At 36.9% G+C, this 72,089-nt stretch overlaps 3 protein-coding genes across 5 annotated transcripts in view; 1 reads left to right on the top strand and 2 right to left on the bottom strand.

Annotated features, from left to right (window-relative positions):
* The window catches only part of LOC134663248 (uncharacterized), a 76,229-nt gene extending 48,793 nt beyond the window's left edge, over positions 1–27,436 (bottom strand). Inside the window, exons 1-10 of the mRNA XM_063519649.1 lie at positions 27,175–27,436; positions 26,818–27,027; positions 26,698–26,731; positions 25,923–26,166; positions 25,369–25,620; positions 24,886–25,059; positions 24,393–24,596; positions 23,101–23,271; positions 21,883–22,072; positions 21,171–21,341 (exon numbers count right to left, since the gene is read on the bottom strand). Of these exons, the coding sequence (XP_063375719.1) occupies positions 21,171–21,341; positions 21,883–22,072; positions 23,101–23,271; positions 24,393–24,596; positions 24,886–25,059; positions 25,369–25,620; positions 25,923–26,166; positions 26,698–26,731; positions 26,818–27,027; positions 27,175–27,303 (1,779 nt within the window). The 5' untranslated portion in view covers positions 27,304–27,436. The remainder of the gene's footprint in view (positions 1–21,170; positions 21,342–21,882; positions 22,073–23,100; positions 23,272–24,392; positions 24,597–24,885; positions 25,060–25,368; positions 25,621–25,922; positions 26,167–26,697; positions 26,732–26,817; positions 27,028–27,174) is intronic.
* An 8,813-nt stretch (positions 27,437–36,249) lies between these two features.
* On the top strand, positions 36,250–39,047 carry LOC134663243 (uncharacterized). Its single transcript, XM_063519642.1, has 2 exons — positions 36,250–37,692; positions 38,365–39,047. The coding sequence occupies exons 1-2, from the start codon at positions 36,601–36,603 to the stop codon at positions 38,638–38,640; spliced, it is 1,368 nt and encodes a 455-aa protein (XP_063375712.1). The 5' UTR covers positions 36,250–36,600; the 3' UTR covers positions 38,641–39,047.
* Positions 39,048–41,090: 2,043 nt separating this feature from the next.
* LOC134663255 (sphingomyelin phosphodiesterase) lies at positions 41,091–70,349 on the bottom strand. Of its 3 annotated transcripts, none has more exons than XM_063519665.1 (13): positions 70,064–70,349; positions 52,537–52,634; positions 49,899–50,377; positions 49,497–49,728; positions 48,561–48,721; positions 48,129–48,301; positions 47,417–47,611; positions 46,373–46,626; positions 46,076–46,185; positions 45,434–45,618; positions 44,718–44,909; positions 44,042–44,129; positions 41,091–41,590 (listed from the first exon to the last, which is right to left on the bottom strand). In XM_063519665.1, the coding sequence occupies exons 2-12, from the start codon at positions 52,607–52,609 to the stop codon at positions 44,081–44,083; spliced, it is 2,103 nt and encodes a 700-aa protein (XP_063375735.1). In that variant the 5' UTR covers positions 52,610–52,634; positions 70,064–70,349; the 3' UTR covers positions 41,091–41,590; positions 44,042–44,080. The 3 variants fall into 3 exon arrangements, with proteins under 3 accessions (XP_063375735.1, XP_063375736.1, XP_063375734.1); XM_063519666.1 differs by lacking the exon at positions 44,042–44,129 and adding an exon at positions 43,010–43,059; XM_063519664.1 differs by lacking the exon at positions 44,042–44,129.
* Between the last annotated feature and the right edge of the window lie 1,740 nt (positions 70,350–72,089).

Genomic DNA, 72,089 nt, shown 5'->3' with positions numbered 1-72,089 from the left:
ATAGTACAAGTACGTGAATAGAATACCTAGACGTGTCTTGCTTGGTGCAGTTGCGTAGGTATGCTAAAAGGAACGTTGGAAGACCGATGTGGCGCTTTAAAGACTGTGCTAAGCGTGATATGTGCCCAAAATATGGGAGGTCGTGCCGCTCACGCATCGGCCTCCACAGTCACCAAACCCGTTGTCTAAACAGCAATGCATAAATCGTCTGCAATAGACGGAAAGACCTGTGATGGTGACGTGAATTGCCGATGTAGTAACGGAACACTACTCATCGTAAGATCTACATATGAATCTGACAGTGTCTACTGTTTGCCAATAAATGATAAAAAATTAACACTTCAGGTAAGTTTGTTTTGAATACAAAGGTTAATTAAATAATTTATCACCACACCAACTGGTAAAGGCCCCCTTGATTGTTCAAATACTAATGAGAAAACTAAATTTACTTTTAAATGATGATTTTGAATTATAAATTCTTTATAATGTTCATGTGGATTTGATTTTTTTGGTATTTTATAGTTGGTATTTTCCCTGCTTTGGCATGGTGATAAATTCTGTGTTTCATTAGGTGGCAATGTTTGTTTAACCCTCGTGCCTTGAATTCTCACAACGCTCAAGATTCCACTTCTCGAACCACTCGCTACGCTCATAGTTCAAATCTTCTGCTTGCTCTGGAATCAACATTAGCATGAGCGGTTAAACAACTGCTTTGCCCCCTTGCCCACTAATAACTATTGTCAAGTTTTATTTTAACCCCCCATGCTAATATTGATACCCGAGTAAGCGAAAGATTCCAAAGTATTTAGAGTTAGAGCAAGAAAATTCTGCAGCGATTTTGATAGCCCACGCAGTGCATCTGTTATTGATACATCATAATTTCAAAGACGTTGGACATTTAAAATAACACATGTACTGCGCAGGCGATCAATATCGCTGCAGACTTTTCTTGGTCTAAATCTATACAATGGTTAGTGTTTGCCACTTAATGCAAGTGAAAGTAAGCAAATGTATGTAATCAATTTGCAAACAGACTCCAATGCGAAGGCAATGTGACTTTATTGTGATATTATTACATTTTATATATAAAAAATATGTTTCTGATTTCAGGACCCAGCCTCTAGCCACTAGAAGTTACAATGTACTCGTATGCAACAAGAGAGTGAAGATGAAATAGTCAATGCATCTCTGTACAGTTGCCATCAGATATATCGGAACGGCCAAGGTGTTCACAATATCTGAACGCGCACTCTAACGCCCTGACAATAGAGGCGTGTTCAGATATTTGTGAGCGCCTTGGCCGCTCCGATATATCTGATGGCGACTGTACCACAAGTAAAATATTTTGAATGGAAGATGGTTGAGATTGATTCCTGTTTCAACGGACAGACACATGCTATGAAGATTCTCTTAAAAATAATAAAATACAATTAATAAATTCAATGTTTAACATGATAGTGACTTTATTTTGTCTACCCACTAACAACCAATTTGTTCAATGCTGGCGGGCAATGGGGCGGTAAACTTAAATATTTGATGTGGTATGAAACTAAATGTTTTGAACATAATGGCAAGCCACTAAAAAGTTTTAATCCTAGATTAGCCATTAAACTGTGGCTACCAGTCTGATTTGTTAATTGTTATATAAGTACAGTCAGCGTCATATAGTAGGTAGCATCCAAAGTATTCAAATAGTTCGGTACACCATATTATTTGTATGGCGAACTGAACTATTTGAATACTTTGGATGCGACCTACTATACGACGCTGACTGTACTTAATTTAAACATATATAAATTGTATATTATTTCTACGGCCTCCTAGCTAGTCAGTAGTGACAGTGACCCTGTTCTGCCTATGAAGTAGGAGGTCCTGGGTTCAAATCCTCATAGGACATTTATTTGTTTTTTAATTGTGTGTGTATATATTAATGGTCTATATCTATTCCCATCTGTCCACACCTCTTGTATGGCGGCGGGGACAAATGGGCCACCACCATGGGACACCATATTAATACACTTTTAGGGGGATCCGAACCTAGGACTTCCAGCTTTTATATGATCACAAAATATAAGATATCTATGTATTTACATTTACACATTGTATTATTGCTCTCATACATATAGGGATATTTTTTTAAATGTCGGATGTCTCTTCTCTTTTGAGCATGAATAGAAGCAGGGGATAACTGACAGAACGGGATAGTCTTATGTATCTTTCAGTAGGAGTAGCAGCGAAAGCGCTATTATTGTTTGTCCTTGTCACAGTCTCACATCTTGTTTTATTCCCCACCGTAAATTGACCACCGTGATTGGTCGAATTCATTGGTTGCCCACCATAACAAATAAATTCGACCAATCATAGCGGCGCAATGCGACGCTATGATTGGTCGAATTTATATGTTTTGTCCCTCACGGAGGCACGCGTAGACCACTTCTATAGGATGCTACCTTCTATGCTTTTGAGCAAGTTTTTGTCACCTGCCCTGCTATTCAAACTGCTCAAGAATTTACAATGTTTTGTTACCAAGTAGGTCGCTTAGTGTAAGACTGTCCTAAAATATATGTATAGCTATATGAGGACAATTTTGCAATGCGTAAGGTTAAGTAAATTAATATACAAACAGCAACACTCCGTCCCGAAATCGAGACTGCAATGTTTTTAATTTTTAGAATGACCATAAACTACACACTTCGCGACCTATTTTTTAACCGGCAACGTCGACTTTGCCGTCCATTTTTGAGATAAATTATATTATTACTTAATAATGTTGATATGATCATAAAGTATGAGGATTTACTACAGTGACATCTATTGATAGTCTTTCTCAAACAATCGAGCTATTTAGTGTGTTACAACGGCAAGAAACTAACTGTCTAGTAATGCGATAGATGGCGCTTAGAATAGTTCATGCCATTATTTATTAATTTTTTTCTGCGTCGATTTACTATGTGTAAATGGATGTTTTAAAAGGTTTTTGTTGTAATATGCTAAATAAATTAGAACTATACATGTTAATTTAAAAATTGGCAAGATTTGAAATAACACAAATAATATATATTTAGGCCCAATGGTGCTCTGAGTGACATCTCTTGAATTTTTGTGGAACTAAGCGAGGCTTGTATGGGCCGACTACTCTATACTATACTTACTTTATGATCAAAGAGATTTATTTATACGGTGGTTACTTTGTATCGGCATAGTTCCCTTTTCTAGCAAAATTTAACTTATATCAAGATATCCAAAATTAATTGCGTAATGTTTTTTTTTTGCTTTCGCGCTTAGTTATACCTACCTGAAGGCGTATTCTGACTATTAGTCACTGGACATGAATCATCATAGTTTTTAATTGGTAATGAATATGATTTATCAGTGTCAAAAATGACTTTTCTTCAACCAGAAACGTCTCTTTTGACCTGACAGATCCTATCAATAGCCTGTAATTACAATCAGAATACGCCTCTAACATAAGAGCCGATTTTGGTTATATTAAATTTAGGTACAAGAAGCTAGGTATCGCGGTAACGATTACTCTAGAAGCCTAGACTCTAGCCTAATTAATGAAGCGTCAGCTTGAATATTATGTTATAAAATATTAATTTTCCTGCGGAAGTACTAACAGTTCATTATGGGAGGAATTCACTGAGAATTGTCGATGTACCTACTTATTCAAAAATTAATGTATGTAATTATAGGATCCGCTAGCTGTTTGCCTTCATACATTTTAGAAACATACCCAGTAGATATACATATCCAATTTGACAACATATAAATTCTCCATCGAAGCGCAAGATAAAAATTTAAGAGTTCGTAAGTTATACCTACTAATGAGGTTTACCTACAAAGATTTTCACGTCACCTATTCGGAAAAGGGCTTTTTCTTCTCCGCTAATCAAACTGGTACTTTTCTGTTCTATAACAGTATTTTTTTATTTTTCATACTATTTTTTTTAGCTTAAATAATATTTTGAAATATAATAATTTCCTCATACTAAAAATAAAACTTGAATTACAAATTTCTGCCCACGAATTAAGATAAAGATAAAGATAAAAGATAGTTTATTCAAGTAGGCATAATTACAATGCGCTTATGAACGTCAAATAAAGCTAGGTAAACCGGCTCCAACCCTACACCTCTGCCCCGAGAAGATTTAAATCCCCCCTCAATTAGAGGAGGGTATCCCAATATGGGACCGGCGACAAACTCGGCGGGACACATCTTTTTCATCTTTTTTGGCAGGGCATGTGTGTTAGGGTCGTATTTCGTACCTTAACTTAAATTATTAACTGCAGACCGTAGGCGTAGGTCCCCAGACCTAGATGAGGGTACTATTGTGTCGATAATGACCCATCATAAAGAATAATTCGAAGCCATTTCATGAACGGCCCGCCTGGAGTTCACTTATCGCTCTCACGCGTAATTTAATTCATTTGTATATTAATTTCCTTTCATCCTCCATTAAATTCCGGATATTTTCAGTCTAGGCCATTTATTACGAATAAACGATTAATTACGCCAATTAATATCGTTCCGCGTAGGTATGTTATATATTTTCATATTTTTTCAAGAATTCAACAATAAGGTATTCACGAATCAATGTGATACAATTCATTTTTATCATCTTCAATGAAATGATTCACTTAAGAAATAGCTTTAGAATTTTTTTACTCTATTTCATACAATAAGCATGAAAAACATTTTATTTCATTAGTGGCTTTCTAGTAACCCTAACTTAGATTGGTTCTTAGAGAAGCTTTTGATCCTGGATAGAAATAGAATCGATGGGCATCAAAACATATTTGTGACAAAATTTACATTTTTTTCGATGACTGTAAGACCGTACATTTTCAAAAGTTAGGGAATGACTTCTAATAATATAAGACCATTTTAGTGTAGTTCTACGGGATCTGGTAGCTGCCCTCAGTGCCCCCATTTAAAAATCCACCCTGTAAAACAATATCACTTGCTGGGATTCCGGCAAGGTTTATGTCACTGATAGATCCCATCATTTCATTAATTCATCAAGATGCTTTCTATATCTTTAAGAATGAGTTCTGCCAAACTATGAAACTTTTATTACCATTTTTAGGCTCCGCACAAAACTGTTCGCAGAGCTCTTATTTTATCTCAACATTAGGTACTGTAAACTTTATAAAATTTTAAATACTTAAAGTTAATACTTACTGTATTCGGTCAATACCGTTCTAGATAGATTACGATACAAGTATATAGGAGCCAAATATAATTGGCTTTCGTCTGAAAAGTCTAAAAGTTATCTGTTTCGTAAAGGCCCAGCCGGGGTCGCAAAGTAAATAAAATTATGGATCAAACGCGTATCATCCTGAGTAAGGGTTAAAAGGGTTCTTATTATTGAATGATCTTGCCACCCTATCTCTATTTCACAATACACTTATGATCGGAAATTGAGAATAAGTGGGCAATCCTTCCTCAACCAGCTCATAAATAAATTCGGAGTCGAAGTCGAGGGCCAAAGGTTTTTGTACCAACAAAATATTTTTAGTTTATTCATTAATTAATAGTAGAAGTAGTAGTAGTAAACACTTTATTGTACACAACATAGGTAACAGGTAAGTATATTACTCCAACAGATGGTGCAGACACAATAATTTATAAATTGGCTCCCATTCTTCCTCTTCGAATTAATGTAAGTAGGTATTCAATTGGCAGTAAGATATAATTTCAGTTTATTTGTTTATTTAATTTGTACATGTTCAAAACTTTGTCCAGATTCCATTCCGCATATTACGTTAAAGATGTCGGTTACGAGTTTAGGCATATAATATAGGTACATATAATTTCCTTAGAAACAAATGCTAAACTTTCACGGTTCCATCGTTAACAACGAAAGCAGGTAAAACGGGGTTGAATAGGGCTCGGCAAAACTATTGTAGGTACGTATTAAATACATGCAAACTTTTCATTTTCAAATGTGATTTAGGTAAATTGTTGTTTAACTTTAAGGTCACTTACGCTACATAGTGGCTAATGAGTCCGTACCTACACCCCAGGCCAAAAGTATGGAAACAAAGTTATTTTTCTTAATTTTTAATATTTCCATTATTATTCTCTTTATTCATCATCCATTATTATTATTGTGTACTGGTAACGCAAAAATTACTTTAGGCAGTTTTATAAGATTAAAACAGCATAAAATATAAATTTGAGAGAACATACAAATCAACCTTGTTAATTGTCTTTCTACGAAAGGTTGAATACAGTTACAGTTTTATTAAAGAAAAATTATAAGTAATTTACTTTTAAAACTTTTAAAATGTTCTATTATAATTTTACTCTTTTGTTTTTGAATTGTCAATAAATAGAATAAAATGAAAATTACAGTTTTTTATTGTCATATAAGTTTGTTTCCATACTTTTGGCCTGGGGTGTAACTAAAGTTATAGATACTATAATATATATATATATATATATATGTAATTCCGGAAAAAACGTGACTCGGAAATAGTTATTCTCGAATAGATGGCGCCACGCTTTTTGCACAATATACATTTTTTGATAATTTAATACATTTTCATTTTTAGTTTTAATCGTGTGTCGATAGATGGCAGTAAATTTACTGTGACTACAAAATTTAGTTTGACAATAATAATCCTCTATGTATACTATCTATTCTCTTTAGTTATAGGTAAATAATGATTATGGAATAACATATGGTAAAACCGCCAATATACCACCGGAATTATCTCCTTTGGGCAATGCTTGCCATTTTTTAATCTTATAAAAAAACAAGTAAGTTTCATACAATAACTTAATTTTGATAAGTTACATCGCGGCTACAAAGACTACGGCGAGATCGAATACATAAAACATACAATTCGACAGAAGAAGGAAAGAAGAATGAAAAGGGGGAAAAGCTTTTTTGCTTCAACGATTTAAGAGACTCGTTGAGCTCTGTTCATTACTTTCTTTTAAGGAAAAATCTTGTTCTTATTTATACGTGCTTCAAGATTGCGAACATTGTGAAAGGACATCAAAAGCTGATTTATGTTTATCTTTACATATTCCTAAAGTATGAAACTAAATATTATGTACGAAGATAACCTCAGTGTTTACACTTTTTTCACAAATATTTTTGTATTGCCTAAGTTTCGTCGCTTATTTAACCGACAAGAAGCTTCAAAGATATATAATTATAAAATAGATATTGGTCGGTGGATACTCTAAAAATATAAATTAAAAACTAGCAGCAAGCATAGGAACAAAAAAATTATCATTATTTATTACATAATTTTCGGTTGATGCACCAGATTTTTGATTAAAAAAACTTGGTGACGCGTTGTTTTTATACAGATCGTGTCTTCCACAAAGATAAAACCTGGCAGCATCTGGTAAGTATTTTATTTGTCTGTTCGGAACAGCATGTATGACAGAAGGTATATTGGACCAGCGATATTAATTTAATACGAACGGATAAAATTGCATTTGAGCGCTTTTGACCTCAAAGGGAATTTAATAAATGACTCTCGGGTAAAGATGATCGTTACCTCTGATAGCCATCTTAAGTATAATTGTATACTATGTTACCTTCATCTACTAGGTCATTATGGGACTCAATATCGACTTTTTTAGTGTGTGATAGAATAGAACCTGTGATGTCACAGGGACTACTTTTTTGAGAAACAATGACGACGAAGTCAAAGGCAATTTAAACATTTATACTATTAAATATCAAAGTCTTATTAGAAAACGATTGATTAGTACGCGATTTAAATATATCTACATATTTTTGCTAGTCCTGAATTGAATGAAAATTCAAGTTAGTGAAAAGTATAAGAACTCGTGCTTAGTGACTATTAATGTGTAAAGCCTCTCAGAGACACCTGATAAGTAAGTAACTTACCTTGACCGGCAGATTGAGCTCATGCGTCTCGTTGCCCCGCCAAAGCCGCGACTCCCGCGGCAGCACGGGCAGGTCACAATCTATGGCCCCGAGGCGCTCCTGCAGCCGGCCCGCGGAATGCACCCCCCCTACACTTGAACCAGTGTTTAACTTCGGCTTCCTTGCACTTTTTACTACGGCTTTTGTGCTCGCGTATACTTGAGTCGTTGAATAGCTAGTCGTGGTCCGCCCGGCACTATTCGCTTTTGTTGTTTTACGGTTGGCCTTTGTAGTTGGAGATGCAGTAGTACTCGCTTCAGCCGGCTCTAATGGCTTCAAAGTTGTTTTTGTCGGTTGAATATGTACAGTTGTCTGAGTGGACTGAGTGCTAGGTAACGTGCTAGGCGACGTGCTAGACGACGCGCTAGGTGACGCGGTATGCGACGTACTAGGCGACGTGCTAAGCAACGTAACGTTTTCTGTCGGTTTAACAGTTGATTTACATAAACACACTCCTGCTAAAGAGAATATAAAGAGCGCGGCCAATATACTAGGTGCCATATGTGTTTGGACACGGACATTGCGTCTACGACCGTCCATGATGCTATGAATTTTTATTTGGCTTTTGTAAATTTGGCACAAGGTAGATTATTCTCTAGTGGTTCTTCTCTCAAGGCTGTGTTAATCCTGTTGACAAAAAAAGCAATATCATGAAAATTTGAATGAATCGTCCTATTGTTCGAAAAAATCTTACGGTACGAAATTAATTTATAATTGGGTAAAAAACTGAGGGTAGGGTAAGTCCTTTGTTCTAATGAAGGACTTTTAAATAAAAGGCGTACCTACGCCTAAATAAATACCTATTTCAGGTGTCCCAGAATCCCAAGTGGCGGGATACACGAGTGGTCTCTGGGCGAAAACATCTATAATTGGACAGCTGTAGAGTCCTCGCCTAAAGAGCGCGACCCTCTTTAGACCACGAGTGCAGCTCCCGGATAAACTTTATTTATCTCACTTCAAAAATACCTTTCAGTATAAGAAAACTACTATATCTACCTTGTAACTTTGTCGCGTGAGCAAATTTATACTGAGGTTTTAAAAACAACTTTTACATAAAATATGCTTCACTTCCCAAATAATATTTTATAGTAATTTAGCAATATGACAAACGCTACTATCTAATAAGTAACTACTTATCCCTCATTAATATCTATATTATGTACTTAAGTATACATACTCGTATACTATACATGAAAATAATAAGATACTTACGTAAGAATTCATACAGAGCTTTCTTAGTCACGTTTTAGCAGTTCATATGAAGTTGAAAAACAATTCACATACTTAGTTGATAATCGTCAAACGAAAATTATGTTGTCATTTTATTATTTCACGAGTTGAGCTAAGAAACGTGACTTTATAAGAAACATTGGCTTGTTTGAAGTACGTAAAATTGTAATGGGGCAAGTTGGTGCCGTTAAAATGAGTAATTTGGATGGGATTAGGTAGTGTTTTGGCAAAAAGTTCGCGCGGCGCAGGGCGGGCAGCTCGATGCGCCGCAGCCTCCGCGACACTGAGGGCAGGCCGCCCCGCGCCGTGCCCCGCTCCACCCGCCACCCTCGCCTGCACCCTCGCGCCTGTATCTTTGCTTAATTTTACTACATGCCTGAAATACAAACGAATTCCTCCACGTGTCAAGATTTAACGTGGGTTTCTATTTTTAACTTACTTTAAGGATTTTATAAATATCAATTCTTGCAATTAAGTTTTATGAGTGTATAGGTTGAGGTCTCGGTGGAGTTGATGGTTCATTGTAGGATCAGCGTGATGCGACTGACAAACGGCCTCCGTCTCGGGGGGCTTCACGGCGGGACCGGCCTGTAAACATCGTCGGCGCTACCTGCCCGCTGCCCACCGAGTATTTATTGCGTTACATTCCCCGGATACCGCGCCTAACACAATCCAATATCATGTGGGCAGATTGAAAATATTTTTCCGCTAACGCTGCCACTCATAAAACCTCGCTGAAATGAGCATTGTTGGACGTACAGAGTATAAATATAAAGTGCACCGGTTTTCCGGCATGCTGTCCGTTTAATTAAAAAATCGTTGAAAACTTTTATTAGCATAAAAGTATAAAACTTTGCCCTTTAACGTAACGCTGACAACCGCGGTGGGCAAAGTTTTATACTTTTACGGTATATTACATACTTGTATACCTACTGTTTTGAAATAAGACTGCAGACTGCAGTCAACTGCGATAATATTCAAAATACCTATCTGGGAGACCGAGGTTTGCTCGGAAAACATAAAAATACTCAAAAATGTGCGTTTTCCCAGAGATAAGACCTACCTAGCTAGATCAACTTTTCGCCCCTGAAAACCCCCATATAGCAAATTTCATCGAAATCGTTAGAGCCGTTTCCAAGATTCTCAAAATCTATATATAAATAAATAAATATGCAACAATTGCTCGTTTAAAGTTATAATATAAATAGGTAGACTAGAAAATCTCTATATAGGTACCTACATCGAATTCTGAGCTGAAAGATTTAACGAGATACAGCTAAATCACTGTACCATCACTTAAGCCCCAATTATCGTTAAATAAAGCCTTATATTTTGTATGAACGCGATAGCATTATTACGTTGTGCAATAAGGGAGAAATGGTAAAATAGTAAATAAAGGGCTACGAATTTCAATAGCAAATACAAGAAATAGTGAATAGTTTTCTACACGAGAACGGTTTTTCAGCACTCTCAGTATATTACCTACCGATTTTAAGAAAAAAAAGTATCCTGGACTAAATTTATTTAATTATGTATATAATATATCATCCTAGAATTTATGTGCATTACGAAAGACGCTAAAAATGCAAAGATAGGTAATATCCGGGTGTGAATTTAGTGAATTATTTGCCTTCGCGCTATATATCATCACACGCCGCCAAGCCGCATTACACGCGCAAACGTTGTAGATTGTGCGAAAATACAATAAGTATATCGCCATATCATTTGCTCTGTTATAAATAATTATTTTGTTAGTCTTGATTACGAATTACAGTAACGATTTTAGGAGTGTGTGTTGTGCTTAGCTGATTAATCGACCGGTGTATACTTAGTGAAGTTTATAATGAAAGGGGTAACATGGTCCACAAAAGAGAGAGAAGAGGGTGGAAGTCGGACTTCAAAAGTTCGAAACTGGATAGCTTCGGACGTGTGGGTATATTAGGAATCGGTATATGTATTCCTTGATTTGAATAAATCAGTATTTGTCTCGAACTCGTGCTTGACTTACGTGCCATAACATGGCGCAGCCGATAGAATACGAACCTACGCTCCCGAAGGGAATGTGATTTAGACTCAGAAACTAGAATCAGTAATTGCAACTGGCTTAAACGCTAAGAAGAGGGAGCTCTATATCTATTTTGACAACAACGAACTATCTACCGCCTATCCGAACCGACAAAACATTAATAAGCATGTATAGGGATAGTAACGACAGGTTCATAAATTACTCAAGAGTAGTTTTTGTGATTGAACTTGAAAAACACTATCTTTTACCTTACATCCTACATGTCGTTTTTAATCGACGTAATTATCAAGGTAAGTAGAATACAAAGGAGTATATAGCAGAGTCACCAGTTTAAGTTCTAAACTGGTACCTATTATAGTTATATGGGTTCGCAATAAATAATAAAATAAATATTATAGGACATTCTTTCATCGAAATCGTTAGAGCCGTTTCCGAGATCCCCGAAATATATTTATAAATAAATATACAAGAATTGCTCGTTTAAAGGTATTAGATAGATTAGATTACAGGTTACGGGCAAAAAAAAATGTAAAATATGTGCAAATATAGTAAAAAGTAGGTAGGCGCGTTAATAATTTAATCATATCAAAGGGCAAAGCTATTTATATTATAGCGCCTCATAAGCATAAGTAAGTTGGTGCAATATATTTAGATCTGAAAACCATCACCTCGCAGTCCTCGCACGCAAGTAATATTTAACGAGCCATAGCTTTTTGTCGGGTAACTTACGAACATTACTTTTTACATGATGGAACCCTTATAGGATCACTTTGTTGTCCGTCCGTCCGTCTGTCTGCCAAGAACGTTTATCTCGGGAACGCATCGAGGTATCGAATTTAAACCATACACTCTGGTTTACGGTCCCTTGAAGCTGTGAAAAAATCAAACTTCTAAGTTAACGTAAAAAACGTATATTTCGATACTCTCAAGGTAACCAAAAATTATAGGGCACTTCCCGTTGACCTAGAACTATGAAATTTGGCAGGTAATATCGTATAACACTACAAGTACCGGAAAAAATCCCAAAACTAGGTATAATTTGTAAAAAATAAAATAAAATAAATTATTATTAAAATAAAATTTGTAAGGAACCCTAGGAGTCTGGCTGGCACTTGTCCGGTTTTTTTAATGCTAGAGTCGTCAATTTGAGTCAATCGGTCCTCGCTAGAAATACGGGCGGCCGTTTGTATTTTTTAGCTTTAACATTCATTAAAATAATTATTGTCTAATTAATGTACCTGTACATTATCCTATACCAAATGGATGCTTACCTACTAATCGCAAGGACTATACTGAACTAAGCCGCATACAGACATTTTACGGACGATTATTTTTAAGTAAATATATTCATAAATGACCTAAAACTGTCATTCCCTCAATAAAAAAATACCTTCATCAATAAATAAATATAATAATACCTTCTCGATTAGATCCAGCCAATGAAGAGTGGCATTCTTTCATTTGTGATTTTATGCAAGGACGCAAGCCAAAACTAGGTACTTACTGTGCTTTTTCTGACGCTAAGAAACCCCTTAGGAACCTGAGTAGGTACCTACTTAAATAATTACGCTTCAGCCAACTTCAGCCTTAGACTAAATACAAAGACAGAGAGACAAATTAATATCTACGTACAAAATCAATACGTTAGCAAATCAAACACGTAGAATTTAAACACGATCAAACTAAATACGCTCAGGTGTAGGTACATAAACTACCTACTCGTGCCGTATTTACTGTTGCTAATGACTTTAGTGTTAATCTCTGCCTCGCCTTCGGCCGCAGCCGGAGGTTGGTAAGATTGCAAGTTAATCCAATGCTTACGAGATTAAATATATGTCTTACGGAATGAAACTAAAGTAAAATAAGACGGTAACTATTTATTTTACAGCATGTCTTCTATTGGGATATATTTCTAATAGGATTAATGACTAATACTCAAAATAAAGTTTCCATTTGTACCAAATAATTAAAATTAAAACACCAAGCCATGAAGCTTTTACAAAAGTGTCACAAAGTTATCCAAAACGTGCGGTGTTATTATTTTTACTCCATGGATTATTACTAATACTATAGGGTAAATCTAGGGGTAGGGGGTCTATGGGTCTTAAATAATATACAGTGATGAAGGTTTTTTCTCAGGCTATGAGAACTAACCTTGTGCCTGCCAATGCGACATCGTATAGATAGACTGACACGTGACAATTTTCTCACAACTACTGTGTTTATTATTATGCATCCTACAATTTCAGGTTTGACAATTATGTATGTCAATGATAATTATGTGCAATCAAGTTCAAAATAATTGCGCAGCTGCCAATTGCCGTTCGATTGGTTAATTAATCAAATCTACCGATATCCTGACACCCTGTATGCCTGCCTCGCGAATATAGTGCGCTTAGCAGCGTTTAGAGTAAACGCCACTGCGATCTTATTTCATTAATAATCAGCAGCTCACCTCTGGGAGCTTAGCTTGAGCTTAGCTAACTAGGATTACGGCGCTTCTTATTACTCAGTAATAACAGTGTAGCTGTAGCGTGAGACGCAATTAATAATGCGAGGGATTGCTCCTGCTCATTAACATTCACAGGTGCCACATAAAGCTATAATGAAAGTAGAATAAAAAAGAATATTACATTTTCAAATTGAAAGCTATTTGAATTTTTAATGTCGCCTTATATTACTCCGAATAATTTGGATGAATTGTTGGCAAAAGTTAGCTCGTGTAAATATTTTACAATAGGTGCTGATTAACTTAGCCTACATTTGTGAATTATTTTACGTACCTATTATTTGGGTAGGTACAACCATAACGCCTTATTATATGAGCGTAATGGATTTCGTCCAACTATTTGCGTTTATTAGTATGATGATAACAATATTAATATACATAATACATATAATATATACATTATTTATTACGAAAAATGACTATTACCAATACTCATACATATGAGTGTACAGTACACGCACTTCATTAAATTATGTAAAATTTTACATGTAGCGAGGACTGAAAATGTCGGTGTCTTATACATATGTACCTATAAACCTACATACTTAGTTCCTGATTTCTGATTTTAAAATAACTCTAAAAATGTCAACGACATTAAAACAAGTTTTAGCTAGTGCTAAGAAAAATTATACTTACATGCATTTTTTGTGTACCATACCTAAATATTTACCTATTACCAGTTAGGTATACGATACCTACATAATACATCGGTCATGCTCATGTCCTAAGCTTGCGCGATCCCTCAGATATTAGAGGTACCTACCTACATGCTTACATGAAAAGGAAATAGATATGTATTAAGTAATTCGGTTAACTTTCTTGGCCGCCTGTCTGCCACTCACATTACGTATTTCCGTAAAGTGGACTCCATTGAATTATTCTAGTATGTATATAAATAATTCATACTAGTACGTAATTTACTTATATGACTGTTCAAGCTTACGAGGTCGTGTAGCGCCGCGCGGGCTGCGGGGCGGGGACAGCGGCGAGTGGAGCTGGGGGCCTAGCCAAGATGCCAATCGTTTGGGCTACGACAACGAAACGCTTTCTGTCTATCAATCTTACATATTAATGCGATAGAGAGACAGCGTTTCACTGTCGTAGCGCAAATGATTGGCATCATGGTTACGCACGCACCCTGGTTGTTAGTCACAACGCTAGAATGTTTACGTCAGACGAACCTTGTATAAGAGCAACTCGGTAACACTCAGACCCGTAACAGTTATGCTTAATCCTTAATTTGCAATGCACGTCAGGCTCAAATTAGGAAGGACATAATCTTATGTTTCTGTTTGCAAGTGTGTTCCAGTACAAAATAATTTCATGTAATAAACACTAAATAAGAAAACTACGAAAACAAAAATATCAGTACCTATTCGCGATTCGCGTATGATCAAGTTCCTTAAGCCGTACGTAACAATCACTTATGCTGGTTCGCCAGAAGCATATTTTTCGGTAAGCAACAGAAATATACGAACAAAAGCCTGGCAACGCGCCATCCGCTGACGCTGTCACTATCCCCGCTCGACAAAACAGCCTATGGACAGCACCATCAACGCACGTTTACCTCCTTTTAAACTGCGGTAAAAGCCTTATCGCCGCATGAATCCGCGCCGTCAATGCCTCGCTTCACTTTCCTCGTCACCGTTTAGGTACCGCTGCCAGCAGTGCATGCCACATTGTCTGTTTCTGCAATAAGACCCTGACTTCCGCGAGCGAGCGATGCGAGCTCCGGCAATTTCGTCAAATGGAAACTTATGTAGATTTCATTCGCCTCTCCCAATTTGTCGCGCGCTGTAAAAGCACTCATCTTCGTATTAATGAAACATTGAAAGTTTTATGATGTACTTAGATAAAATGTAGACATGGTTTATTAGCTCTCTTTCTAGTTTTATTCAAGATCTCTACAATGAGATATTTATTTGCAAAATATGGTAGGTAGGTATGGATTCGAAGCACTAAAAAGCTAATTAGACATACCTACTGCCGTATTCGAACTTAGATATTCACAAGAGACGACTCGTACTAGATCCATTCTAGATACGTTATAGTTTAGATTTCAACTAGTTCTCTTTTGCAGCTCAATTCGGGCAACCAATGTCACTTTTACGTACCTTTAGATACCTAGTGTTAGATACTCGTATCTATATTAGATGTGAATTGGATCTCTAAGTCATATCGTGTGGAAATCGTTCAAGAGTATCTCCAGAATTGCAGAAATGTCAAATTTGACAGGTTAGATCTTAAACATATCGTTATCGTATCTTGGTGACGTCTAAAAGATATCTAGTAGATGTCTATTTCAAAATCCGAATCAGGCCCCTATTCACTTTATTCAGATCCTACAAGCTACGGCGTAGCGCTACGAGATTCACACAGCAGTAAATGCTTAACAGGCGTATTCGGATTTTAGGTAAAAATTAGATCTGGATCAGTTATGGATCTGATCTGTCAGTGTCAAGTGATATTCATGGTTGAAGAAATGTTTTTGACACTGTTAGATCAGATCTATAAAGCTTTGGATTCCTCCGAAAACGGTGCCGTCATATTACGGCCGCTATATAGCGTTGACTGACGTCACTAGAACGTTGTCTATGTAAACAAGATGGCGCGGTTTCCTAGACGGCGTTACGTTACGTTGATTGCCAACGTAACGTAAGATGACGGCCGTCATGACGGTGTCGATAGTTTCGTGAACGTTTTATTAGATAGCGGTGACGCCATTTTGGAATAAATGACACGAGATTTGAATAAGTGATTCCGTACTACGATTATTTTCCTCTTCTGATGATATTTCATCCTCCAAGTAAATTATAGATGATCAAGCAAATCTTGTCAGTAGGAAAAGGCGCGAAATTCAAATTTTCTATGGGACGTTATCCCATCGCGCCTACATTTTTCAAATTTGCCGCTTTGATCTTGGTGGATGACGGTGTGTTATGACGCCGTGGTACTTTCCACATGTCGCCACCGTAAAGACGGCCGTCTTTTGCTGCCGCTATATGACGGCCGTCATATGACGGCACCGTTTTCGGAGGAATCCAAAGCTTAACTGATCTAGGGTTATAACCGCGAAAATCGAAATTCGGCAATTGCGGGCATTTTTCTCTGTCTGTCTTATTGCGTCTTGATGAGAGTAAAAGAGAAAGATCCCTGCAATTTGCAAATTGCCCTCAGCTCTAATAACCTATTGAAATCCGAATAGGTACGCCTGTAAGTCTACCACTCGACAGTTATCTACGTATCCAAGTTCGTATAAACTTTATTCATTAGCGCATTGCAGATTAAATTTGCAAATTCTGGAATCACCGCAGCGCCAGCAGTGCGTTATGCAATGAAACGCATTTATTTCTACTGTCAGCCGGATTAAATTATGGAAATGCCTAATGGTCGTTACGCCACAGTAAATTTATACAGGGTGATTTTTCATGAGATGAATAGGTACTGAAATATTATGTAGGTACGTCATACTTAATAGTCGGCTGTCTCATAGACAGCATCGACGTATGATTTGCCAAAATGTATATCCATCTAGTTGTTGACAGACTTATGTAAGTAGTATCCACGAAAAATATATAATTATGTATTAACTAAAAGCTTCAACTGGAACTAGGTTATTCTTTATAATCACGCCGTGGTTTCGCTATCGCGATCTACTTCCAGTCTGTGTGTATATTTTACCTTTTTATTGAAGACGCTCCCCGCCTATAATTCTTTGTTTCGTGACTATTCTACTTACCGAGACAGAATAAGATAAGCGTATCGCGCGACCTGAACCCTTGAGCACGAACCGAGGTCACCCCAACAATCACTTCTATCTAGTTCTACCGATCGATGCGCTACACTACATCACACTCGTGGGACTGGCTACAATAAAATATAAAAGTCTGTTAACATTTTATCAACATATTAGTTTTTCTTGTATAAGTACTCACCACAAAAGAGTTTGTGTTAGGAACTTGTTTTGAAGAAACTCTCTTAGAGATGATAATGATAGCAACTACAACTATTTTCAGGATAAAAAATTGACGGAGAAGTACTAACTAGAAGTGGCATACGAAGTTTACAAAATAATCTAGATCAAAATTATATCGTTATGATCTAATGCCGCTCCATATCTCTTTATATAAATAAATGGGCCGCGTCTTTGTAAATCCGTTATGCTTTGCATACCCACCTGTTTGCAAAGCACCTATTTGAGATCTCGAGATCGAAAGTTAATTTTACAATTAATATCTAAAACAATGTGATGCTCCCAGAGCAATCAGAAAAGACGGTTTTAAAAACGTTAAAATTTTCAAAGAAGCAGTCTTACATCAGCCCGGTGCAGCGAAGGCCCGGGCAAACAAACGGCGGTTTGCTTTCAAGCGCTCGCTTCATTTCAGCGCTGCATTTAGATCAATGAAAACATACGGCCACAATAGGCGACCCATTTTTCTCACTACAGCGAGACTCTATTGACGCGTATTGAAATGTATATGAGACAACCAATACTAAAAATAAATACTACTACCTACTCTTCTCCTAGTGCCTTCACAGTTGCATTCTAAACTTGGAATCTTATCCCAAAAATATTTGACCTCCCAGGAGGAACACTAGCCAATGTGGGGATAAACTACTACTATTAACGAAAACTACTCACTCTAATTGAGATAAATTATTTATTATCAGTGATACCAAGATGGTTATAATATTATCATGTAAAACCTTACGTAGAATCAGCTGGCGGAATACTAAACTTATTCTTTAAATAGCCTCTACTTCATTTTTCGCGTTAATCGCGGCGACGTCAGCTTTGATGTAACCCTGAAAATAAAAAACTTATCATATAATTTGCTTACTTACTTACATTTTAACAAGCTGCCGTGAAACTTTTCCGAGTACAATTAGTAACTTTATACAATCTACAAGTTTTCGACAAACAAACGAAAGTTAAGACAAGTATACACAAAGGGTGACTTTGAAACTATCTAATACAATGGGCGTAATTTATTCTAGGGCAAAACAAAGTACAAGCCGGCGTGTCTCACTCCGCGATTTCGTCGCTTTGCTACAGGTAGCTAAAAGTACATCCGTTCCACACCAATTTTGGTGGCTAGCCATAAGCCGCGCGTGGCGCTGTCGCCACCTAGCGGCCATATCTGTGCTTATCGTAACAGACGCGTTTTGTTAGAGAGTGAGTCTTCTGTACCTAGTACTATTATTTATTCTGTGGTACAAGTCAGATAGACATACGAGACTGGCTTGCGGGACAGGCGGGGCGGCGCGGACAGCGGCAGCTTTATCATTCTGCGCTGTGTGAATATTCAGAACGGAGTATACGCCACAAAGGAGTTTCATTATAATAAACGTTACGAGGCCTTTGCCCAACAGTAGGACACAATATAGGATTATATTATAGGCTATATAAAAAAATAAAATAGAAAAACGTTAAGTTACACGTTAGACATCTAACTTTAAAATTTGTTATCTACATTCCTAATTATATTTGTGTTTTAATTTAGCTAATTAGGAATATTCTTATTCACTGTATTCACATTATGAAGAGACGAACGTTACTCAAATCATGGTTGTATTAAACATATGGGGATTTAAATAAATACGAAATTGTTTCTAGCTGTAAATAAATGTAAGGTACACAAAATCTGCTGACTGATTAGATCGAATAAAAGCACTTTTTCAAGAATAAAATAAAATACGTTTCCCTTTGTGTTATGAATTCGGCCACACATGAATAGATAAATTTACTTAACTACATATTAGTTTTCACTATCTGATAGAAACGAAATGCAGTTAATAACTTGTTTGTAAGAGTCAGTTTAAAGCAAGAAGATACCACGTCAATTCCCACTCTTAGGAAGGTATAGTTCTCTCTTCTTAGGATTCCGTAGCTCAGGAGTAAAAAATGGAACCCTTAATAGAATCACTGGTGTGTCTATCTGTCTATCTGTGTGTTAGAGCCAATTTGCTCCGAAACTACAGGAAAGATTAAGTTGACATATGTAAGTCGGTGACCCAATGAAGGACATGTACCTACTTAACGTAAATTAATAAATGTTAAACATCGCGGCTTTGAAAGGTGGTACCACAGACTTAAATATACCTAGATGACGCAAATGCATCTACTTTGCGTGTCCGAACCCCGACCAAGCGTCGAGGTTGGCCGTCGCTACTGACATTCCACGCGCGCCAGTTGTTGCAGCCGGTAGTCCATAAAAAATTAAAAAATGCCTCGTTGCGTGATAATTAACTGCAACAGCCCAAAAATTGCAAGCACCCAAGGGCAAGGACATATTTTCTATCACAGGTAAGTAATTTTAAAATGATATTATGCGTAAATTCATTTTAAAACATTTTTTTAAGTATTCCAAGATGTGTTTCCAATAATATACCTAATTAACTATAGATTAACGTTACAAAACTATAATATTTACATTACATTGTGCGTTTGCTTTGAGCGTTTGATCTGACGTTGTGAGTTAAGAGACGATGAATATCGGAACTAGCGATACTGTCGCGCATCGCTTCGACTTCGTGGCACAGGCCGTTTATCATTCGTCCGTCAAATTTAGCGACTAGTGTTGTTCGTTCTACCGATCGCTTCTAATAATCGATTTTAATCGATATCGGACAGATTAATGTTATTAACTATTTAAAAAAAAACTATTAGTAGTTATTGATAAAAAAAATCATGTCCTAATTTTACACGACATCTTTAAAAAGAAGGGTAATTTAACCACATACGATTATATGTCTGCCTATACGTTTAGTAGGGTTATAAATTTCTATTGTGTTAAAAAAACTTTCATTATTTTTGTTTTCCACATGATCCAGTCATAGATTTTGAAAATACCAGTTTCATTGAAGGGAAAAGTTGGGAAGAAAATAATTTGTCTGTTTTTATCATTCGTCTGTCAGAAAATCGATATCATTCATGACAATCGATTTGTGATTTTTGGCGTGGTTCGCGGGGGAGCGGGGAGTGAGCGAGCGAGACCGCAGATATAAAATCTATGAGTATGAGCAAGACAGTTGAATCGTAGCGGGGCAGAGGGGCATCGGTGTCTTTGAATCGCTTAGAATTTCCCATCCCTAAATTGCGGCTGTGACGTCACAGTAGGTGGTAAAAAGTCGGCACGCTTGATTTCAATACAAATCGTGATATTTGCTTGGTCTATGGTATATTTAAGTCAGTCGGGTGGTACTGAAAATTCTAGATAAGTTACGAAAACTACATCATCTAACGTATCAAATGAAAGGCAAGCGGAAGTCGCTCTTATGGACAACATATAATTTTGTGAAAAACAAGGTGATTATGAAATTCTTTGGGGCGTGAGTAGGACTCGCACTTAGCCGATTTTTATCTAATTTTGACGTGCCAGTAGTACTGCTTGTTCATCTACACCACAATCTTGTCGGGTTGGAAGCGCGATCGTATAGGATACGTCCACCTCGACGGACAGAATACTAGACGTACGTGACGTACCTGCTGCAGGATGTTGACGTGCCGGTAGACGTACTGGTCGTTCATCTGGGCGGCCATCTTGTCGGGGTGGCATCGCAAGCGGTGCGATCGTAAAGTGGACGCGTACGCGAACCGTTCGTCGCACCATTTGCACGTCAGCGGCTTGTCGCCCGTGTGAGTATACATGTGGACCTAGCCAATTGGAAAACATACGTGTGATATCTGTTATTTGCAACGTACATGTTGGAAATAACATTTTCTCATAGGGAACTGCTCAAAACGGAAACATTTCAAATTTCTGTGATTTATTTCTGACATTTCCCAGAACTTATCCAATTTAAATATACACTTTGATGTTCTGGTATGTAGGTATGTACTACATATGTATTTCCCGTTGTTTCCCATAAAGTTTTAAGTCATAATGTATTGTTTGTCATATTATCATTACTATCATTAGTCATAAAACTGAAACCGTTAACATTTCAGGATTTTCGTTAGGTTATCCTATAGATAGGTTAGGTTAGGATAGGTTTGTTTTACGGCAATCCTGAAAAGTGACGCGTTTCTGAACCAAATAAATTATGACTAACGAAAATGCGGGCAAACAATACATTATGGCTTAAAACTATTTGGGAAACTATAGAGACCCACTAGAGGTATGTCAATAAAATTTCAAGTCACTACATTTCAACATAGACATTTATAACTATTTCAAGAATGACAAAGAACGTACCTTCAATGTCTGCCTCCTCTTGAAGGCCTTATTGCAATACGAGCACACGTGCCGGCACTTGTCCTCATGTACCAGCAGATGTTTCCTCAGCGTCCGGCGGCTGTTTAGCACGCGGTTGCACACGTAGCACGGGTACGAAGTTTCTTCATGAATGTCCATGTGAGTCTTGAGATTCGAGTAAGTTTTGAATCTGCAACAAAACAGGCAGTTTAAAGTGGCCGGATTTTACTAATATTATTAACATTACATACATGTTAGGTACTTATGTATATCTAGTGTCGTTAGTGCATGTAAAGGTGGGTGGGTCAGCATTTTTTCGGCACTCGTCATACCTACGGTATCATTCCTCGGATTACTATTTGAACACAAGTCTACTCCATCTTGGGCCATCTAGTATGTCAGTATTATCTGTGATGTTCCGGTGTTCTCCAGTATCCCATTGTTATGGCAGGTGACCGGACCTCTTTGGCCCAATCTTTAGACCAGCCAAACTTCAACACCATAACCGGCACTTTTCTCCACTATATCATAGAGAAAAAAATACATAGAGTGCTCACTCCATACATCAGTTCAGACTATTAATTTCAGTGTCTACATCTAGCATCGAGTAGCGGAACTGATAGTTCCACTACTCGATGCTAGATGCTAATAATCTTTTTGTTACTAAAACTGATGTATGGAGTGAGCACTCTATGTATTTTTTTCTCTATGACTATATTTACAATAGCCCCAACGCCTGTTGGGGCCGATTTACGGGTATCTATTTGTACCCGTGAATGTGTGCTAGCAGGTGTATTACATAACAGCAAACTTCTCCAAAGGGGCTCTACGTGATGGATCTGTATCCCCACGCACGCCTATCAAATGACCGGGACGTATATACCCGTGAGTTTATAAGAAATAGTAGTAGTAGTAGTAGTAGTAAACTCTTTATTGTACAAAAAGACATTAAAAATAACATACAATTAGTAAGAAGTACAAAGGCGAACTTATCCCTTTGAGGGATCTCTTCCAGTTAACCTTTGAGTAGATGAGAGGAGAAAGTGAAAAGAGGGTGACAAATGCAGCAAAATGTACAACAAGGTACCAGAAAGATAAAGGATATAAATACATACAAAATGTATAGGATAAATATACATATATTACACAAAAAGGAATGGGGAAATAGTTGATCCAACCTCGATTTAAGGGTAACATGCGCCCACGGGGATAACTTACGGCTTGGAGCACTTCCTGCACACGAAGGGCTTGTCGTCGGAGTGTATGGCGCGGTGCTGTCGCAGCTCGCCGTTAGTGCCGCACGCGTACCCGCACAGGTCGCACACGTAACTCTTGATTTTGTCGTGTACCACGCGCTTGTGCGACGCCGCTGACGACCGGGTTGTGAACCTACAGGTAACATCATAGATTATGAATGAATGAATGAATGTTTATTTGTGTCAAACAAGCGTATATATAGGTGTTACATTTTTGTGTTTGTACGATCCTTGTTTTGCCATGACTGGCGTACAAATATTGTTTTTATACTAACTAAATTGACTATGTACAAGAATAAACCGAAACTTATAGACTACGATTCTAATTTTAATTTCATGCAATTATATACAATAATGATTATCCAATTCGATTTTATAAAATTAATAAATAAACTATAGTACAATTGACAAAAATCTAACATTACAATTTACATTTGTTTATAAATTCATCGACAGAATAATAACAATGTTCAATTAAATAATTTCTTCTTAAAAATATTAAAAGCCATTTCTTTAAATGTGTCTGAGAGAATATTGAATATCTTAATAGCCATACCGTATGAATTTTGTCGTGATAACGCTAGATTAGTTTTCGGTAAGTTTAACTTAATCCTATGTGTCCCTCTTTTAGAGTTAGTGACTCTTACATCAAACAGTTCCATATTTTTCTTTACAATACTTTGCGAGAATTGCGAACTAGTCGGCACTTATAAGCTGCAGAAAAAAGCCTAATAAGAAAGTTAACGGCTAATGCAACGGGATGTTTTTAAGATTAATTAACAAGATGGAAAATACAGTGTAGAAAGCTTTTTTTTTTGTCATACATATCAATTAAAAATTTACGGCGTTATTTACGTCTGCTAAGTTAATCAGTTGATGATCGTCGTTTGTCTCTCTCTATGGCATAACGACAGATAGGGACAAACGACGATCATCCACTGATTAAGTTAGCAGCCTTTAATGAATAAAGCCATTAAAATGTATAAATGATTGAATATAATTACAAATTTATTTGTCTACTTTTTTTTCTATAGTATACGACCCGCCCCGGCTTCGCACGGGTTAACAAATTATACATAAACCTTCCTCTTGAATCACTCTATCAATTAAAAAAAACCGCATCAAAATCGTTGCCTAGTTTTAAAGATCTAAGCATATAGACAGACAGACAGCGGGAAGCGACTTGGTTTTATTTTATGTAGTGATGATAAATGTAGTTAACTAGGTAAGTACAAGCTTTATATGCAAACTTACTTCATGTTACAAATACCACAGTGGTAAATTTTCCTATCTTCTATTGGAATGTGTGACCGTTCATGAGATTTTAACGCATCCTTAGTATTAAATATTTTATCACAGGATTCGCACGTGAATTTCCGCTCCGATTTTGGGACGTGTCTCATTTTATGCTTGTTTAACGCTGCCAAGGTTTTCGTAATTCGTGGACATTTGTCACACCTGAAAAAAACGAACAATTGTTCAAGACATTTACAGTACAAACAAGTAGGTATAATTGAGTATCGTAAAAGATTTAAAAAATAATTCCTATAACAATATTAACTTGCATGTTGTGTTGTATCTGCGAGTTTAGGGTGCACACTGGTTTTTTTTATCTAAACTTTATTATATTTGCTGTACTACAGTTGAGAAATTATTAATAAAAATAAACTTACATAGCATCATATTTCTCAGTTTCCCCATAATATAAACACATTTTTAATCAACAAGACTAGTTGTATATACTTACGATAATACATTAGGATTTTTGTGATCATTTATATGTTTGTAGAGAACTGACTTTGACTTGAGAGCAATGCCACAAACACAATGCACTACTGGAAGAATCTTGTGAGCTCTTTCACAATGTGACTTCAAACTATACCAGCTGGAGCACACCTTATCACAGGCATTGCAATTGAAACTGTAGGTGAGAAAACGAATATGATTATTAACAAGTACAATAAAATACCGGCCAAGTGCGAGTCGGACTCGCGCACGGAGGGTTCCGCACCATCAACAAAAAATAAAGCAAAAAAATCGTGTTTGTTGTATGTATGTTCTCCTCACGTGTGAAAGTCAACACCGACATTGGCAAATTCACCCTGTGCAAAATTGCAGGGAGTAAGCCAGAAAAAAAAAAAAAAAAAAAAAAAAATTACGAAAATGAAAATATTTAATTGTCATCATACATTTATCACAAAAACATCACAGATGTCTTTAGCAAACTTACTTCACGAAGTTATTAATTTTCAGATCTGAATACTGAGATTTTTCTGGTCTTTCTACATGCAAATTCTCAGCACTTCTTATTTTTCTACTTTCCAACTTGTGCTGAGAAAAATGTTTATAGAGAACACTTTTGGATCTTATTGCGTATCCACACAGGCAGTATGCTACAACTTTGCTTCTATGATTATTGAAGTAATGCAGGCGCAAGTTGCTCCAAGTATTGGACTCTGCTCCACACAGGTGACATATCAACCTGCAAAACACAAAAACCTATCATTTAATGCACACTTAACCACTGGCAACTTTAACCTAGGTTGTAAGATCCACCATACAACGGTTTCCTCTTCTTAATTTGAGCCCTGTTCTATAAGTCAATTTGAACAAATTTCGTTTGTTTAAAAATAAAAGAAACAGAAGAAATGCTACTTTATTTGGTTCATGAAAGGTTCTAATTAGCTTGCAACGAATATGTACATTGTAATGCACATTTAGTCTCACAAAGTTAATGTTAAGTATTTATATTATCATTGATGACATAAATAAGATAAAACTTACTTAACAAAATCTTTCACTTTCAAGTTTGGCTGTTTTAAAAGTTCACTAAACTTTATAGAGTCCTCTTCTGAAATTACTTTCTTTTTGATCCGCTTTTGCTTTATTTCCTTCAGTGATGCTATTGCTACATCATCCAAGTCATCATCATCTTCATCCTCATCAACATCATCATTTATGTCAATATCATCATTGTAATCCACTGCTTCAAATTCAGACAATGAAGCATCATTTGAAGTGATTGCACCTGAACAATAAATAATGTCAAAAATAATGTAATAAGTAATAATATCTGGGTGACCGAGCTTCACTCGGAAAACATATAAAAACTCGATACGATACGCGTTTTCCCAGAGATCAGACCTAGCTAGATCGATTTTTCGTCCCCGAAAACCCCCATATAGCAAATTTCATCGAAATTGTTAGAGCCGTTTCCGAGATCCCCGAAATATATATATATATAAACAAGAATTGCTCGTTTAAAGGTATTAGATATGTCAGGAAAATAACTTTGATTTAAAGTATAACCAGTGATCTGCGTTTTAGATGCAACACTGTAGTAAATCATGTTGAAATAAAAATATTATAATATGCCTTTAACCCCACGACTCTATAAAACTGCTTGAAAAGAATGCTATTAAGTGTAGGTAATAATATATATTTATAAAATATATGACATTAAACAAAATATAATTGAGGTAATTCACCCCGAGTTGCAACCTAAATTCCAATCGCAGAATATAACAAATAATAACAAACAGTATTCAAATATACTTACACACTATGTCCTCAGCAGTTAACTCATCTTTTACCTAAAAATTAATGCTCATTAATCAATACAATTGGTATTTGACAAATAACCAAAAGAATACCTATGATTATAAATGATAATGAATACCTCAGATTTTATCAGAGATGCTCCATAGTCTGTAGTAGTTTCTTCAAGCTTGATTTGCAATTCAGTACAAATGTCTAACTGCTCCTTATCCAATTGTTTTCTAAAATCCTCCTGGACTTTATAACATTCCAAGACAAACAATTGAAAGGACACCATTTTCTCTTCACAGTTGAGACAGATTCGGGTTGGTAAATCATCACTTTCATTTATCTGTAAAATAAGTATTAAAATGCAGGAATATAATGAATTATGTGATTTGCTTGAAGCAACTTGTACATAAACAAGAAATGGTTTTTATATTCCCAAAAAGGTATTGAAAGAAGTCGACCATTACAACTGTAAACCTTTCATACTTACAGTTATTTGAATAAAATCTCTTATCATGCTCATAACGTTTTTGTTGCTTTCTTCGAGTAAATCCTTGCAAAACTCATCGCTTTTCGCACAAAGTCTACACAAGTACTTCAAGTGTTTAAAGCTAGTCATTTTGTTATAAACGTGTTCTTATATCGTAGAATATAGATGGTCAATCACATGTTGAAACAGATTAGTTTCAGTAAGGCAAAATAAAGTGTTAATAAAGAATACTAATATTAATAAATAAATAAAACAAGAAATGTTCACAGTGTTCACACTTTAATCTCGTAAGTTGCTTGACTTGACGTTTAGATTAGAGCCTGTCACTTGCAGTTTGCAGTGTTGTCAGCTACAAATATAAAGGGCTACACAGACCAGTGGCCTATTTTATAAAGCTACAAGTTACAATTTCCAAGCGGAAGTCTCTTTCTAACCCTATGTGTTAGAACGAGACATCCGCTTGTAAATTGTAACTTGTAGCTTTATAAAATAGGCCACTGGCATCAATTTCTTATACATACAGTCAGTTACATACAGTCAGCAGCAGAAGTTGGTAAGCGGGCGAGGTTTTCAAATTACCTTGATGCAGCTTTACAGTAAAGTCGCGTCAAGATCATTTGAACCCGCTTAGCAACTATTGCTGCTGGCTGTACATTGCCGACCAAAGAATTAAGGCCATAAAGCAGTGGCTCCTAACCTGGGGGTAATTACCCCCGTGGGGGTAATACTGGTATTTTACGGGGGTAATAAGCTAACCTAATATAACAATACAACAAACGTAGGTACACGTTTTATTTTTTATTACCATTGGGAGGAGGGGTAAAATCAGGTTTCCTAGTTAGTCATAGGAGTGACCGGCCGGACTGAAAAGGTTAGGAACCACTGCCATAAAGGGTACAATACAATTCATGGTTTGTTATTATGTTACTTTTGTTTCACATATTGAGGAAGGATATGCAACTCGATAATAACCTATGAACAAACAACAGCATGTTGTGGGACACAACATGGATAAAAATACAATCAAAATAAGTATATTTGTTATAAATGATATCTTGAAATTAAAAAGAACACATGTAACATTAATTTATAATGAAGGTAACCACCCACTAACATTTTAGTTGTAGGTAGACGGACCTAATAAGTTGACAGTTGATTATTCGTTTTTGAGGGTGGATTGGAGATTTGACGGGCATCGGATTGAAACGAGTTCAGTCGTATGACGGTTTGGAATCCTAACGGTTGATTGTAAAGAATACTTTATTGTCAATATAATGGTGAAGTGTTGAACATCGTTTTATTGTTTTAATTCCGTTGAATACATATCAACACAAGTGCGGTATCGTTTCAACTTCAGAAGACGGGATAAAAACGCAGGCCCACGAAAAGGTAAATTACCGTTAATTCGGTTAGATTTTTTTTTCTTTTTCGCTTGGATAACGAATGGTCATAATCAAAGGTATTTATTGGTTTCACGACAATAAATATGAAAATATTAGTCCATAAAGATGATTTGACAATAATTGATAGGTACCTTTGTTCGTTCAAATGAAATGAATTTCGTAATTTATAACTACTATACAAAAACAACTTCACTGGGAGGTTGGATTCGTTAAACTTAGAGTTGCTTGTAAGGAATTGTTGTAGAGACTTATAAAGTATGGTCTATCTGTTGTGTCTAGAATAGAACGTCATTACTGCACGATTACCGACAATTTTCAAATGTTGTAGTGTGATAACCATATATTATTAAAACAAAAGTGAATATAGTTAATTGCAATTATACTGTATGCGGGGTTAATTTATATTTCATATTTGTTTGTTGACTTAGTTTTAAATTTGACTTGGTCTACTCTTATTTGAATTTAAACCTGTCAAATCATTTTGTATGGCTATAAATGGATTGGTAATAGAACAATGTCAACTTAATGCACAGCCAAATCGTAAAAATACCGAATTATGCCATCGTAGTTTATCAGTAAGGGTACATGTCACTTCCTACCTTATTTTTGAAGACGTATACTTGCATTGCAACCGAAGTATACCAAATTATAAAAAAAAACACTCATATATTATTGTTGGAGTACCTACATAAGATTTGACACTTTATTTTGCCTAATTCTCATTGAAACGCAGTAGTATTATGCTACTTATTACAATAGTTTATAGTTTCTTAATAAAATGTTATATTCCATGGTGCCACCAGCGTTCTGTTCTTACTGTAACAAAGATGAAGGCATTGACATGGCATGATCTAAGAAATAATTTTAAATGGTTGATCTTTATCTATAGGTATACTGTGTTAAAACTAAACACAGTCATTACTTAGAATTTTCAGTTACATGTTTCTAGGTCACTGCTTCAATCTTACATCTATGGCATTTTAACCACGAAAAATGCATGGCTTCAAGCTTTAGTAAGTAAATGGTTCACAAGCGCTTTTAGCAAATATGCTACAATTGACCCTTCAGTTGACGAGACACGTACATGATTGCATTAAAATGATTGACAAAAAAAAAAAGTTGTTCGAGTTGTGCTGGTTATAATGTTGAATAATCCCAGGTTAAGCGAACATTTACATGTTTGACCGTCCAGTAATAGTAAAGATTATGCATTGTACTTTTATGAATCTATGAACATTGAGGCATTAAATTATTACTTATTTTTCTAAACTATTCTAGTTTTGTTAGTTTTAATAGGGCTATGATAACATATTATACAAGTGTGGTTATTGCAAGTTTCAGACAAAAGCAAATAATGGAGGATGATGATGACAATGGCCAGCCAGCTCCAAGCAGCCCTGTGCTACAAAGACCAAGGACTACTATTGCCGCACACCGTCCGCCGAACGAGACTGCTGGTCACCGTGAAGAGAGAATCTTATCCACTCCTAGGCAGAGTCGTCACCGTAGCCGTACTGGTAGTGTTCGAACGGCTAGGAGTCGCAGTCGTACTAGAAACCCTAGTGTTGGCTCAATCGTTAGAAGGCACAGTCGGAGTCGAAGTCGTTTGATTAACGACGAACAAAATTACGATCACAATGGGAGACATGATCGCACTCGAAGTCGTACTCGTAGTCGTAGTTCTCTGCGCAACGAGAGGCTACGGGAGGAGCTGGATCTCGAAAGACAGCGCTTACGTGTTTTAGAAAGTCAATTGAGGAACGAGCGTGATCGACAGGAACTTCAGGAACGCGCACGTCATAGAGATTCGGAGCTACGCAGTTCTAGACGGAGCCCTGAAGAAGGTGAGAGGACCAGGAGGTTCACAGAGCTTGCTATTCGGAGACGAACTCCGGGCAGGGACAGCGTGGAGACCGGGAGGTCCATGGAGCTCCGAAATCGGAGACGGAGCCCTGCAAGGGACAATGAGACTACCGGGAGGTACTTGGAGCTTCGTGATCGAAGACTGAGCCCTGGAAGGGACGACGAGGTCAGGTATGATTCAACATCTCGTTTCTTTGAAGAGTTTTTAAAGGTTATGAAGAAACAGAATAATGAGCAAAATAACAGTTTTCCGGTCTTAAACAATGTTATTCCGGACTTTGACCCATTGAGTAGGGAGCAACCAATTACTGTTTGGCTAAGCAAAGTGGATGAATGTGCCGAAATGTATAAATGGAACGACAGGCAAACTATCCACTATGCTTTGCCTAAGCTTACTGGTCATGCTAAGTTATGGTACCAGGGGTTACCATCCCTGAAACGAACTTGGCCCGAATGGAAAGTTCTTCTAGCGGAATCATTCCCCGCAACCGAGAATTATGCAGATTTATTAACAGAGATGCTAGCTAAGAGGGTTCGTTTCGGCGAATCCTTAGAATTGTACTATTTCTCGAAAATAAATTTATTAAATCGCTGCAAAATTTTCGGTAGGGAAGCTATAGATTGCATTATCCATGGTGTAGACGACAGAGGGGTTAGGGTAGGCGCTCAAGCGGCACATTTTGAGAAAACAGAACAAGTTTTGCAATTCTTTAAAACCATTAAAGTTCAGAATAAAGATAATAGCACAGACTTGAAGAAAGATAGAAAAGTTTCTAATAATAATAACACGTTTAGTAAACCAAGTTACAGAACTAGCAGTAGCGACACAACCCCTCTTAAACAACGACAAAGTTCAGATAGTGTGGTGTGTTTTAATTGCAAAGAGAAGGGACACCCGTGTTCTAAATGCCCAAAACCCATTGTTAAGTGCTCGTATTGCCATTTTATAGGTCATGCTATTAGTGACTGTCCCAAAAAGGCGAATAAACCGGAAGTAAAGGATAAAAGCGTTATGAGAGTTATCCATGTGAACAAAGATGACAAGAATCTGCATGACTCATCAAATGACAATACCAGTAGTAAATACAAGATGGTAATTGAAATTAATGGCAAACCGATAGCCAGTCTTGTAGATTTGGGTTCTGAGACTACTCTTATCCGTAAGTCAGATGCGGAAACGTTAGGACTAGAGTGGACAACAGTTAATGGTACTGTTTTGAAGGGGCTAGGGTTAATACCATACGTTCCTTTGGGGCATACCCAAGCCATCATTGATGTTCAGGGCGTCACTGAAAAGGAAGTAGAGATTTATATAGTTGACGACCATCTTATTAACTGTTCATTGCTTTTAGGACACTCCTATACAGAAAGACCAAATGTTTGCATTATAAAAACATCATCGGAATTGAGATTTGTGAGAGTAGATGAAGACAATGACACGAAACTGTTACTTAAAGCGGAAAAAGACGTAACAATCGCCGAAGGCTCAATGAGTGCAGTTCGTGTCATTGCGGATAAACAATTCAGCGGAATTGTCTACGTTAGTGGCTCGGTTAGAGGGGGTGTTGGTAGTGAATACTACCTTTTGCCGGGTGAGTATGAAATCAATTTAGGGACTTGTTTGCTACTCGTACAGAATTTAGGTGCAAAGCCTTTAACCATTCTTAAGGGTTCACTCGTTACTCGCGCCAGATATTTGAATGCGGTAAAGCATGTACAGAATGTGTCAGTTACAGCTGAACAGAAGGACATTTCAGATGAATCGATTAGATGTGGGGACAATTTGCCTTCCGATGTAAAGCATAAACTGAATGGATTACTAGATAAATATGAAACCTGTTTCTCAAGTGGTTTACGTGATTTAGGGTTCACAACCGAAGCTGAAATGGTTATCCAGCTTAAAGACTCAGACCCTGTTGTTTACAGACCATATAGGATGTCACATTCAGAGCGGCGACTTGTACAGGGTATGGTAGATGACATGGTTGAGTGCGGGATAGTTCGGGAGTCTAAATCACCCTATGCCAGTCCAATTGTTTTGGTACACAAGAAATCTGGTGAAAAGAGACTCTGCGTCGACTATCGCGCACTCAACAATAAAACTAAACGCGACCACTACCCCCTGCCTCGGATTGAAGATTTGCTGGACCAGTTGTCCGGACAGACGGTGTTCACAACGCTCGATCTCGCGTCAGGGTACCACCAAATACCCATTGCAGAAGAATCCATAGAGAAGACTGCGTTTGTCACGCCGGATGGGCAGTACGAGTATACCCAGATGCCATTCGGCCTGGCAAACGCACCAGCAGTATTTCAGAGGGTAATGCATAAGGTCCTGGCCAAGATCAAATACGTCGTTATCTACATGGACGATATTTTGATCCCAGCGGCCTCATTTGAGGAGGGGTTGACTCGGCTGGAAGAAGTACTTAGTGTACTGCAACAAAGTGGTCTTACTCTTAAGAAGCAAAAATGTAACTTCTTCCAACAGAGTATTGAATTTTTGGGATTTGAAATAAGTAAAGAGGGTGTCAAGCCTGGGTTGCAAAAGGTGCAAGCTGTTTCAAAATTCTCTGTCCCGACAAACCAGCATGACGTTCGAAGGTTTCTGGGTTTGGCAAGCTTCTTTAGAAGATTCGTCAAGGATTTTGCATTAATAGCTAGGCCGTTGACGAGTCTTTTGAAGAAGGACACCCCTTGGAGATGGACTTCAGATGAGGCTAATGCATTTGAGAGCCTACAAAAACGTCTCATCGAAAGGCCTGTACTTGCTTTGTATGATCATACTGCTGAAACGCAGCTCCATACAGACGCAAGCAAAATGGGCTTAGCTGGCATCTTGCTGCAGCGTTCAGGTTCCGACCCTTGGCGCCCCGTAGCATACTATAGTCGACAAACGACTATCGACGAACAAAAGCTACATTCCTTTGAGCTTGAAACATTAGCTGTCGTAAGCTCACTTATGAAATTTAGGGTATACCTGCTCGGGGTCAAGTTCACAATCGTCACCGACTGTAATGCCCTACGGTCAACATTCACAAAGAGGGACCTTGTTCCTCGTATCTCAAGATGGTGGATACAGTTTTTAGAGTACGATTGTGAAGTTGAATATCGAGCAGGAGAGAAAATGGCGCACGTTGATGCGCTTAGCCGTAGTCCCATCAACGAAAATGAGGAACCACCACACGTACTCGATGTCCTTTCAGTGAACCTTGAAGACTGGATCACGACTGTCCAATCTAGTGATTCGGAAATAAAACATATCAAAGATATTTTACAAGACCCTTTAACTACAAAAATTGTAAATATACATAAAGAATATAAATTGAAAAATGGTCGAGTATATCGTATCATTGACGAGAACACGATGCGTTGGGTGGTTCCTAGAGGCGTCCGTTGGCAAATATTGAAAGCCAACCACGATGACGTGGGTCATTTTGGCTTCGAAAAAACCTTGCAGCGGCTAAAATCACACTATTGGTTCCCCAAAATGCGTCGGTTTACCAAAAAGTATGTGTCGGCTTGTTTAGAATGCGCCCACCACAAAATTCCGGCTGGGGCCAAGGAAGGAGAACTTCACCCGATTCCAAAAGTCGAGGTGCCATTTCACACGGTGCATGCCGATCATTTAGGACCGTTCGTACGAAGTAAGCGCAAAAATTCGTACCTACTTGTGATTGTGGACGCGTTTACCAAATACGTCAATCTAACTGCTGTCCGTAGCACTAAGTCGAAGGAAAGTATAAAGGTCTTCAAAAATTACTTTAGCTATTTCAAACCCCCTACGCGATTAGTGACTGACCGGGGTACAAGTTTTACGAGTAAAAAGTTCAAAACGTTTACCCAAAAGTTAGGAATCAAGCATATATTAAACGCAGTAGCTACGCCACGTGCAAATGGCCAGGTGGAGCGCTATAATCGCACCATCTTGTCTGCCCTTAGCACAATGTCTCACGGCCAAAGCCCTGATAAATGGGATGAATATGTCCAAGACGTTCAAATTGGAATTAATTCTACGGTGCATGAGGTAACGAAAAAGGCACCGAATGAGTTACTTTTTGGCATGAAAGCGACCAACGCTTCTCAGGGAATTTTAAACGATGTGATAGAGGAAATAGATAGAGATGTAGTAGAACCAAACTTAGAAGAAATTAGGGAACAGGCAAGAGATTCAATAGAGAAAAACCAAGAAAAGAATAAGGAAAGATTTGATAGGAGTAGGAAGAAGGGTACACAGTATAAAGAAGGAGATCTAGTTAGGGTAGTTAGAGCTATAGTTGGAGGAACAGGTCAGTCGAAGAAACTTGAGTCCAAGTGTCAAGGCCCCTATAGAATAAAAAAAGTCTTGCCCCATGACCGCTTTGTAATTGAAGACACACCCCTTACGAAGAAAGGTAGACGTTATGAAGGTATAGTCTCGCTTGATAAGATATTCCCGTGGATGAGTTATGATAATGATCCTACTAGCAAATCTTCTACTGATGATAGTTCTTCGGAAGAGTAGATTCCATACGTTAAACAGATTTAAGGTTTATTACCTTTAGGATGAGATGTTGAATCAATACCCGTAATCGTTTGGAGCATGATTAAGGTTATCATGACTGAACATGGCTCATAATGAGTTATGTCTGAATGTTAAAGACGGATCTTTGACATCTTAGCTTTAAGGCTGATTTATATTATGAATGTTAAATGTTTCCTTTTGATATTTAACTTAGATTAAAATCATGTACCTAGATTTAATGTAATATCGTAAATAAAAAAATAATATGATCTGTATTTGCTCAAATATTATCTCATGAAAAAATATATACAGTTGTATGTGAAGTTTCTAAATTATGTATAATTGAGTGATTTCTGTTTCAATGAGTTGTCTCTAAAACGAAGGGACTCGTTTTAAAATCGGATGGCCGACTGTAACATTAATTTATAATGAAGGTAACCACCCACTAACATTTTAGTTGTAGGTAGACGGACCTAATAAGTTGACAGTTGATTATTCGTTTTTGAGGGTGGATTGGAGATTTGACGGGCATCGGATTGAAACGAGTTCAGTCGTATGACGGTTTGGAATCCTAACGGTTGATTGTAAAGAATACTTTATTGTCAATATAATGGTGAAGTGTTGAACATCGTTTTATTGTTTTAATTCCGTTGAATACATATCAACACAAGTGCGGTATCGTTTCACACAGATATAATGATTGTGCGGAAAGAGAAGAGTCATCGAATGTATTGGGCCCCATATATTCCACGACTCATCTCTTTCCGAACAGACTTTATGAATAAATGCAGGATTTTTTGTTCCCGGGTCCCGGGGGACACGAAAAGACACGGTTTTTAGGGTTCCGTACCCAAAGGGTAAAAACGGGACCCTATTACTAAGACTCCGCTGTCCGTCCGTCCGTCCGTCCGTCCGTCCGTCCGTCCGTCTGTCACCAGGCTGTATCTCACGAACCGTGATAGCTAGACAGTTGAAATTTTCACAGATGATGTATTTCTGTTGCCGCTATAACAACAAATACTAAAAACAGAATAAAATAAAGATTTAAGTGGGGCTCCCATACAACAAACGTGATTTTTGACCGAAGTTAAGCAACGTCGGGCGGGGTCAGTACTTGGATGGGTGACCGTTTTTTGCTTGTTTTGCTCAATTTTTTGTTGATGGTGCGGAACCCTCCGTGCGCGAGTCCGACTCGCACTTGGCCGGTTTTTGAAGTGTTGAAGTGTATGCAGAGCTTTACTACATTTTTTACATTGGTAATGTCATCTCTAAAAAAATGACAGACGAAGATTAAAAAAAAGAAAGTCAGTGGAACAAAGCTAAAATCGCGCTTCTAAACAATTTTTGGAAATCAGCTCATCTCGATGCGTATGTAACAATTGAAAAGAAAATTCAATTAATTATCGTGAGTTAGTGATTGAAACAGCGACGAAATAAAGTGTCTTAAGGATTCGAATAACGAACAAGTTGTGATAGCATCGGCGTCGTGTCAAGTCAACCGTCAACTACGGTCGTTATATATTTTACATGCACTTATACATTTTGTGGCGGCATGTTATGTTGGAGGTAAAACACAGTCATGACGCCGTTGGAAGCAATGTTTACTTCGATCACGTGAAGTTGGCGCGGAAATGCAGCTAAACAATTTTTCGTTTTATGTTTGCATTCAACATGGATACGCTTTCTGATATGATGGAGCCCGCCACCCCAGTGCTATCTTGCGATGGTGTCAACTATTGTAGAACTGAAGACAGTGGATACCATACTTTTACTCCTGGCTCCATCGACTGTTCAGAATTGTCGTCTGAGAATATAGATCCTGTTATTGTTCAAGCGTCTATATGTGACGGTAAGGGGAATCATCACAGATTTTATAACAATACTCCTGAACCATGCTACGATCTGACCAATTTCTCAGATAATGGTGAAAATTACCCAGAAAGGTTCAAGAGAAGAGGTGTGAAACGCCCATATCCAAGTGATGTAGAACCCAATGACAGCTTTGGATCGGTTCCAACTCCAACAAGTATAATAGCTGGTCAAATACAGAAGTTAAAAGTAAACGAATCTGGAAACTACAGTGGCAACTATACAATCTCACCAATCAGCTCTGATTACACTGATGCTAGTAGTATCTATAACTTCAATGCATATTCATGGTCATTCCCATCTACACCCATAAAGAAAATATGCAAAAGCAGCTGCAAGTTAAACAGGATAAGATCTAACCACAAATCCAGTCCATTGAGGCCATTAAATAGTAATAAACAGGCTCCTAAAAAGTTTGCTAGACAACTTGATTTTGAAACACACTCATTGGCCTGTGAGCCGCAGAGTCTGATAGTAGTCACTATCCCACCACCAAGTCCCGCTGTTCCAGTACTCTATAAACCCAATCAGAAGATTGATATCGTCAAGCTCTTAAGTGAGCGAATCTGTTCAATACCAGTTATTGATACCATTTTGAGTTTTATGTCACCAGTAGACATTTTCAACTTTTCTTTGGTCAGCCCTACATGGTCTCAGGTTTGCGCGGGTTCATTAGCAGGCAGAGATAAGTTGAAGACTTATTTGAGATTGTCTAAAGAGAACCAAGAGAACAAAAGGAGTAGCCCTAAGATCAACATTATTGATATCAGAAGAAAACTTAGGGACATACACAATATTGAACATGTTCAAAGTACACCAAGCTCTCCGAGAAGCCCTCCAACTTCTCCTCGGTCCATCAGATTCAAAACATTTGCTCGGGTAAGATATCAAACTTTCTTCTTGCACCCCCCATCGTGATCCCCCAACAGAAAATGTTTAAATTTTAAATTTGTCTAAGGTTTCAAATTTATTTTGAATGACTAAAATTCCATGAAATATGAAACTTATCTCTTAAGAACAAAAGAAAATAAAAGGATCAATTGATACCTTGTGGGGAGTTAATATCAATCTACCTCTGGTCTTAATAAAATTGACCTGTGTTAGAAAGTTGCACAACTTCTCTTTTGTTCCAATGAGATAAGATCTTGGGTACTGATAACCTTTTACTTTACCTAGCAATCGTTTTTGTTTATGCATTTTTAGGGTATTGTATGAATAACCTACAGGCTGGGTGTTTTATATGGACAATGACTTTTACAGATTTTGTAGAAAATGTACAGCCAGGGACAAAATCATAAATTTTGACCATTTTTTTATACTCTTTTTTTTGGTTTCATACTATATGTATGAAAAACATTTTCTTCTGTATGTTTTTAAATCTGTAAATGTCAATAGTCATTCATTAATAAGTTAGGTAAGGTCTCCTAAGACCATTTAGGAGAAGATAAGATAAGATAAGATATTATTTATTGTTATTTGTTGTTTATTATTTATTGTAGAAGCGTCTGGAGATGCCCAAAAATTACCAAACCATTATATTTTTGTTTGCAGTCAGCGTCCCTGGATGTGTGCATTCAACTGGCCTGTGTGCGGTGTCAACAGCCAGCTAAAGTGACAAAAGATCCTTCTGGTGAGATTTGGGCAGCATGCACAAGAGCTACTTGCGCATACCAGTTCTGCAAGCTTTGCTCCTGCGACCGCCATCCAGGTAAGAGCTGTATTCGTTTTGACCTTGAAGGACCCAGCCCGTCTAAAAGGAAAAAGAAAACTTGTGCTGCTGGATCTAGACAAAGTAAGACTAACCTGCGCAGGCTTCTCATCAAATGAGACTTGGTGGTTAAACTTATTTGATAATGTGTGCTACTTATAGTTGATAGCGTCTACGAAAATGTAAGCTGGATGCGTAGGGGGCCAATTCGTTTTAGTATGTATTGAGATTATTTTTTCTAAAAATTCCCAGTGTTAGGTGTTGTGCCATTTTTATACAACTTTTTATTCGAATTATTCTCGTTTTTAATTTTTGGCTATGGCTAATATTATATATGAAAAAGAAAATTAGCTGTAACTTTGTGTGTGTAACATAGAGTACCTATAAACTTTTGAACATTCTTTTTATGAGCCCTACATTCCAAAATGACATTATAATGTTAAATTTCAAGTATAAGGTAAAACTCTGGAAGTTAAACGATAGACTGAAATATTAATGCCATGTTAAAGTAATTTACAATTTATAAGTTGGTTTTAATTTAGAAATAGTATTTTGACTCTTAATGTTGCCTTTAGTTAAAAGGAGATAGTGCCTATGGTGTGTCTATTAACGATAAGCCGAATTATGTACCTTCATGTAAATGGCAATTTCCATTTACTCATAATGCCATAAATTATGTGCTGATGGCAAACTTTGGTACTAAAATTAACATAAAATTGGGAACAGTGGATGATTTTATTGAATATTGAACATTGCACTTAGTGATTTTATTTTATGATCTTGACATTATTTCGAATTTGTTTACTATTTTTAGTAAAATCAAACATTTTGAGCATACAATTCACTTTTATACCGAATCCGTGAACTTGAATAAATGGATTTGTTGTCAAACATTAATGTTTGAGGAAATTTAATTAATAACTACACCACATCATTCAGAAGTTATTCTGCAAAATTTTAATGGTTGTTCCTCAATTATTTAGGTATGTTCTAATATCAGCATCCAGTCTGTTTAATAGTGATAGTGCCATATCTTTGTGGTGTAATGCTCGAGTAGGTACCTAACTTTTACTTATTTAGTAAATAATTTTGGTGATATCCGTGTAATAGTTAATTCACCAGTGATCTATATATTAACCACCATTTATATTAACTTTTTGAGTATCAGGTACACAACGTAAAAAAAAAAGAATGTACTTACCTAAGGAGGATGTATTTACTCATAAAAACAAGACTGTTCATATTACATCACTACTTTACTTTCACTTGAATTACATGGACAAAATGGCATTTTTAGGTAATAGGTTACATTTTAATTATTTTTAATTAGGTTTTATTGCCTTTTATCACATTGATTATTTGAATAATATTAATAGGATTGTCACACAAGATCCTAATTACAATCAAATAAGTATCTAGTCCTTTAACATTATTAAAATAGTGGTTTCTAATTTGTTCGTAATATTTAAATAAATAGTATTACATACTTACATCAAAGTCAACTTGTGTGCTGGTAATACTTGATTTTAGTAATAACTGTGTTCTGAGGTCATGCTTTTAATTACCTAAAGTTAGTTATCAGATTTAAATTTAAATATTTAGATAAGTACTTACTTTCATCATTAAATTTGAAAAGATCAAAAAATCTGGGGGGCTATTTTTGAATTGCGAGCGCACGATTTATCACTCGAAAATCTGTGGAAAACGGCGAATAGATATTTTTGAAATAGTACGAGCAATAGAAATTGGGAATCTAGTGGTATTGACTAGAATTTAAATGCCCAGTAGTGGAGCCACACGAAATCGAGCGCTCCAAATTCTAAAATCGGCCCCGGGTCTTTCATTTTAGGTACTTAAAATATTTACCAATTTTAAAACCAACCAATTTTTTGAGTTACTTGATTTATCTAGTGAGTGCGTAACTAAAAGTTTTATTTTCCATTTTAACTATGATTTTATTATTAAATTCAAGTAATATTGCATAACCTTTTTCCATAATTAATATTACGTAATGGTATTGACTGGTACATACCTCATTTTTAATTATAATTGTATTTTATTTAGGATAGCATTCAGTAATTAGTTATCGCTACTAAGTTACGTATTTAATGCTCTTAATTTTATTGTCACAAAACATCGAATTACTCAATGTCATAGTGTAGAATTGTCAATTTTTGTTATGCAGACATAATTATGGGCACAATTGTGTTTTGACACATTTTAAATAATTTTAAAGACTCATTTGATTTTAATGTAAATACATAATTATTATAATTCGGGACGCTTCGAAAGCTCTCTATTTCTGTGAATTGAAGTTTTAAAGATAAATAAAAACTTGATAAAATATTGTATTTATTTTATTTTGGCCGAGGTCACCCTACTTCCGAATAAATATAACAAATAAAAAAAAATGCCGTGACAAATATCGTTAAAATGTTCAACTGAAATTTCCTAATACTTATCAAATAATACTTATCAACTACCTACCAGAGATGGTATGGGTTTATATGCTTGTTATTTTTAAAGAATAGTACTTATAATAATGATAACACTTAATGAAGCACATATATATTTAAAAAATCATTTAATTAAAAATTTACAGATTTGTAGGTATGTACAATATAAAATTACTTAACTTATTATTAACATCAAATTATCATTAACTCTATACAAGTTTCAGTATTTAGTACAGTTTGAGACCACCGTAGTGTGAATCAGAGTAAGTTTTAAAATAGATTCCAAGTAAATGTAGGAATAGGAACCTTATTTTTAAAAGAATTTTTAGAATGGTTGAAGCTATAAGTCTTCAATGTAACGTAGTATAAAACGAATAACGGAAACAGTGGGACTAATTTACTTGTCTTGCGTAAATACACAGATCAATTAGATTGTTCGATATTCATCAGTTCCCTGTAATAATTGAAGTCACTACAGCAGCTTTACTTAACTACCGAGCTTCCGGCGCTGATCAAACCTCCGCAGTTTTCATCCGGCACTTCTCAGCCGAGACCCATCACGAACTTTGGTATTGAATATGCCACTTGAGGTATTTGCATTATCATTGACATCCTGAAATGATTTGTTAATACAATATTAAATCACTGTGATACTCGCTAGAACTAGACTAAAGCCGGATTAACGTAAGAATTGATTTTTGACAGTTATCATTTTAGTCCTAACATATATGAAGGTAAAACGTCCCATTTAACTGATAGCCTTTTGCTCCATATACATAAAGTTCAATTCATAACTGTCAAAAAACAATTCTAATTGGTTATTCCATAGTGCTACGTGCTGGATGGACACAGGCTCGTACAAGAGGTCTTAAGCTGGAAACAAATTATCGGACGCGGCTGACGGACGCGGCTGACGCGCACGACATAAAAGTGTGCACAGTCAGGAACATCCAGCGCGCCAGATTTCTGTCGGATGTCCGAAGGCTCAAGGTTACGTCCACGGCTTACCTCCGATAGTTTGCACAGTTCAGTGTATATTCATTATCTAGATAAGTCGCGGCTGTGAGCCGCGTCCGTCAGCCGCGTCCGATAATTTGTTTCCAGCTTTATAGTAACTACACAAGCCCAGTGCGTATTGAGGACACACCACACCACCCATTGGATTTTCATCACGATGTTTTCCTTCACCGGAAAGCAACAGGTATATAAAAATATAATTGGTGTATAATTCCCGTGAAACGATACGAAGCGAACCGGAGTTTAGGAACCGCAGGCTTTATTAACTGAGCTACAAAATTAATTTTTAAATTCTTTAATATTCAACCCTACCCTTGATTCTGCGATTCGATTCTTGCAACCAGGATAAATTATCCTGCATATTTGTATCGCAAGAAATTCCTTAACCTTTGAACGCCATGAACCCTTAACATTTTCGACGCTGTGTCAAACACAAAAGCTGTCACGCTGACGCCACGTCACCGAAGTGTCAAAACTGAAATTGAACTTTATGCATATGCACGTAGGTCTATGTTGCTCTGTGGTCTGTGACCGATTAATCGGTCTTTGGCGTTGAACCTACGATGCGGATATATCGGTCATTGGCGTCCAAAAGGTTAAAGGCGTCGTGAGAAGTCGAGCCCGTGGCGCCAAGAACGCTTATAAGTGCTGTGGCGTACGGCGTACGTTGTCAAAGTAACTTAACGTTTCCAGTATGGTTTATATTTGCTAGCATATGCCAGGGATTGGCGTACTGCACAGGGATCGGATACCGGTATTTTTTGTATGGGAACGAAAACGGTATTTTTTCGTTCTTTGCTAATTATTTCATTTCTAATTGGGCAATCTAATAATACGAAGTCGTTATCTAAACACACAACTGAGTCCTACATTTCGAGTACAAAATAATTCGAAAAATATGGTTATTTCGAAGTTTTTGCAAAAAACCGGTTCCGATCCCTGGTACTGCATGACGTTCTTGGGTTTGATATATGTTCAAAAGGTTGAAAACATTTTAATGTTAAATTGTACCCACCTTCTTTGCGTTTGTTATATCCACCACCTTAAACTTGCTGTACACTAGGTCTGTACAAAAAGAAATATACAATAATAAGGTATGTACAGTGAAGAGTAGTTAATAGGTAAGTATCAAAAGCTGTTTAGAGTTTGACCTAGATAACTCTGCAGCGATTATTATAGCACAGACTGTGCAAGTGTTATTTAAACGTCATAAATTCATAGAAGTTTGACGTTATAATAATAATAACACTTGTGCAGTCTGTGTGCTATCAAAATCGCTGCAGAGTTATATTGGTGTAACTCTAGGTAGTTACTACTATGTACTTAATACAGTACCGGCCAAAACACTCAAGTGTTTTTTTTTATTTACTCAATGTACTTATAGGTCTCTTTAAAGCTAGCAAGAGTGAATAGGCTATTACTGAATCGGTGACTTTGGTGAGCTTTAGGGTCTGTCTTCACTTTCCATCAAGTGTGACTAGGGCCAATCGCCGATCAGTTTATATTTTAAAAAAAGTTCCTTGTCAATCATGCCGCAAATATTTGGCTTTTATCTTTACTTTAAATTTAATTGGCCGATACTGTTTATTCGGAAATCCGAGAACCATCACCATTACAAGCTGTAGGAACAAAAACCGAGTTAGTACGTGTCTGACCACGCACAATTAAGGGTTTCGTACATAGATAGTATTTGATCGTATAGGGTAGGTGCGTTAGTTTTCGTCTATATAAATCTACATTGCTGCACAAATTTGTACGAATTGCAATATAAAAAATATATTTCGCAAGTAGAAAATTAAAAGTCAAATGTATGATTTGGTAATCTGTCAAGTGGACGAAAACTAGAGCATGGACGGAAACTAGCGCAATGACCCTATATATGTATATACGATACGAGAAAATGGAAACGGCGAATATTGGAATACGCCATCGCCACTGATCCACTTTTTACAACTTTTAGTAATTAGACTCATTAGACTTAGGTGCAGTGCTTGTTTTTTTATCGCTAGTGCAGCTGAAAGTGTAGATACGTAGTACATTTTGTTACCTTGACATATCATTCCATTATTTAGTCGAAAAGCACAATTTATAAAGCATCCAAAACTACTTTGATTAAGTTTTCTATAGCTTTGAAACTGAAAATAGGACATAATATATGAATACATAAATTACATAATATTTTTTTAAGGATGGGAAGATAATAGTTACGGGGAGGTAAATATTTACATAAATAGAATATAGGTATATGACTCTTTATATACAGACAGAACTCTTATAGTACAAAACAGTGTCGCTGGACTATATTGAAATCAATTCACGTGTTGCATTCAACATGCTACATAACTCTAAGTGCGTTTTATTACATTGTTAAATTGGAATTCCATCTACAGTTGAATAGGTAATCGATTAGTTATATGCTGCAGATTGTGAGACCGCGTAATTCATAATAATTCAATCAAGTTTATAGTATAAACTTGTCTTAAATCATAAAGTAAGTAGTCTGTGCTTAAATCCAGACCCGACTTTGATATATAGAGTCTGTGCGGAAAGAGAAGAGTCATAGAAAGTATTGGATCCCATACATTTCACGACTCTTCTCTTTCCGAACAGATACTACCTATCGGGTGTTAGGTATATATTAAAAAAAATATTGAGTGAAATATGTACACTGCAGTATGCTCTGCTTTTTCTAAACTAGCCAAAGCCTGTTGAGCTATACTTACGAGACTGAGAGTCCGTTGTAGAACCACGCGCGCCACGTTTGCGGCGCCGGCGCAGAGCCGTCGATGCGCGCCTCGATGTGCCCGCACAGCGCGCGGCGGTCGTGCGAGCGGCCCGAGCGCGCATCGCACACCAACCGCTTGCGGCATTCGCCGTCGCAAGTGCCTCGGCGGGGACTGTTCTTCCAGTAATGTCTGGAAGATTATTATGCGATTAACTATCGATGAATATCAGGAGTAGGTAATCGTAGAAGGTCTACCTAATGGTCAAGCATACTGCATACCTACCGCGAAATATGTAAGAGATGGGCACTAGCGACCATAGTACACACGAACCGGGGGAAAACAAGCACAGTTTTCAACTGACAGTTGAAGGGTGATTGACGTAGACCTCGCCGTAGAACACATTATGGCGGTGCTTTATTGAGAGAGAGAAGGAACTGAGAATTTTTGAGATCAACTAAACGGAAGCCAGCTACAAGGGAGATAAGAGATCGTGCCCAAGTGAAGAAGAGAACAAGGTAAATTGTTATTGTTTCGGAGGTGTCTCTTTTGGAGGATCTCCACCGATTGATGGGTATAAACAACCATATAGGCAGTCCCCACAACCAAGGTTCGATTAGTATTAGGAGATATCAAGTGTCACTAAATAAGAACAAAGTCCTCCGGTTTCGTTAAATTAGTTTAAAATAAGGAAAATAGATCGGAACTCAAATTACTTGAAATATAAATTGAAAACGTCTTCCTTAGCTGTCATATCGTCAATTAACTTGTCCCAGTCCTGCGGCCGCAGGGCATTCATTGTGTACGCCGACCTCGCAGAGTACAGCTTGTACCATATCGGGTATCCAAACAAATTGGCCTCCTTCAAGTTCATTATCCAAGTCTCGTGATCCACCACTAACTGAAAAATACAATAAAACTTAGAAATTGATTTATGAACGCCAATGATTCGTTGAAATCACTAACCACACCGTCTTATGACGGCTAGAATCACGGATCAACAAACTTCACTCTACAAACTATACGTTTTTCTTAATGCCATGCATTTTCGCGATTCTTGCTATGTAACCGACCGTTATTGCACGTTGACCGTTGACCGAACGTTAGCAAGGGTCTCCGTTTCAGCTAGGGCAAAAAAGTTTTCGTATGAGGTGATGTTCTCCTTTGCAGGTCACATTTCTCAACCGATTCCTTATTTTTTCTGTATTTTCGTTTTTTTGGCACGAAATTGGCATAAAGGACTTAAGTACCAGTAAGGTCTGTGGCACCTAAGACCGCTGTGAGTTCGCCGTGATAATTACGTAGGTCTACATCTCACATAGCCACTAGTAGTTTAGACAGTTTACATCTAAACGTACCCGAGTTGTTGCTTCGTGATCTCCGTCGACATAATATATTCGATAGCCAAGATTTAAATCATAGTAAGGCGATACAGACGGTCCCACATAGGCTATACTAGTTGCTCTGCCTGTAAACAAATAGAGTAGGTAAATGTTAAGTCATGTTTTCCTCTATGTCTAAGCGGATAAAAAAAGCAGCTATTTTCACTATTAAAACATAATGGACTGGATATAACGTCTTACAGTAATCCACAATTAACATGAGAAGATAAACGTACGGTAGACTACAATTTCTAGCATATTTTAAGTATTTACCTAGGTCGTTTGGATCGTAAAACACCTCGAATTCGTCAAAATGCGTGTGTCCGAAAAATTGTGCAGTAATCGTGGACTCATAACGGTTGATGATGGCGTAGTAGTTTCTGCTCCACACTTTTAAACAGTCAGAGTGGCCGGGCGGTATGTGGCCGATTATGTGGACTTTCTCCCCGCTGAACTCTGCTGACTGCAGCTCGTAGATGAGCCACTGGAGCTCGGTCGCCGGGTCGGTGCTGTTGAGTAACAGCCACCTGAAAACAATTTACAGCTGATTATTTTTCAAAATTAAGGCAAGATTCATTAACAAGCTTTTATTAGGTCGACCTGTATGGGCTGTATGTAACTAACTATGTAATGGAATCCGCACTAAATTAAATTTTTAGACAGCTTTTGATTGGTCAATTTCATTATAGTTGACTAAACTGTATCGAAATGAATATTATAGTTGACTAAACTGTATCAAAATGAATATTATAGTTGAATAAACTGTATCGAAATGAATATTATAGTTGAGTTGGGGTCCCATAGTGAAAAAAGTATGCGATTTCACTTTGGTATACGAAGTCTTAATTCAAGCATTGCAGTCGACGAGTAGAAAAAATTATTATTGTACAATCTGTGGGAGTGTAGTTCATTGTGTTACCTGTATTCTGTGATTACGTATAATATAAGACAATTAATTAGGCGTGGATTCCGAGGGAAGAGGAAGTTTTGCAACTGTTGCAAGCGGCGGAGTTAATTGACGTCTCTAATTTAACACCAATGAGCATCCATTAACGATCATGTCATCGTTGCATGGGAATACCCGGGGTTGCACAATCAGCAGCAGAAGTTGCTATGTGGTGTTCATAAAGATCTGAGCACACCTTTATTGTCAAGAGAGTGAGACCCGATTGATCACTACATCTGCTGTTTACTAAACGTACGTTTCGAGTCTAAAGGTTATTTAAGCACAAGATATCGCTAAGTCAATACTTGGCATAATTCATACATATATCACGGACATGTAGATAACGTATTCTTATTATGAAGAATACGGACCAGTTTTTGTTGTTGCAATAGTTCATGTTGAGCGATATGATGCGGAAGCCGGGGCGTACGAGGACAGAGTAGAAGGCCCCGCGGCGCACCGTATGGGACACTCCGGCGGGTAGCCACCGTCGCCACTGGGCGTCCAATTCGTCGTACAACCAGGCTATGTTGGACTCCGGTGACGATATGTATGGCGGTGGGAAACTGGAAACAATAGGAATATGATTTGAAAACAGAACACGGCACGGTTACCTACTACACTTATTTTAGTCTTTGGTTACCTACATACAGCCATGGCGACCTTACTGATAATCGCAGCGTGTACGAGTAGGTCGCATGATGTAAATAAAAGGATTCAACATAAACATTGCCCCTAGAGCTTTTAATGGATTATGTTACTATTCCCGTTAGGTAGGTATATTGCATATCTTTTTAAAATGACCATAGGGTAAATTAGTAATAGCTTAAATTTATCTCATTTTGTTCTACTTGACCTATGAATTCAAACATTTTGAATGGCAATATGTAGAACAGCGATCGAAACTGTAACAGTACGTTCAACCTATTTTTATACAAAAGCCAATTTAAAAATATCAACCTTAATCAATCACATACGAGTGCTCGTGTTGATCGTACTGATTGATACGACCTCGAACATTACAACAACACAACGCAACGAATGATGAACCTGTACCCATAATTTTATTCATTTTATCCGTACCTATTAACTGGAGAGGACTCGTGGTTACCGAGAGCGGGGAAGATGGGAACCCCCGGAAACATATCAGACATCTGGGCTACAGTCTCCTGCAGAACTTTGAGGTTTTCTTCCTTTGTCTGGTTCCAAACGTCGTGCGGAGGCAAGTCACCAGTCCATAAAATATAGTCGATATCCTGGAAAACGCCAGAAGCAAATCGTTGAGATGGTTGAGATCGATAAAGGGTGATCTTATCACTTTAGAAGCCATGAACACTTTGTGAAGTTTAGGATAATAAGGCTAAAGCTAGTTGATGAGAGCAAGGAACCCTTTATAGCAAGCTGCCCGGAGACTAGTTGTCAATTATTAAAATTTAATGAATAGTGGAAAAAAGAGGCATCAATTGACGAGTTCAATTATCTCAGATACCCGGGCATTTAGATAAAAATAACTACCGTATGCGTATCAGCGATGTGCTTTAACATATGGTCGATGGTCCTCTTGGGCGTGTCGCACTTGCGGTAGTCGCCCCAGCGGCCGGCGCCGCCGCCGGGCGTCACCGCAGGCCCGTTGGACGCGCGGCAGCACAGCGGCTCGTTGCATTCTGCGTTTGCACCTGCGCAAATATGATACAGTCTGAGTAACCATTAGTCAAAGGCGACTAACATTGGGAAAAAAACATCATCCCGGGCTGAAAGTACTCGCGTAAGGTTTATTTTTTTAATCTGAAGCTGAAGTCTCGTGGAAAGCATATTCTTGTCTCTCTAATGAGTTTTAACCCTTTTCCAGGCCAATCAACCAATCTACGAGGTTTTCCCAAAAAATCCAAATAAACCATGTTTGATGATTAATCTGAACCCAAGTCACATTTAAATCTAATTCGAACCTTAAATCGGATTGCTAATAAATCGTATTATGTCTGGAAAAGGAGTACTTATACAAAACGATAATTACGAAGACCTTAAATATTACACGCGTGTTCGCGTTCTCCTTTCTTAAACCATATACGGTTTCAGTCCTAATTCGATTGAATTTTTATGCGTAAGTCGTCCTACCGACGCCTTTAGCGTTTTATTCTAATTCTATAGTTCTGTCATTCGCCCACTACATAGGCTACTAAATATTCAATGGATTCTGCAAGAACGCTTGCTCTTAGGTCAACGACTTATAATGGAATTTTTAGGTAGGACATAATTACGTGTTTGCGTAACAATTTGTACCGTTGTGCGTAAGTTATAAAAAAACGTGCCTATTATAAAATCACAGTATGATTCGTAACCCGCATTCAATCTTAATCGCGTGACATTCTTCTACAGTAGGTATCTGTTTAAAAGAATGCCAAGCGATTTTGACCTAAAACGATGAGCATTTCTGTTTATATAAATAATTACCTTCAGCGTAATACGGATCGAAATGAGTATCAGAAATCTGAAGAACTTTGAACGACGGAGCCTTGTCTACCGGGATATCGAGGACTTTCGCGGCTGGCTTCGGCACCGGAGGAAAAGCAACTTCCCACTCATGGTAAGGGTTATACACGTCCCCACAAGCGTCGCCTATGACGAAGCTGCATATCTCGTCGGGTCCTATTGTTACACGCTTCAGTACGTATACAACTTCACTCTGAAAGTGAAAATAAGTGTGAAAAGAAATGTGTAATCGCCAAAGAAATGTGCTGTCTAATCGTATAGTCAGTTAACCGCACACCACAAGCATTCAAATACCTACTACGTTACGTAAGTGCTTGTTTGCGTTTAGATTTTATAGTTTGAATAAATAGAAACGTGTCTTACCCCGAAGAGTCTTGTTATGCCCTCACACACTCTGGCAGACTGTATTTTCAAGGAGACGCAGAATTGGTATATTATTTTATTGATTTCCTCATTGCTTTTGCCAGCGCGTATGTAGTGTTGGAGGAGACCTGCGCCCGCTTTACACGCGGTGCACGACACTTTAGACATCACAGAGTGTTCTACTTCATAGTAAACTTGCTTCAAATTGAGCAACTTCAAGGCTTTTTCTACAAAAAGTGGCAAGTTTGAGCTTTTATCGCTGTCCCATAAAAGGCGTGAGTAATTTCTTTTCAGGGCAGCCATGTGCGCAATTAGTTCCGTCTCGTTCGCTGACGGCGGCAGCTTGTGCTCATGGTTGGAAGGCATGAAGAACAGTTCCTGGTTGCGAGGTTCTGTCGTCCAGTTCCAGTTGTCCATTGGGGGCGACCATTTTATTACGGGATTTTTGTTCCATTTTTGATCGAGAAATATTGGGTTACCTGAAAGAGAATATGTATTTTGTTATCACCTGTGCCTTACTCGTACTTTTTTTCAAATGAATAGGTACCTACTCAAAGTATGTGTGTATTTTTGTGTTAGTTGGAGACCGATAATAATATGATAAATACCACTACTAATTTTGACGAGTAATTTTATTTAAACTACCTTCGCCTGCGATCAACACGGGCTTCCGACAGGTCGGAAGGGATAGGCCCAAGCGATATCTTGACATTCAAATCATTCTGCCATTTTTCGCGAGGGGGAACGTGCACACAGTTGCATACAAAATCCAATCTGTAATGACGACACAAATACATAGAAAATGACACCCTACACAGACAAATCTTGCACACCTCGATCTGTTTTTGTGTATGGACGAGTCACAAGTGTCACAACACGCACAGTAACACATTTTCGTCAAGAGATGAGAAGTCGGATTTGTTGCTCGACCGATCCGCAATTTGTACTGGGCGAGAAAAATCGATAAATCCAGCAATTACATGAGACTAAAATATAATAATTGTGTTTAAATATAATAAAACGTATGACATGTAAAAAAAATATTACGTGTGAAATGTAACATCTTCTTTTTGTGAATTTGATGTCCCCGACCTCTTTTTACAACAAAAAACCGAGCAATTAGGCATTTCTTCTGCTGCTGTGTTCACTCGCGCGTCTGGACTCGGTCTAGTTAAAAATCCGAGCGCAACTAGTTTTATTACCCGCGCTAGATCAGTTGATCTTGTACCTAGGCAGAGGGGAAATAGTGCGAATGCCGCATCCCTTCCGTGTTGATCGAAGACCTTCGCTGTCTAATATTTACCATATGACAAATGCCTATGAGATGCTTTTAGTATGAAACAGATGACCAAATTTAACAGCCCTCATATTGAATAGAAGAGTGCACACAAAACTCAAGATATTAAATTCAATTTCCATTTAAACCGTATTCATTAAGACATTCCCGACTATAAGTACATAATACATACGATATAAGTGTTATAACACCTTATAACACTTATAACTATAAAGTGGTTTCAAATCCGCAAATTTCTTACTATTTGGCCTTATATTCTTGTATAGTACAGTCAGCATCAATAGCAAAGTATGAAACAACGCGTCAAAAGTATCTGCCCCCCTTGAATATTTTTCCATATAGACGATTACCTATCTCAACAGTTCGCGTTCAAAAGTATCTAAAATAGTTAACTTTTCTTTAAATATTTATAGAGACATACCCATATCTTCTTGTTAAGCTATCACTGAAAGTAGATAATTTTGTACCGCTTCGGGGCGGTCTATCGTCCTACACTACCAAAACGTAATATCTAGAATATCAGTGACATTAAATTTGAACCTTAATACTATGACGATACCGGTTGTTTTTCAATATGAATGTTGTACTGGCACGTGCTAAGTCTGGAGCTAGCGGCGCTGCGATAATAGAGCCAATGGCCTTTGTCTGAAAGATTAAGGTTTGAAGCGAAAAGTTCACCTCAGAAGGGCCTCAGAAGGGGCTATACTTGGTTTCTCAAATTTAAATGTTAAAATAATGGCAATAGAATTTAAAAGTGACAAATCCCTATTTTTCTTTACGACAACAAGCATGTAGATTATATTGTGGCATTGTAACATCGGGCAAGTACCTAAAGCGTATTTATAGAATATACATAGGTACATGAATGATTGATGACTAAGCTAAGCTGACATTAATTTAAAGTCAATGACTTGTATTCTTTAGTTAGCTGGTGTAATGGTACGTACAACTTAACTCTATGTCATATTTTCCACAGTAACCAGACGACTACAAACAATATTATATAACATAACCAGATGCTTAAGTGCCATTACAAATCCACGATTGGAAATGCCAGATGTTAATATTATGTATATATGTGCGTAGTGATTTCAGCTATTCTCAGTTTATCAGCCCCTATGCTGCATATTATCACAAAAGTGGTATTTGTTGCACTTTTATATTTTTACCCCAATACACCAATCACCATTAAATAAAACGACGTTAAAGATAATTACTTTTCCAAATTTTTTGCCTTAAATATAGGCTAATTTGGTTGCTCCAGACAACTTTGTAAAAGTGTAAACATATCTTTAACGTCCACTGTACACAAATAAATAATTAAATTGAATTGTGATATACCTAATACAAAAGTGATGTAAGCAGAACTAAGTAGTATCAGCTGCAGCGAAAGCCATGGTATTCTGATAATCATTACTGAAGGTGAAGAAAGAAGTTATCTGAAACAATAAATATCATTATGCAGGTAACAATATTATTTCACATTAATACATAGCTACCTAATTATAAAAGTGTCATGATGATGGAGATTTGTTACTAAATCACGCAAAAATGGTTGAACGTATTTACCTAAATGCAATTAGTCACACACAATAGAGTTGAATAGAGGTATAAAATAAAACTTGGGATGATAAATAGGTATCCATTTATTATCCCGAAATTTGGTTAGAAACCAACAACATGTAAGTAAGTAAGGCAACTGCTTTATATCTTTGTCATAACTATAGGTAAGTAGTAATAAATTCTAGTATTGTACTTGTGAATATGTCTACCCGGACATGGCAAACCACCAAGCTTATAGTGAATTAGATATGTGTATAGGCGGAATCACATTAGGTACATTCTGGGTGAGTATAGGTCATAGTACTCATAGTGTTTTACAATCTAGTATAGGTACAGGTAGGTACCAAATTACACAGCTGAAAAATAGGACGCCTCTTTGGTATTTTACATATTAGTATTTTGATCCATGGGTATTGAGAAAAAAGATGTCGACCTTCGTCTAGTAAGACAAATAAAGGCTATCGGCAGTTTTATAATACTAATTATGTATCCAAAGACATCAAGATGACGACGTAACGAAACCGACACTAAGTTCGCTCTCAAAATACTTAAGTCTAGATAACACAAATCACGCAAATTTAAAAAAGTAGGTAGACAAACAGGTTTAAGATTTCAAAAGTTTCATACAACTTTCGTATTTCATTCGACTGTACAGAAAACTTTCTTCCCGCCTGCCGTGAAACTCGTAAATAATCTCAACTTTATTTGGGTGAGTTCGTAATTGTCGTAAAATATTTTTTGTAATAGACTGACATTTATGAATAAATCCATAAATTCATGGAACGAAATAACATTATACTACATTACTAATAAATAGTTATAAAATAATTCGGTAGGTAGTAAAAGTCTTTCTACTTTGGGAAAATGTAGTGAAAGTGGGACAACGGACGATCCATGACCTATTAAACGAGGCTTTACATAATTCAAAGCAATCATTGTTGTATGCAATAAAAGTTGAAGATTAACTCGGGACCCATATTTCCGGTACCTACCTAAAGCTTTCATACGACTATGGGCACGCGCGTCGTAAACATGGCTTATGTAATTTGAGTCACAACTCATCTCGTATTACATTACTATATATACCCACTTTCCTCCTTTAAAATGTGTGCTATATAGACTCAAATATTGTCACCTTCTGCAGAATACAATCCGATTCTGGAAAATTAATAATATATAATTTAAAAACTGGCCGTTATTCTGCTTTTTATATGATCCGCTTAGTTTTAAGAAGTCACGACTGTACTACTTAATGCACTACTTATATAATAAAAGTTCAATTAGGTAATAGGAAGACCTGGTAGCCAAAGTGAATGGGCGCATATCGCTTTACGGTTTCAGCGATGGACCAGTGTTGGTTCTGCGGATGCGGGCCGCCTTCTCATGAACGCAGTCGGTACACATTTGTCATTTGAGAAAAAATGGAAAACAATGTGTGATTTACTGTACGTGTGTGAGTCAGCGGATTTTACAGACTGTACGCGGACGTGGAGGTCGGCACTTTCTCCGCGCTTCATTGACTCGCTTCAAAGAAAGTGACGGTTGTATCGCACATTCGCACGCGGTGAGTCTGCTTATTGACACATTGTTACCGTGGTAAAATAATCCGATGCAAGCAGTCAGTCGTAAACTCTTCATCCTTATCCAACATGTAATGGAAACGGTAACGCGCGCCCACCGAGTAGAGGGCGATGAAGCGGCGTATCGGTATATCGGTAATATGTATTTGCTACGCCTTGGTTACCATGCCATAAAAAATCAGTTTCATGGGTAGGTAGATAAGGTTTGAGTTAATCGTGAAAACGCGACCCGCGCGCGATATCCTCTAGCCCAGAGACCTATAAAAAGGTCTCCTGTTCCATTCTAATTTGAACTTTGTGTTGACAAAATAAAATTTCATTTTGCTTGGCAAGGTTTGACGTATGAACGGCTAGAGGATATAAATTCTACCCAAGTCTCCCCTGTAGCTTTACTTGTCCCTTTCATGCTTCCTTCTTGTGGCTCCCTATGAAACTTACCTAAGGTCAATGTGGCTAATTTTGTCTAAGTATGAAAGTAATTTGAATGAATTAAGAATATAAGGAAGAGTAGGTACAGCAACTAATGGTATATCTCCCTACAGAGGGCGCTTAAATTATGTAGCTGTAAAGATTTACAGGTTTTTTAGTATTAGATAATACTAAACGGGCTTATGACTAGAATAACGTTTATGTATACCTAAAGCACAAAAAAACGACAAAATTCATAATTTATCATAATTTCCGAAGCCAGTTTCGACCCGGACCCGGACATGGTGCTTTCCAAGAGAAAAAGTTACGTGAGTCATTTTAAGGAAAACCCATAATAATATAACAAGATTAACAAGTGCCCATATTTTAAGAAATGGCGATTCGTTATTTTCGTCAGATATCAAAAACTTTTTTAAAATAACTTCATGAGACTGTTCATCTTTTTTAAGGAAATAACTATTTGAGTCTATGAATTTTGCTTCCAACACTTTACAATTCATTCATAGGTAGTAGGTATATGTAATGTAAGCCCGTTTCTACACTTGTAAGTTTTACTTACGTAAGTAGGGACAAAGCTATTTGTTAGAATGAGATAACGATATTCATCTCTCATTCTCTAGTATAGCTGTGTCCCTACTTACGTAAGTAAAACTTACAAGTGTAGAAACGGGCTAAGATAAGAACCTAAAAAGAGAGGTTTAAGGTTAAGGTCTGATATGTTTTATTTAATATTCTAAATGATATTATTTTATTAGCATTTAAGGTGATTCATTAAAACTATTAGCGTTTTGCAGATATGGAAAAGAAACCTTATTATTACACTAGGTCAGGTTTTTTTGTCGAAGAAACTAAAGATATCAACGCACATTTGAACAAAATCATCAAAAATTGGAAATTGAAACCAATCGAAAAAAAAACAATCGCTACAACGGTTAATGATGACTCTGGGACCTATTCGACTTGTCAGAGTGAGCGATCGTGACGTGGCTACCACACAGGTCATTTTTTTCATTTACGATCACTGAAGTTGACTTATGATAATCGCAATAATTAATATATAATTATATGTTTTCCCGAGTGACGGGCTGTAACTCTGTTGAGTCAAATAGTTCCCATAGAGTATCTAATCTAATACCTTTAATGAGCATTTCTTGTATATTTATTTATTTATATGTATATTTATTTATAGATATATTTCGAGGATCTCGGAAACGGCTCTAACGATTTCGATGAAATTTACTATATGGGGGTTTTCGGGGGCGAAAAATCGATCTAGGTATTATCTCTGAAAAACGCGCATTTTTGAGTTTTTATATGTTTTCCGAGCAAAGCTCGGTCTCCCAGATATTAGGTATTATTGTAATAAAATTAGTTTTCAGTTTCACTCGTTAGAAGATTTTACCGATGGCTAATTCAGAATGAAATGGTTTAATCACGTTGCATAACAATGTTACATTGTTTACAATACAATAGTCAATCGAAGTTACAGTTAGAGTTTAAGACTGGCCCGCGTAATAATTCGATAATACTTAATTTCCCCGTGACCTAGCCTGCTAACACTAAAACAAAATGAAACGAATTGAACTTTTAACTTTCTACTGTAGGTACATCTTCTTACGGTTTTCAGTAGATAGGTTACAATACAAGGTTTAGTAAACAATCGAATTTAAACTGTTGTGAGACATACTAACATTGAATATTTTTTCAAGGTTTAGTAAAGTCAAAAATTTAAGAAACGTTCAACAAATTATTACCGAACAGGTACACTCAAATACCTAAATATGTATAAGCAAGAAAATTCAAAGTAATAAGTAAGTTTTGTTTACTTTTTAGGGTTCCGTTACCAACAAGGATTCGAAACCGACAAAGTAATAAAATAATATCTTTAAAACGATGGCTGATGGCTAAAACCCAAAGAAAAACTCATAGAATCCACTATTACGACGATTAAAGTGTTATACCTACTCTTATCTGCTGAATCAGCGGATTACAGTCCCTGATCGTGAGGTACTTAAGCTGTAAAATTGACCGATACATTTTGACGTTTAAATTGTACCTATCATGTTCCCGTGCGTTTCTATCGCGCGAATACATGTACGGATAAGTACGACCGAAATTCACACGCGAATGATAACTAAATGACATAATTTGGATGTCGGAATGTTAGTTTGAATTGGCCTCCTGGTTACATTTATGACTACAATGCCGATGCCGGCAATGTGACGCACTCACGCAAGATGCAAGTTTCGCCGGCTACAAGGACTATCTCCAATCTGCATACTTAAACAACTTTCTTTCGTGCATATACGATACTTTGTTACGAGAATAATAAAATTCGACTACATAACGTGGGCGTTCTTTCCTTTTTACATACATATAGGCATTTTCTTGATCGAAAATTACATACGGATCCATGAAAGTAATGACAGTGTGAGAAATTACTTTTTATTTTCTTCCGCAACTAACCCTCACTTATAAGTTGTCTCGCTTCTAATTTTCTAAAACAGTCAACTGAGGATCGAAACTAGTCCGGCCACTAGACACTTATTGCGGTCGGTATGGAGAGATAGCCGGTCCACCTGCTAGGAAAAATCCTACAGTACGCATGCGGATTGCGGAGACGCAATTACACAAGCATCTACGCAATTATAAATGATACAGGTAATTGAAACCAACTACGTATTTAATCAATACAACGTGACAATACGATTATTAGGTACCCACTACACACTTATGTGGTAATTACTTATCCTATTCAAAATGTGTTGCATAAAATTGCAGTAAAAAAACCTACATAAAACATGCGGAATGCGGATGGCGGAGAAGCAATTACGAAAGGATTTCTGTATTCAATATAAATAAAAAATATACGTGTCATTAAAATAATTACCTATAATACAATTTGCAAAATTGCTAGACAATATTATTACTATTATTTATTTATTTATTGATCAAATAAGTAACACAGCATTACAGTATAAAACCAAGGCACTGTGAAACTACAATATATAAAAGAAAAGATACAAAGAAAAACAATATACATAAAAATGAAATTAACTAAATATTAGATTTGTGCGACGACGTAACAGCGTGGCTCCGTAGCGTCGTCTGACTCGGCGTGGGGTTCGGCAGGTTGCCCCGGAGCCGTCGAAACACCACGCCCTTCGGCCACAAGTCCGCGCTTGCGATGGTGTCCGCAGCGGCCGCGGCACGCGCACCACAAATTATGAACTGAAGTGCACATAGTGACGCGACTGTAGCTGGTGCACCCTCAGCGTATAGCCAGTCTTCCGGCGGACGTACTCCACTACCTGGTTTTCTCAAACTACATAACTAATAAAATGTACAAAGTATGTAGTATAGGTACTCGATAGGTCGTTAACTAACACAGAATAGGTAGGTATCTAGTGCTGAACTATTCACAAAGTAATTTCTTGTTATTAATTTGTAATGGTTATATCAGAGGTCGGATACCGGTATTTTTTGTATGGGAACGAAAACGTTATTTTTTCGTTCTTTACTTTTTTCGTATTTCATTTATAATTTGGCAATCTAATAATACGAAGTCCTTACCAAAAACACAACTGAGTCCTACATTTTGGGTATACAATAATTCGGAAAATATGGTTATTTCGACGTTTTTGCAAAAAACTGGTTGCGATATATCCCTGGGTTATATGCTATTCTATATACTATTCAGATAGACCTCCATGGACTCACAAATTATATATTATGGGTAGGTACCTGATATTACCTAAACTAATTTAAAAATAATCATAATATCAATAGACGTTGTTATACGTTCTGCATATTGGCTATGCACTTTATAATTAGGTATAGGTACATGTTTACATCTTCCTGTCCTGACCTAAGGTCGCACGTTCTTCGTTCGCCCGGATACTGTAAAGAATTTTGCTATAGTACAGTCACCAGCAAAAATATATGACTGTGGGCAGCCGTGCAAAAATATCTGATGCTCCATTGGAGGCATAAGTATATGACGACACTACCTCGGTAAAAATATGTGATGCTTTGTGGCCGGCAAAAACATCGTTACTCTGTATCCCCATAAATATCGGATCGGATCGCTTAAAAATATTTGATTACTCATAAAAATCAAGATTATGTGATTACTCTCATCTGGCATAAATATCTCTCCAATGTGAATGCAAATACATCGGATGGCAGACGGACCGCCTATATATCTGACACGTTGGAAAATCACAAATATGTCATCAATCGGCAAAAACGAACCATACCTGGATAGCATAGAGCCTTACATTGTTTGAAGTGATTTGACAATTTACGAAAAGAGTGCAGACTTGTCATTGCATATGTCTGTCTCACATATTTCATTTGCAATTTTAAATTGTGACATAATTCAGGTAGACTTTTAATAGACAAAGTGTAATAAACCTCCTTCTTACATAAAAAAGAATGATGAAGAGGTCAACCTGTGAGACTGACAAGGACAAACAATAATAGCGCTTTCGCTGCTACTCCTACTGAAAGATACATAAGACTATCCCGTTTTGTCATTTCCCCCACCCCTCATGCCAGATCCAGTTATATACTAGATTCATGATTGCAATACGTTACAATTCAAAATTATATCCAGTTTATTCCGTCAAATCGATGATAGAATATAATGTGAGACAGACATATACAATGACAAGTCGGCACTCTTTTCGTGAATTGTCAAATCACTTTATACAATTTACGGCTCTATACCAAACATGTATGGGTTCGTTTTTAAAGGGCGATAACATATTTGTGATTTTCCAACGTGTCAGATAAATAGGCGGTCTGTCGTCCATCCGATGTATTTGCTTTTACAGTGGAGAGATATTTATTCCAGATGAGAGTAATCACATAATTTTGAATTTTATGAGTAATCAAATATTTTTAAGCGACCCGATCCGATATTTATGCGGATACGGACTAACGATATTTTTGCTGGTCACAAAGGATCACATATTTTTACCGAGGCAGTGTCGTCATATACTTATGCCTCCAATGGAGCATCAGATATTTTTGCACGGCTGCCCATAGTCATTTATTTATGCTGGTGACTGTACAGTTCCGTTATAGTACGTAAGATGTAGAAAGTTGCGCCTATAGCTACTGTTATGATTCTTATGCAAGCCTTATAAAATGTGCAAGCCATCGCTATTATGTGTTAATTTAATTGATCTACTCGTCTAATAATGGAAGAACAGGTAAATAATAAGCGTAACAAATCGTCACTAATAATTTCCCTCACTTATCACGATGACAAATATTATTTACTTAAATTTACTAATTAATATTTCCCCTGTCGTGCATGATTCCATTTGTGGTTAATTAAGTTTGATTGTTAAACATAAATTTGAATATGATCGTAAGTAGAATCTATTAACCACTCATAAAATCAAGGATCCAGCCACCACCGAATCAGTCGAAATACATTTTAACCTCTACAAAAAACGTGTTTGTTGGTAGGTACATCAGTATTGCCGTGAATTGCTTTCTTTACAATTAACGTTCATTCATCCCGACAGGCGTGACCTTTTACTTTCTGGATCTCTACCCGATCCAGACTCCCTTTGTTGAACAACTTTCATTTACAACTAGTTCATCGAACTCACTTTCTCCCGATACCCGAACTCCCAAGGCTCTCATCGGAATGCATTATAATTGTTAGCGCCATCCACGTGCAAGGAAAAATCATATTCATACATCGGCTCTACGCTCTCACGCTACCAAAACATTGTATCTTAACACCATGGTGTTGGCACCAGCAACGCAGTGTTTTTACTACGTGTGACAGTTAACAGTGGAATGAAAGAGCTAGATTTTGAAATAATTATCAAAACTTTTATCAAAAGTGTTTAAATAATCACATGCTCCCGTAAAAAATAGAAACATTGGGAAACGTCTAAAAGGATTGAAAATGCGTGCTAACATAAGAGAGAACTCGCGAGAGAATCTTAAGAGAGAGTTAAGTACCAATAATAGAAGATTTTAAAACTTTAATTAATATTTAATTTTCCATTACCCCAATTGCATATTTTAAATGAAAAATTAGCCTATTGCAGTTTTTAGTGTGAGCACTACTAGGGCGGGCAGATAATATCATCAAGCATGCTTTCATATGCATGCTGTCCCACTGACAAAGCAGCGGCGCACGTGCCTCGTGTAGCAAACTGTTAATCAGTTTTGCCGATTAACTTAATTCTAACACGCGACTTATTGAGCTCAGAATTCACTTTCAACTATAAATTGGTTTTGACTCCTTCGTCTTACATGAACGGCAACTTTTTAATGAGTCGGTGTTTCTATAGGTGGCTTCAGAAATTCTAAGATAGGTACTGTCTTAATAAGCGTAGAATATACATTTATTTTCAAATTGCAACATAAGTAGAATACAAAAACATAAACTTCTATATCAGAGAAGAGATAAAAATACTCATAGAAACGGTATCTGGAATAAACCATAAATTTGATAAACTTTTGATTAAGAAATCAAATTTAATAACTAATGCATAATAACAATGATAAGTCAATTAAGTCAGATAGGAGTCACATTATGTATTTTGGTGTGTACCTAAATGGCATAGGTTAGTCGGGTGCGCGCTGCGGGCAGCGTCTGTTCAGAGATCGCGCGAGAAGATTTTCTCATTTGATATTCACATTCAGTGTTTAAGACGCTTCGCCCCAGCTATCTATAAAGCGAATCACTGTCGCGTATAAATAGTGTTAGTGGCCGGTCTGGATGCCGGTAAAACATACTAACATTAAAATGCTCTGCTCGTGTCTTCTTGCGTTGTGTTTGTGGTTTTGATGAGCTACTTTTCAAGTTATTTACACATATAAATGGTAAGCTTGTTATTCCATACATTGTCTAAATATCAAGTACTTTTCTCTATATGTTTATCTATATATATAAATGCACGTGTCCTGACTGATTGACTGACTGACTGACTGACTGACTGACTCATCAACGCAGAGCCGAAACTACAAACGCTAGAAAGTTGAAATTTGGACACTAGGTTGCATTTATAAAATGTATAAGAGCTAAGAAGCGATTTTGAGAAATTCAAACCCTAAGGGGGTTAAAAAGGGGATGAAAGTTTGTATGGGGTTCAAGTTTTATTTTGAGCTAGGAAATTGAAACTTCGTAAAAAGATATATTATTAAAATACACGAAAACTAATTTCAGCGTTTTTGAAAATTCATCCCCTAAGGTGGTGAAAAAGGGGTTGAAAGTTTGTATGGATATGAAACATTTTTTTGAGCGCGGGACTTTAATCTTTGTACAAAGCCATATTATTAGAAAATAAGAAAAGTAATTTTAGCGTCTTTAAAAATTCATCCCCTAACAGGGTTAAAAAGGGGTTGAAAGATGGAATCCATTACAAATTCTTTAAAACTTCTTATAAAGGCATAACATAAGATAGCAAAATAACATTATTTGAATGTTATTAAAATTTCAACCCCTAAGGGGGTTAAAAAGGGGATGAAAGTTTGTCTTGGGGTGCACATTTTATTTTAAGCTAGGACCTTGAAACTTTGTGAAAAGGTATTAAATTATAAAACAAGAAAACTAATTTCAGCATTTTTAAATATTCGCCCCCTAAGGTGGTGAAAAAGGGGTTGAAAGTTTGTGTGGAGATCAAATATTTTTGAGAGTGCGGGACTTGAATCTTTGTATAAAGCCGTATTATTAGAACTCAAGAAAAATAATTTCAGCGTTTTTAAAAATTCATCCCCCAAGGTGGTGAAAAAGGGGTTGAAAGTTTGTATGGAGATCAAATATTTTTGAGAGTGCGGGACTTGAATCTTTGTATAAAGCCATATTATTAGAACTCAAGAAAAAGAATTTCAGCGTTTTTAAAAATTCATCCCACAAGGTGGTGAAAAAGGGGTTGAAAGTTTGTATGGAGATCAAATATTTTTGACAGTGCGGGATTTGAATCTTTGTATAAAGCCATATTATTAGAACACAAGAAAAGTTATTTCAGCGTTTTTTAAAATTCGTCCCTTAAAAGGGTTAAAAAGGGGTTGAAAGATTGTAAAGGGTTTAAAGTTTATTTTAAGCTACGAATTTGTAACTTCGCAAAAAGTTATTTCATTAAAAGAGAAGAAAACCAATTTCAGCGTTTTTCAAAATTCATCCTTTACGGTGGTGAAAAAGGGGTTGAAAATTTGTATGGAGGTCAAAAATTTTTTTAAGTGCGGGACTTGAATCTTTGTATAATGACATATTTTTAGAATACGAGAAAAGTGTTTTCAGCGTTTTTAAAAACGAATCTCCTAAAAGGGCCCAAAAGGGGATGAAAGTTTGTATAGGGTTCAAATTTGATTTAAAGCTAGGAACTTGAAACTTCGTGAAAAGTTATTTCATTAAAAGAGAAGAAAACTACTTTTAAGCGTTTTTTAAAATTCATCTTCTGAGGTGGTGAAAAGGGGGTTGAAAGTTTGTATGGAAATCAAATATTTGTGAGAGTGCGGGACTTGAGTCTTTGTACAAAGCCATATTATTAGAACACAAGAAAAGTAATTTCAGCGTTTATAAAGATTCATCCCTTAAAACGGTTGAAGGTTTGTATAGGGTTCAAATTTTTTTTTAAACTAGGAACTTGAAACTTCGTAAAAAGGTATTTTATAAAAAGAAAAGAAAACTAATTTCAGAATTTTTGATAATTCATCCCCCAAAGTGGTGAACAAGGGTTTGAAAATTTGTTTGGAGGTCAAACATTTATTTGAGTGCGGGACTTGAATCGTTGTATAAAGGCATATTATTAGAATACAAGAAAAGTGATTTTAGTGTTTTTAAAAAATCATCCCCTAAAAGGTTTAAAAAAGGGGTTGTAAGGTTGGTAGAGGTTTCAAATTTTATTTAAACCTTGGAATTTCTAGCTTCGTAAATAGGTAGTTACGTAGTAGGTTTTATTAATTAGTGGACTTGAAAATCTCCTGGGGGTTGAGAGGGATTATATCGAGAACAATTTTATTCAGTTTGGGGCTTGAAACTTCGTAGCCAGGTTGTGAAAGACAAATCTAATAATTAAGTTGTATAATACTTAACAAATGATTAACCGTCCCTACTGCTATCTTTTGCTGCATACTTAATGTTCTAAGCTAATGTACAAATCCACGCGTACGAAGTCGCGGGCAACAGCTAGTCTAACATAAACGTCAAAACCAAACACGTATTCAAAAATTAAATTAGGACAATTAATTATTATGATGAGAACATATCTGAAGTTTATGTAAACATGGACCATGGAAAATAGATGATAGTCATTTGTTAAATAAATACACAACACCGAGCTCTAATTAAATGAAGTTAATAGAAAATCAGGCGACAATTGACCCCTTGTGGCCCGGCGCTCGCAGAGACGTCCGATAAAAACCGTAACCTCTAGCAAATGAACAATCATCTCAATGTATTCCAGATAACATTTATAAAAAGGCACAATGTAATTTGAATGTAAACAATGCGCCTAATTTACAAAATAAATGATATTTTGAAATAAATAGTCCAAATCATTCAAACTATTTCTCGGTAATTAAAAACAGCATTAAGCATTAAGTAGTTTATGTAGTACTTACCTGAGTAAATATGTAACTATAAGTACCTGTTTCAGTACCTACCTAATCTATTTTTATTAAACTTTATGGCACGACCCAAAATTGCACAAACAGCTGACTGAATTCCTTAAGGCATTCTCTACCAGTTAACCATTGTCAATTTCAATGGGAATATTTTTATTCAAGTTGTGCGTGGCTTGCAATACAGAACTTAATCGTTCATATTATTCATATATCTACACACTGCACTGCACATAGCCTATTTCGGTATATAACTCGATTAACCTAATATAGTCCGTAAGGAAATCACAAAGGTTTAACAAAAAGTTAATAATTATTTATTGACTTTTTTGATGATTTAAAACATTTTTTCAGATGTAGGCAGATATTCATGTGTCGAGCGAGACTTAACCCTGAAAACAAGACTCATCAATTTCCCGAATCGATGAAAAGACAAAGAAACAAAGAAATCTGACGTAGGTACCTAGTGTATCAGGAACGGAAAACTGTGTGAATAAATCTATTACCTACCTCGTAATTAATTGAAGCACGTTAGCGAGTGACTAACCGTAGCAGATTGACTAGCCTACTTATAAGTGCGTATTTGTATACCCGACCTCAACCCTGTTTTCATACACGAGCTAATAATAGTAGTCTTCCTTGTTTGAAAACATGCTGATAAAATTATTATTAAATAGTTAGATAGTTATACTTAATATTGACTGATATCGTTACAATTGTACTTACTACGCTACCTACTATTATCATGCCGCGATCAGAAAGGGATTAGAAATAACAGATTTCCATACACTTACGTCAAAATCAATATGGATTGACAGCTATCTCAATCCCTTTCTAATCGCGATTCAGTAATACAAGTACTACAACGGCCGTGTATTTATGTTTCCATCAAGGTACGTACAAAATTATTTTTCTCAAAACACACAAGAAAACAATGCAATGCAAACCGCGGCCTAGGACCCTAGGTTAAAATGTATTGATATTTCATTGTCAGGGTCGAAAGAGAGGTCATAGAGAAAAAAATACATAGAGTGCTCACTCCATACATCAGTTTTAGTACCAAAAAGACTATTAGCATCTAGCATCGAGTAGCGGAACTATCAGTACTGCTACTTGACAATAGATGTAAGCACCGAACGGAAAGTCTTATGCTGTTGAGATAAGACTTTCCGGTCGGTGCTACATCTATTGTCAAGTAGCAGTACTGATAGTTCCGCTACTCGATGCTAGATGTAGACACTGAAATTAATAGTCTGAACTGATGTATGGAGTGAGCAATCTTGTCTTACTATATTTCTCTATGGAGAGGTCGAGATTCGCGATTTTCGAAATGTGTGGTTTCGTGGCCTATATTATCAGTATTCTCACAACCATAAAGAAGATATTTAGGTACCAAGGTGTTATTAACGGCTGCATAATGACATAAGGATCATCGACACCTAATTGAACATAACGCTAGCGCTAATTGCAGTTTGAGCATTACACATATTTACGAGAACGGTACGAGTAAAGCATTATGTGCGATTGCCAAGTCATTATATGTATTACAAATTAAAGATATCTTATTGATACGGTTTTAACACCCCCTGGCACTGATTAAAATAACCGACTTGGTTTCACATTATATCTCAAAACTTTTTTGTAGTAAAAGCGGTGCGAGACTGGCACCATTTTTACATGTAATGTTTTTGATGGGATCTCATCTCTTTTTGTAGACAGCCCTTCTTTTAGGGTACTCATACCCATACTATGTATACACATGTCATATTTAAACGCATCTTCATTCATACTCACATCGTTGTGTACCTTTACTTTACCTACTATTTGTAGGAACTGCAACAGTAACTTTGTAATATCATATATTTATATGGGATTACAAACTTACTTATGCAGTTCTTAGATCTTTAAAACGTGACTGATATTGCAATATTTTTAGGTTTTCTATGGCTTGATAAGCTAAAAACTACTTATGTTTAAAATTTTAAACTTGTGGGTGTGCTAGAAGTATGAGATCGAGAATGATGATCGGTGAGTGTATAAGCATAGAGAAATAAAGACAAGAGTGCTCACTCCATACATCAGTTCAGACTATTAATTTCAGTGTCTACATCTAGCATCGAGTAGCGGAACTATCAGTACTGCTACATCTATTGTCAAGTAGCAGTACTGATAGTTCCGCTACTCGAAGCTAGATGCTAATAGTCTTTTTGGTACTAAAACTGATGTATGGAGTGAGCACTCTATGTATTTTTTTCTCTATGGTATAAGTGAGTGAGTGAGTGTGTCAGTATCGAAACTAAGGAACTTTGACGTACAATAATTCTTAAACTACAAGTTCAGATTTAATGTTTTTGAGAATGTATCTTAAGCATGTTAAGCCCTATATGTTCAGCCAGCACAAAATTACAGGACGTCGAAAATGGCCTGAATCGCTTCGAGAAAAGGATGGTACGGCTCGGCTGCGTGCCTCTTTGTTTTGCTCGACTTGGCGGGGGCACTGCCGTACCCCCAGATGGAAGTATTCTCACTCAGTTTATGAATGAATTCCATTCATAATAAATATCCATGTTATTTTGCAGTTCGCTGTACATTAGGTACTAGCGACCCGCCCCGGCTTCGCACGGATTAACAAATTATACATAAACCTTCCTCTTGAATCACTCTATCTATTAAAAAAAACCGCATCAAAATCCGTTGCGTAGTTTTAAAGATCTAAGCATACAGACAGACAGACAGGGAAGCGATTTTTAAATAGTTAAGTATTTGTAAACAGAAAAACAATAGAATGCGTAAATATAAAAGCAAGCTGGAAAAGTCACTGTCGCGGGTGAGACTTGAACTCGCGAGTCCTTATAGTTTTATTTCTGAGTATTGTGAATCGTTCGTAGATGTTTCTGATTACTAAAAATATAGTCTTGTTTTATAATATGCCTCCCAGAGTTTTGCAACGGAATATATAATGTTGTTAATACCTATGCCTCTGATCTTGGTCTCCCTATTTTATTCGTACGAAAAAACATATCAATATAACTAGAACACAACACTATTTAAATTTATATGCTGCTACAGTACAGATAAGCTTGCGATTCGCGGCACATCCAAATTCGCCGTTAACCTCTTTCGGCTGCCAGAAAGAAAGTAGCTGCCGTGCCTAAAGGATGACATGAATTTATAATGTCTCAACACTTACAGAGAGGCAGATGTTGTAATAAATACCGACTTTACACTCGCAGACATGTTCCAAGTATTCAGCTAGTACTAAATTACCTCAGCGTGTCTTAAAATGTCCTAGAGTCGAATTAACAACTTCTATATTTAAAAAAAATGTAGTCGAATTAACAACTTCTATATAATTTTTTTTTATATAAATATATTGTTTTACGATTGTAAATAGTTATCATAATCTCCGCAGACAAATTATTACAAAATACCTAATTCGAGAAAAAGATAACCTTATTTATGTTTCCTATTGTATTCCGTTTAAATCCGTACAAAAGCGTAGCCAAACTTCGAAGGTGTCACCTGCGTGTAGCAAAAGCAGCCAAGGAAAAAGCAACATTATCGGGTAAAATATGTTTGGCATAGTTAGGTATGATGTAACAAAATAGAAATAGTTATTTTACAAGGGGGCAAATTAAGTTGTTGTTTAACCTCTCGCGCTGATACCCGAGCTAGCGAAAGATTCCAAAATGGAATCTTGAGTATTGCGAGGGTTTCAAGGCACGAAGCTTTAACAAATTTTGCCACCGCCTGTCGATTTAAAACACTTCCTTCGGTCGTGTTTTAATTTATCGCCACTTAGTTTCGAATTTCCTGTTATTCACACTTTGTATTTTATCGTAATGTAGGTGTATATGTACTTACTATTAATTTACTTTTCACATACAGGCAGCATTATTAGTATGTTTATGTAAACAATTGCTACGTTTCTGATTTAATATGCAGAATTAGAGAGAGAAAACTGATAACGACGGGCATGTATTTCACGAGACTAAGCGGTATCTTATAAATCTTTAATTACGTAGCTCCATACCTTTTCAGTCATATTTTTATTAAATTCGCCGGAATCCAAATTATTTCTTCAAACTGATGTCGGCTTATTCTTCCTAATTCTCGTTATCAGCAACAATATCAGTTTAAGCTGCTATTTTGTATCGTCGCGCGACTATGTCGTGCCGATAGGGTGCGCTGGCCGTGTCGCCGTCATAATTTCTAAGTACTAAACTGCCGTATTCGAACTTCAAGATATTCACAAGAGACGACACGTACTAGATCCATTCTAGATACGTTATAGTTTAGATTTCAACTACTTAGTTCTCTTTTGCAGCGCAATTCGGGCAACCAATGTCACTTTTACGATAGATCGTGTTAGATATCTATTAGATGTGAATTAGATTTCTAAGTAATATCTTGTGGCAATCGTTCAAGAGTATCTCCAGAATGGCGGAAATGTCAAATTTGACAGGTTAGATCTTAAACATATCGTTATCGTATCTTGGCGATGTCTAAGAGATATCTAATAGATGTCTATTACAAAATCCGAATCGGGCCCAAAGTAAGTAAGTACCTACGAGAAAGTCGAGCCGACTAGTCTTCGGCTTAGCGACACTTAGCTCGAACTAACTGGATTGTCTTCGGAGCTATCACGCGCCATAATTGAATACAATATACTCCATAAGAAACGCTGAACAAGGCATTTCACTTTTTTTGATAATAAACGGAGATACCGCGTCACACAACACGACAACGGTAATGATTATATTCGCCGCTTTCAGTTGAAAACATACGGAAATAAACGTTCTCATTCATTAGGTACACTGTGTTATTATTATACAATCATCGAGGAAAAACAAACGTCAAACATAATTATTGGAATAATGGAAATTAAAAATTACCGTTTGCCTTTAAATTCTATAATTATTTACGTACATATATTGAGGAAGGTAATCATTGTTCTTTCAGTCAATGCCAGCACAATTAATTAAAATGTTTAACCAGGCGAATAATATGGCTCGTAAAAGCCAAAGGTACTTTACTATTTATTGTGTTAGGTTAATGTCTTCACTACATAGTATAAAACAAAGTCGTTTCCCGCTGTCTGTCTGTCTGTCTGTCTGTATGTATGTATGAAATGCTTAGATTTAGATCTTTAAAACTACGCAACGGATTTTGATGCGGTTTTTTTAAATAGATAGAGTTATTCAAGAGGAAGGTTTTTGTATAATTTGTTAACCCTAGGGTCGCTAGTTACCTATATTTTAACTGAGTACCTAGGTAAACTAATAAACTGACGACATACTTAATTAAATTACCTCCCTACTACTTGCAGCAGTAAAAAGAGTACGTAAATGTTTGAACAAGTCACCCTTGACCACGTTTTTGCTTATACAAAAACTTAAACCGTTGATTATAAGTGCAAAACTTGGCGGAAAGTGTAAAATAGAATGCCCTCTAAAATATCGTAGCCAATAAACCGGCACGAACTAACAGTTAACAACAGTTCGCCAGTCTGTTTGGTGACTTGATGCCGCCCGTTGTTGACAAGTGGGACATCTGATTATCTGACCTACACACCTCGCAGTGCTAATAACATTGACTTCTAACTGGTATTAAGCAACAATGTTATGAAGCATCATCTTTAAAGATCGCGGAACAACCATTGCACTTACAAGAACCCTTAATCAACGTATTTAGCTCACCTAAGCAAAACAGGATATTTCGACCAGTTCCTCATGAAGTCAGTCCAAGTGCAAGATGAAGCGAACGCGCGCTGATCAGCGAATCCACACCATTTCACTCGTTTTCGTGTTGAACAAATACACGTCGCATTCACATACTAATTATTTACGAGAGAAACTGCGCGATGTACGTTGAAACGCGCATACGGATCGCTGTGTGCAAGTACACTGAGTGTGTGTCCGAGTCGGGTGAGCGAAGCGAGGAGTGGAGGCAAGTGACCACAACCGCACGCGGCGCGCGCAGTGAGAGTTGTGCTTGATGCGATGCGCTCAGTTTTGATTGCGTGTTGGGCTTCGGCCCGCACGGCGGGCAAGGTATTTCGCTATGCACCAGACCAGGGAGATGCTGATGTCTGCACCAGCTGCACGGGCAGCGCCTGAAACTCGACGCACTCGCGCGTTCAGCGCACGCACGCGACGTCATTCACTAACGTACGACCATTGACTTCCTAAAACAATGAGGAAAGTGAACAGCGCCTTGTTATGTCAGTCTAACAAGAATAATAAAATAACACGTTTGAACCGGAGACCATTCCCCTTCGTATGCCTTTGTTTAAAATTTGCTACTGAATTAAAATTTTATATTACAGTCCAAATTGTGTGGTACGTAGGTGTACGGAACAAGGCATACGAACGGTTAAGCCTATTTAAAAATAAGTATTTGTTTTACAAGGAGACAAAGTTGTTGTTTAACCCCTCGTTCTAATATTGATAACCACACAAGTGAAAGATCCCAAAATTGAACCAGGAGCGTTTGGTTCGAAAATGGAAACTTGCGCGTTGTCAGAGTTTCAAGGGTTAAATAAACTTTGCTACCGACTGAAACAATTGTTTACACCTTACACCACACCAACGCGAAAAAAATACTAACTGTGCAACGTTACAAATCAAATCCAAATGAACGCTGTTAAATATTTAATCATTCAGAATCATCACTTAAAAGTCAATTCCACCAGCCAAAATGTCTTTTTCGCATCCACACCACACAGTCCCAATAATATGTACCTATAGGTAATACACACGTCTGACCGCCGATTACCCATTCATTTGACGAGTCTCGAGATCAATTAAGTTATGTTAGGGTCGAGCTCACAGTCATAATGTTTAGAAAGCCCATAGCCGATGCAGTTCTTTGCCAAGTCGCAAGGACGAAGGTTAACCCGAAGGGCATTGACTTGGAATGACATAGTTGGAGACATGGTATACTTACCTACCTAATACAATAGATATAATTTACTTAACCACTGCTATGTACCGTTATAACTTACAACTTACCTATAACCCTTCACCAAAAAAGGGCAAAATGAAATAGGTACCCTTGAAATGAAAACTGCTCAGATTATGACCAAAATCAAACTACTTATCTTAATACCTACTTGGCACCACCAAGTTAAACAATGTACAGTCACGCTCCGTGATTGTTACGCCATTTAGGACAAAATTGGACATTCCATAGCGTGAGTCTAACAATGAGACTACATAAAACATTACCATTTAACCCGGAGCTGCAAAATCGTAGAAGAAAACATAATGTTGCTCCCCTTTCAACTACAAAATCTGTATTTGCTAAGAGACAATTCGGGGCGCAATCTGCATATGTGTACAATAAAATAAACAAAGTATTAAATATATATAATCTGCAACTGTACAAATGTAAAAAAACACTAACTGAATGGCTTAAAATACTTAACTATGACGAGACAGAGGCTCTGATATACTAAGTTGGTATTATTTAATTAACTTAAATTCTTAAGTACTTACCAGTTTTTAAAATACGATATTATGCTTTACAGTACCTATTGTATAAGAAGTTCCGAAAAGTTCAACATATTCACTTGCACTCACACGATCTCACACACAGTCATATACCTAGACACACACACACACACGTACACACACTCACACACACACACACACACACACACACACACACAGAATAAATTGTACTATTAGCTTAAGTTTTCTTTCTGTATGCTAGTTAAATATT

This window comes from Cydia amplana, chromosome 4 (assembly GCF_948474715.1).
Source record: "Cydia amplana chromosome 4, ilCydAmpl1.1, whole genome shotgun sequence".
In the NCBI taxonomy this organism is placed as follows: Eukaryota; Metazoa; Arthropoda; class Insecta; order Lepidoptera; family Tortricidae; genus Cydia; species Cydia amplana.
The sequence above is the reverse complement of the archived record's forward strand: the minus strand, read 5'-3'. Positions and strand labels throughout refer to the sequence as shown.

What these genes read in the sequence shown, in the direction of transcription:
- LOC134663243 (XM_063519642.1), top strand. Translation starts at nt 36,601, where the DNA reads ATGTTTGCATTCAACATGGATACGCTTTCTGATATGATGGAGCCCGCC. An exon ending in GATTCAAAACATTTGCTCGG is followed by an intron (nt 37,693 to 38,364) that starts GTAAGATATCAA and finishes TTTTGTTTGCAG; the next exon opens with TCAGCGTCCCTGGATGTGTG.
- LOC134663255 (XM_063519664.1), bottom strand. Translation starts at nt 52,609, where the DNA reads ATGATTATCAGAATACCATGGCTTTCGCTGCAGCTGATACTACTTAGT. An exon ending in ATCACGAAGCAACAACTCGG is followed by an intron (nt 45,619 to 46,075) that starts GTACGTTTAGAT and finishes TGTATTTTTCAG; the next exon opens with TTAGTGGTGGATCACGAGAC. An exon ending in GTTTTCAATTTATATTTCAA is followed by an intron (nt 44,910 to 45,433) that starts GTAATTTGAGTT and finishes ATAATCTTCCAG; the next exon opens with ACATTACTGGAAGAACAGTC.